At 34.5% G+C, this 61,574-nt stretch overlaps 7 protein-coding genes across 12 annotated transcripts; 5 read left to right on the forward strand and 2 right to left on the reverse strand.

Moving 5' to 3' along the window:
* Nucleotides 1–1,648: 1,648 nt before the first annotated feature.
* Nucleotides 1,649–6,358, forward strand: LOC106775849 (5-oxoprolinase). The gene is made up of 2 exons (XM_014663071.2): nucleotides 1,649–1,865; nucleotides 2,389–6,358. Exon 2 carries the CDS (start codon nucleotides 2,414–2,416, stop codon nucleotides 6,206–6,208), a length of 3,795 nt encoding a protein of 1,264 aa, XP_014518557.1. The 5' UTR covers nucleotides 1,649–1,865; nucleotides 2,389–2,413; the 3' UTR covers nucleotides 6,209–6,358.
* Nucleotides 6,359–9,325: 2,967 nt separating this feature from the next.
* LOC111242675 lies at nucleotides 9,326–13,661 on the forward strand. Of its 4 annotated transcripts, XM_022787131.1 has the most exons (3): nucleotides 9,326–9,660; nucleotides 11,731–11,809; nucleotides 12,477–13,661. In XM_022787131.1, exon 3 carries the CDS (start codon nucleotides 12,480–12,482, stop codon nucleotides 13,035–13,037), a length of 558 nt encoding a protein of 185 aa, XP_022642852.1. In that variant the 5' UTR covers nucleotides 9,326–9,660; nucleotides 11,731–11,809; nucleotides 12,477–12,479; the 3' UTR covers nucleotides 13,038–13,661. The 4 variants fall into 4 exon arrangements, with proteins under 4 accessions (XP_022642852.1, XP_022642849.1, XP_022642850.1 ...); XM_022787128.1 differs by lacking the exon at nucleotides 11,731–11,809; XM_022787129.1 differs by lacking the exons at nucleotides 9,326–9,660; nucleotides 11,731–11,809 and adding an exon at nucleotides 9,677–10,966.
* A 2,322-nt stretch (nucleotides 13,662–15,983) lies between these two features.
* Nucleotides 15,984–19,736, forward strand: LOC111242696. The gene is made up of 5 exons (XM_022787237.1): nucleotides 15,984–16,505; nucleotides 17,181–17,291; nucleotides 18,344–18,765; nucleotides 18,922–19,026; nucleotides 19,125–19,736. The coding sequence occupies exons 1-5, from the start codon at nucleotides 15,984–15,986 to the stop codon at nucleotides 19,240–19,242; spliced, it is 1,278 nt and encodes a 425-aa protein (XP_022642958.1). The 3' UTR covers nucleotides 19,243–19,736.
* Nucleotides 19,737–26,069: 6,333 nt separating this feature from the next.
* LOC106774748 lies at nucleotides 26,070–27,314 on the reverse strand. Its single transcript, XM_014661786.1, has 2 exons — nucleotides 26,388–27,314; nucleotides 26,070–26,306 (listed from the first exon to the last, which is right to left on the reverse strand). The coding sequence occupies exons 1-2, from the start codon at nucleotides 27,312–27,314 to the stop codon at nucleotides 26,070–26,072; spliced, it is 1,164 nt and encodes a 387-aa protein (XP_014517272.1).
* A 5,737-nt stretch (nucleotides 27,315–33,051) lies between these two features.
* On the forward strand, nucleotides 33,052–38,851 carry LOC106776121 (WEB family protein At5g55860). Of its 2 annotated transcripts, none has more exons than XM_014663454.2 (3): nucleotides 33,052–33,456; nucleotides 34,581–34,794; nucleotides 36,855–38,851. In XM_014663454.2, the coding sequence occupies exons 2-3, from the start codon at nucleotides 34,618–34,620 to the stop codon at nucleotides 38,637–38,639; spliced, it is 1,962 nt and encodes a 653-aa protein (XP_014518940.1). In that variant the 5' UTR covers nucleotides 33,052–33,456; nucleotides 34,581–34,617; the 3' UTR covers nucleotides 38,640–38,851. The 2 variants fall into 2 exon arrangements, with proteins under 2 accessions (XP_014518940.1, XP_014518939.1); XM_014663453.2 differs by having other exon boundaries at nucleotides 33,052–33,451.
* An 11,544-nt stretch (nucleotides 38,852–50,395) lies between these two features.
* LOC106775185 (altered inheritance of mitochondria protein 32) lies at nucleotides 50,396–53,872 on the forward strand. Its single transcript, XM_014662263.2, has 5 exons — nucleotides 50,396–50,742; nucleotides 51,712–51,797; nucleotides 51,912–52,217; nucleotides 52,369–52,452; nucleotides 53,117–53,872. Exons 1-5 carry the CDS (start codon nucleotides 50,569–50,571, stop codon nucleotides 53,502–53,504), a joined length of 1,038 nt encoding a protein of 345 aa, XP_014517749.1. The 5' UTR covers nucleotides 50,396–50,568; the 3' UTR covers nucleotides 53,505–53,872.
* Nucleotides 53,873–54,705: 833 nt separating this feature from the next.
* On the reverse strand, nucleotides 54,706–58,085 carry LOC106774512 (ER membrane protein complex subunit 3). 2 transcript variants are annotated; one of them, XM_014661533.2, is made up of 9 exons: nucleotides 57,816–58,085; nucleotides 57,529–57,698; nucleotides 57,353–57,446; nucleotides 56,930–57,049; nucleotides 56,754–56,802; nucleotides 56,075–56,174; nucleotides 55,939–56,000; nucleotides 55,710–55,768; nucleotides 55,083–55,187 (listed from the first exon to the last, which is right to left on the reverse strand). In XM_014661533.2, exons 2-9 carry the CDS (start codon nucleotides 57,678–57,680, stop codon nucleotides 55,083–55,085), a joined length of 741 nt encoding a protein of 246 aa, XP_014517019.1. In that variant the 5' UTR covers nucleotides 57,681–57,698; nucleotides 57,816–58,085. The 2 variants fall into 2 exon arrangements, with proteins under 2 accessions (XP_022642643.1, XP_014517019.1); XM_022786922.1 differs by lacking the exon at nucleotides 57,816–58,085 and having other exon boundaries at nucleotides 54,706–55,187; nucleotides 57,529–57,680.
* Between the last annotated feature and the right edge of the window lie 3,489 nt (nucleotides 58,086–61,574).

Below are 61,574 nucleotides of genomic sequence, written 5' to 3' on the forward strand. Positions count from 1 at the left end.
ATTTAATTAAAAATAAAATTAATTTATATTTTATTAAATTAAATTTAATTAAAATTAAATTTTAATTTATATTTAATTTAATTTATATTACATTATATATATAAATATATATTTATTTAATTATACTTATATTTTATATATAGGGTTAAATATGTTTTTAGTCCCTATACTTTGGGACAATTTTGGTTTTAGTCTCTCTTTCAAACTAAAATACAATCTAGTACTTCAACTTTAGAAAGCTTTTGTTTTAGTCCTTTTTATCAAATTTTTTTAACTTTTCAAACTCGTTTTTCAGTTAACATTGAAGTAAAAATATATCAAAAATTTGAAACAGCAAATAAAGTTAAAAAAAATTTGGTAAAAAGGACTAAAACCAGAATTTTCTAGAGTTGAAAGACTAAATTATACCTTAGTTTAAAAGAGGAACTAAAACCAAAATCGCCCCAAAATATAGGGACTAAAAACATATTTAACCCTTTTATATATATATATATATTATAAAATGTCCATGAATACTTTTTAAGCATAAAGATGCTTGAGTAACAGATAAGTTATGGTTTGAATTACCGATAGACATTATCCTTATCCTATCCAAACCGTTATTTTTATTCGCACCACTTTCAACCACTTTTCTCTCTCTTCGTATCTTCCTCCACAAGTTCCATGCACCTCTTAGTAAACATTCATTTTTTACAACTTTTAGAGAATAAAACACTACAACATCCAATAACTCTATCTCTGCAGTTTCAAAAACTAAATTCTCACTAGAACATAACAAAGTAAGACAAACTTTAAAATTTTAGTTTTGTTTTCTTCACTACACCCAATGACATAAAATCTCAATTTTGTTTCTTACATGAGATGGAAGAAGGTGGTGAGAGATGAAAGAGGAGTGAATGAAGGCAGAGAAAAAAAAAACAAGAAATTCCTACGTGAAAGATAAACTAGATTTTAAATGAGGTTAACATGAATTTACATAAAGTAACTAAATTAACTCTTTTTAACAAAACATGGCACTCTTAATTGAATAAAAGAAATAAAAATAAAAAGAAATTATAAATCTAAATATAAAAATCAAATTACTAATTAAATCATATTCAAATAATTATGTGAAAACTCATCATTACTTTATAAATAAATTTATTTTGACTTATAAAAAATGTAAGTTTTTGTCCTTTTCTAAAAATCTTTTTAAAAAAGTCTATAAATAAATATTTAATTTATAAAAATATAATAGAATTATGCTGAGTTGTCATAATGTCTTACTAACATGTTTGTTTTGGTCAATTTTGTGATTATAGTGTTTCATTAACATCTTATAATTTAATAAAATTTTATTGGAAGTATATAATTTAATTTTTTTAAAAGGTGATTCATTAACAAAACCTGTTAAGGAAATAATTAGTTAATCACTAAAAAATGAAAGAACTTTTAGATTGTATTCTTCGCAAATATTACTCATATGTTAGTTACAATTAATGCAAAATTAATATAAGCATACCTATAGTTTAGTAAATATAATATACTACAAAATTATGATACTATTTTCTTATGCTTATAACAGCCAATTATATATATATATATATATATATATATATATATATATATATATATATATATATATATATATATATATTGTCTATTTGGGTACACACAGTAGTTATACAGGGTTTAGGGGGACCACGACGGAACGCTTGCGAGCCACCACCATCGCACTGAAACCGCGAGCACTGTCCACCACCGCACAGAAACAGACCATCGCCACGCGAGATTGAGAGAGGAGGCGCGCGACGCCACGCACCACGCGACGCGAGGGAGAGCGGCGCCGGTTCCCACAGCAGCGGCGGTTCTGAGAGTACAAACAGGTTTGTTGTGCAATACCTTGATTTTGCCCTGATTTCCCTGATTTTGTTTTCTGATTGTTCTGATTGATTTCGGTTCTACTGATTTTCTGATTGTGTTATTGTCCTGTGTTTATATGAATTGTGTCATTGTGCACTGTGTAGCATTATCTGTGACAGAGGTTTCATTTTGCTTCTATGCTTATCCTTTTTAAATTTCATTTTCTGTAATAGGATTAGTAAACCTGGTGGTTGCACAAACTGACTTCATTTTCTAAATTAATGGACTAGTCAATTAGATGGCTAAATGCTAAACTGGGCCTGGATAAGTCCATTTATTAACACAGCATTACAGAAAAAAAATACCAAATTAGCCAATGATTTTTCTGATATTGTTTGGTGGATTCATGCAGTTTCAACGAAAGTGAATATCTGATGTTTCTAAACTTTATAGCAACATGTAATTCTTTGGTGGGTATATTATACGTAATTTATGTTACTTAATAGATACTATGGTGATTGGATTTCAATCCATTTGACTTTGCAGGGGCTTATAATTGTGGTCCAATAGGATGGGGAGTGTTACGGAAGGGAAGTTAAGGTTTTGTATAGACAGAGGGGGCACGTTTACTGATGTGTATGCAGAAATCCCGGGTCGGTCTGATGGCCAAGTTTTGAAGCTTCTCTCAGTTGACCCTTTGAACTACGATGATGCACCGGTGGAAGGGATAAGGAGGATCCTTGAAGAATTCGTTGGTGAGAAAATTCCACGCAACTCCAAGATACCCACTGACAAGATTGAGTGGATAAGGATGGGTACAACTGTAGCAACAAATGCACTTTTGGAGCGTAAGGGAGAAAGGATTGCTGTGTGTGTGACTCAAGGCTTTCGTGATTTGCTTCAGATTGGGAACCAGGCTCGCCCTAGCATATTTGATTTGACCGTGTCAAAGCCTTCAAATCTCTATGAAGAAGTTGTAGAGGTTGAAGAAAGAGTTCAGCTTGTTCAGTCTGAGGAAGAAGAAAATCAGGGTGCTTCTTCATTGCTAGTTAAAGGAATTTCAGGTGAGCTTGTCAGGATTGTGAAGCCTCTTAGTGAAGAAGCACTAAAGCCTATACTGAAAAGGTTATTGGAGAAAGGAATTAGCTGTTTGGCTGTTGTTCTAATGCATTCATACACTTATCCACAACATGAACAACAGGTTCAGAAGTTAGCTTTGAGTCTGGGATTCAGACACGTTTCTATATCATCTGCTTTGAGTCCCATGGTTCGTGCTGTTCCTCGTGGTCTAACAGCTAGCGTAGATGCTTATTTGACCCCAGTTATTAAAGAATATCTGTCAGGATTCATCTCCAAATTTGATGAGGGAATTGGAAAGTTGAATGTTTTATTTATGCAATCAGATGGAGGACTTGCTCCTGAGAGTTCCTTCTCAGGGCACAAAGCAATTTTGTCTGGCCCTGCAGGAGGTGTTGTTGGTTACTCACAAACTCTTTTCGGGCTTGAAACGGATAAGCCATTAATTGGGTTTGATATGGGAGGAACATCTACAGATGTGAGTCGATATGCAGGTAGCTATGAGCAAGTGCTAGAAACCCAAATTGCTGGTGCCATCATTCAAGCACCTCAGCTTGACATAAACACTGTAGCTGCTGGTGGTGGTTCAAAGTTGAAGTTCCAATTTGGTGCCTTTCAAGTTGGACCTGAATCGGTTGGAGCACACCCTGGTCCTGTATGTTATCGGAAAGGTGGAGAGTTGGCAATTACTGATGCCAACCTAATTCTGGGATATGTTATTCCTGATTATTTCCCTTCTATATTTGGGCCAAATGAAGATCAGTCTCTTGACATCAAGTCAAGCAAGGGAAAATTTGAGGAGCTTGCTAGACAAATAAATGCTCATCGAAGAAATCAAGATCCATCTTCAAAAGACATGTCGGTAGAAGAGATTGCACTTGGGTTTGTGGATGTTGCCAATGAGACAATGTGTCGTCCAATAAGGCAGTTGACTGAAATGAAGGGACATGAGACAAAGAACCATTCACTTGCATGCTTTGGAGGTGCTGGACCTCAGCATGCTTGTGCTATTGCAAGGTCATTAGGTATGAAAGAAGTGCTTATTCACAAATTGTGTGGGATCTTAAGTGCATATGGAATGGGATTGGCAAATGTTGTAGAAGAGGCACAGGAGCCTTATTCTGCAGTATATGGAGCTGAATCTATTATTGAGGTCTCACAACGAGAAGCTGTCTTACTAAGACAGGTAAAGCAGAAGCTGCAAAATCAAGCATTTAAAGAGGAAAATATTTCAACAGAGACGTACTTAAACTTGAGATATGAAGGTACAGACACTGCCATCATGGTCAAAAGACAAATAGCTGAAGATGGACAATTATATGATTATGCCGCTGAGTTTGTGAGATTGTTTCAGCAGGAATACGGTTTTAAACTCCAGAACAGAAACATTGTGATATGTGATGTTAGAGTTCGTGGTATAGGAGTTACAAATATATTGAGGCCACAGGCTATAGAGCCTGCATCTGGCAATCCTATAGTCGAAGGCTACTATAAGGTTTACTTTGGGAATGGTTGGCAGGAAACACCTCTCTATAAGCTGGATAAGTTGGGCTATGGGCACATGATGTCTGGCCCAGCAATCATCATGAATGGCAATAGTACTGTGATTGTAGAGCCCAACTGTAGAGCCACCATAACCAAATATGGAAATATCAGGATTGAAATAGAATCTCCTTTGACCAGTGTTAAAATATCAGATAAAGTTGCGGATGTTGTACAGCTCTCCATCTTCAATCACAGATTTATGGGTATAGCTGAGCAGATGGGAAGGACACTACAAAGAACTTCCATTTCAACAAATATCAAAGAACGACTTGATTTTTCCTGTGCTCTATTTGATCCTAGTGGGGGCCTAGTTGCAAATGCACCTCATGTTCCTGTCCATCTAGGTGCTATGTCTAGTACAGTTCGGTGGCAGCTCAGTTACTGGGGTGAGAATCTAAGTGAAGGAGATGTTTTGGTTACTAACCATCCATCAGCTGGAGGTAGCCATCTTCCTGATATAACTGTTATTACACCTGTTTTCTTCAATGGGAACGTGGTATTTTTTGTGGCAAATAGAGGGCATCATGCAGAGATTGGGGGTACTACTCCTGGAAGCATGCCTCCATTTTCAAAGTCCATATTAGAGGAAGGAGCGGCCATTAAGGCATTTAAGCTTGTGGAAAAGGGCGTCTTTCAAGAAGAGGGGATCATTAAACTTCTGCAGTTTCCAAGTTCTGATGGTCAGGGAAATAAGATTCCAGGATCTCGCAGGATTCAAGATAACTTATCAGATCTGCGAGCACAGGTAGCAGCAAATCAAAGAGGAATTACTCTAGTTCAAGAGCTCATTGTGCAGTATGGTCTGGAAACTGTTCAGGCTTACATGAATTACGTACAGGTGAATGCAGAAGCAGCAGTAAGAGAGATGTTGAAGTCTGTTGGTCATAGCATTTCATCCAAGTCAAATGAATTTGCGACTATTGAAGAGGAGGACTACATGGATGATGGATCCATTATTCATTTGAAACTGAGCATTGACTCTAATAAAGGAGAAGCAGTTTTTGATTTTGCTGGGACAAGTCCTGAAGTTTATGGTAATTGGAATGCGCCAGAGGCTGTAACAGCTGCAGCTGTCATATACTGTGTTCGCTGTTTAGTGAATGTTGATATTCCTCTCAATCAAGGTTGCCTGGCTCCAGTGAAGATTCTTATCCCAGAGGGCTCATTTCTCTCTCCTAGTGATACTGCTGCTGTAGTAGGGGGTAATGTCCTTACATCGCAGAGGATAACTGATGTTATATTCACTGCATTTCAAGCCTCTGCTTGTTCACAGGGATGTATGAATAATTTTACATTTGGAGATGATACCTTTGGTTACTATGAAACCATTGGAGGTGGAAGCGGAGCTGGTCCTACTTGGGATGGGACCAGTGGGGTACAATGCCACATGACAAATACAAGAATGACTGATCCTGAGATATTTGAGCAAAGATATCCAGTGATTCTGCACAAGTTTGGACTTAGAGAAAACAGTGGTGGAGATGGGTTTCATAAAGGTGGTGATGGTCTACTTAGAGAAATAGAGTTTAGGCGCCCAGTTATTGTTAGCATTCTTTCTGAGAGGCGTGTCCATGCACCAAGAGGGCTCAAGGGAGGGAAAGATGGTGCTCGTGGAGCTAACTACCTTATAAAGAAAGATAAACGAAAGATTTATCTTGGTGGTAAGAATACAGTTGAGGTGCTTCCAGGGGAAGTTCTTCAAATTTTGACTCCTGGTGGCGGCGGATGGGGTTCTCCATTGTAATTTTTCTTGTCTGTTGGATAAGAACATTGTGAGGAACAACCACTTTATGTTTGCTGTTTTGGTTACATGGCATCAAAAGTTGTCTTGTTATTATGGATTGATACGCTATACACATCAATAAAATTAAAAATAGTTGAATCTCCATCTTAATATATTTGTTCAATTATACCCTCAACATGATCACAATTTCCTTAACTGTTCTCTTACACAATTTTTTTTTTTTTTATTTCATAATGTTGAGATGCTTCTATCAAACATAGAATCTGTGCAATCTTTCTAATCTTTTGTTCATTCATTCTATTCTTATGCAAATGAGGGGTAGAAAAGGGTTTTTGGGAGCAACTATACCTGATAAGGTGAAACTCTTCTGCTGTCAGTATTTGAACCTGCAAATCTATTGACATATTAACTTCAGTGTGCATCTAGTTTTTGACAAGTACTAATCTAAGTTACTTCTGTCCCGGCCAATTTTTCCCTTTTGGGAAATGACTTGCAAATATACTTTAGAAGTATATATATCCAGCCAAAAGGGCATACTACCTTATGGAGATCCTCGAGGATTAGAAGGTAAGTCATGCATATTAAGGAGTTTTTGGGTCTTCCATACAGCAACATAACTTTAAAAATATCTAGATTTTTCATAAAATTGAAATCTTGATTATGGGTAGGGTTAGTTAGACAACTTTGATAGTGTTTCTATTCTCATACTTTTTCAACATGTAGTATTTAACTCTTCTTGCTATATAAGACATTGTATCCTCTGGTTTTGGTTGAATTGGGACTAGGATTCTTCTAGGATCTCTTACATGAAATTTGGTTTTGGACTCAAATCTTGTAGGGGTATCTTAGTATGCCTTTGTTTATTGGATCACCTTATGTTTAACTGACAGGCTTCTGTTGTTGGGAAATTTGAGGATTGTAATATTTTTGCTATTTTTATTCCTCTTTGCGTTGGTTAAACTTATTTGGTTGAAACGTGATTCTTCTTCTTTATGTTGTAGCATTTGATGAAGAAGGAGGTTCTATTGTTTCTTTACTGGGTAATTGGTTTTGGTGCTGTTTTGATCTTGGTAGATGTCTGTTTTGGTGTTGAAAATGTTTGTACAGCTAAAGGCCTAGGTTCGTGTTTGACTGCTTAGGTTCAATGTCAAAAACTTGGTGTATTGTATTTGAAGTTGTTTATTAGTTAGTAATTTATAACTTATTATTTTGACTCTAAATCCTGCACAGATGGTATAGAGAATGTACAGCTAACTGAGGATGATAGAAGCACCTGCTCTTTTTTCTTTTCATATGTGGTATTGCTAATGGCCCTGTCTGTGTATTCAGGTAGTGAAGTAATAATTAGTTGTACTTGAAATTGTACATTTGTTAGTGTGAGGATAATACAGCTAAAATCAGGTTAGCCGAGGCTGAAGCTCGGGCTTGGTACTGTGGCCTTGCCCTGCCTGATTCTCTCTCATGCGGCAGGGATATAATATTGTTTATGAGCTAGTTTTCATGTTGTAAAGGGAGGTGATGACTGTACAAATTTTACTAGGTTATCAGAGTCCCTGTATTCGGGATCACCAAATGTTTTGACATATGAGGCTCTACTTTCTGCCCTATGTTAACCTTTTCTTCTATCCCTCCACATTTTTGCCTCTTCAATTTTTCTTCTCACTTCTTTCTCTTTGTTTTTATTATTATTTTCTTCAATTCTAATCTACTGCATTGTGTCCTCGGTTTTGCACCAAAGTTAGCTATGTATTGGATGTGTTTTCTTTGTATGAGTTCTCCATTTCAACAATCAGATTGTATGGTCGTCAATGATTTGGGTTGTCATAATCAAATCAGTCGGAGCTTGTTTTCATTATACTTTAATAATTGAAATGACTTTTAAAGCAGTCACTTTTCGTTTCTGGGAGAAGTTCAAACTCTGGTTGATGTAACCTTTAAAATTACAATTATTCTTAATGCAAAGAAAAAATAACTATAAGCATCTCTTCAGTACTCAGTAGGTAAGCTCGTGAATTAAACAAATATTTGACCTCTTACTTTCCTTAACCGTTTAGCTTACAATTTCAATTGCTGACACAAGTTTTCATCATCACTTGGATAAACATATCTCGAAACTTGTTTGCCCAAAGCAAAATATATTGATTTAAATTATTTTGGTGACCTGTTTGCGTTGATATATAAATTAGATAATATCACAGAACACATTGTTGTGGAGATGAAACATTTGATCTGTAACAACTTCTGAGAGCACATCTCCTTTGGCATTTGTTACTTTTTTCCTTGCAATGTGAAACAAAAGAGGGGAAATTCCCAATCTGTCTCCATCAAGCTTATTTCTTTTCGTTTTAAATATCTTGAAAACAGCAACCAAACACTATCAAATGTCATATTGTTCACATAGTATCTGAACTGTAAAGAGAAGTAAAGTGTTGGATGTTTGTTGGACATAAACAAGGAAAACAGAAGAAGAAGAATGTTTAGTCTTGCATTCTGTGTTGTTCCAACTTTAGTGGCTATAGAGACTTGAGTTGACTTGGTCAATTCACTGCTGATTGAGATACTTTAGAGGCCTGCCATTTAAGCTACATTGTGTTAATGAACAAAGAACACATATCATCATGCATTATGCCTTCTTCATTAAGAAAAACCCCAAAATTCACAATGTAATTTTTTTACATATCTTTATCCAATTAAGTTTCATATCTAGAGTAAGTTTTATTAATACTGCAAAAAACTTTATATTAGCATTACAAAGAATTAAGTCTATTATTTATAACTTATTTTCATCCTGTTTTGTTCTCATCAATTCTTTAAAACAAAGCTTTGAAAATAATGGAAGTAAAACAAAAGTATTGTCTTATATATATGTGTGTACCATACCATCATACCATCATTAGGAATATAAGATCTTACAAATTTAAACTTGAACAATCCACAGTAATCTCTATCCACCACAATTCTGCTCAGGTATTTTATGTTGCTACATTTACTACATCTTAATCTCTCTATCCATATATATATATATATATATATATATATATATATATATATACTTGTAATAACTCTTTCACAGTTACATCGTACCATTATAAATTATCTGGATCATCTTCAATTCTTTCAATTATGGTATTGAGTCATCAAAATCTATTTTTATACATGTAGTGTAGGCATTAGGTGCATCTAAATCTCTAGTAACTTTTTTCCTTCAAATATAATGTGTGTTCTTGGAGTATTTATTAGAACACTTGAATGAACACATAGTGCTTTGTGTCAGGTGGTGGGAGACATATGAACTTTCTTTGCTCCTATATGTATTAGTCATGTTCATCATTTTGAATAATATCATTGGTTGGGGAAAGGAACAATGGCTTAGTATGCTTTTTGCAATATTTCAGGAAGGAGCACTCAGAGATAGATGTGACTTCAGGATTTTTTGTTCTGTTTTGGTTCAGGTAAATAAATACCTTTCTCCCTATTTTTTGCATATATGGTGCATATTCAGCGAGAATACGTGGTGATTGTGAGAAATTTGGGTTATTAGAACCAAATAGGCTGTCCTGTTTATTCTAAATAAAACTTTATCAGCGATTCTTGATGCATTATTATTCTGTGTAAAGGTTGAACTTCCACACAGTATATGGTAGGCCTAGGTATTGTCTACCCTTAAAGCTTAAAAGGTGTTTGAGTGATGAGCCATATTAGATATAGAACCATTTGAGCCTTCACCCAATGACTTAAGCCTATTGGAGAGTTAGTGCTTGAGTTGTTGTCATGTCTTGAGAATTACAAACAATCCTATAGAACATGGACAGCATAAAAGTAATATTTAGCTACCTCACTAAGCTTTTCGTCTCCAAAACTAAGTTCCTTAGAATGACACAAGGGTCTAAGAAAATGCATATAATATATCAATCTACATATTCAAACAGCTATTTCCTATTGCAATTATGCTCACATCACATATACAACACACTGCACAGATGACAGAACCACCCAAAAATAATAGCAAGCATATGCTATGGCTTTTCAAATGCACCTATTCCGTGAGTATAATATACAATTTTAACCTCACCTAGTCAAAAGACCAATGTTGGTATTGAGGGACGTTATTCTGGTACCTTGCTGGCAGGTATCAAGTCCTGTCTCTGTAACTTAATGTAACATCCGAAAGGACAAGACAAAGGTAGCTCAAATCAGTTAGCCTGGTACTGGCAACATAGATGTAACTTAATGTCTGAAAAGGTAAAATCGCAATATCTTCAATAAATACTGAATCAAGTGTGGCAACAAAAGGTACCATAAATGATGCATATTGTACACTAAAGCACAATAATATATTAAGGAGTAAAGGTGTTGCCAGTATTTTGATTTAATTTGAATGATATCTCTACTTTGCCCCTCTGCTTCTGCATCAAAAGCCAAATGCTTTTATGAATCACAAGTCCAACCAATGGCAAAAAAGGTCCATCTTTAGTTCTTCATACAAGCTTAAAATTAACCTTACAAAGAGTCTGTTTATGTAGAGTACGAGTGAAGATGGATCACAAACAGCTGAACAGTTCTTAAAGAAATACCTGACGAACTACAACAAAATCATCAACTGATAGGCTTAACTCCCCCTCAGCTTGAGTTGTACCTCTTGCCGAGCTAAATGATCAAGATCATTAGAAGAGCACGGCCACAAATCCATGAAACTGTACCGTGATACAATGTCTTGCAGAGAGCTCTCCAATGCTGTTCCATCTTCAGCTCTAGAAAGTGCTTCTTTCCTTCTTTCCTTCTTTGCTCAACCTACATAATTTGACAAGGATAAATCATAAATTACAGGCTGATTACAGCCCTTCCATGTTTAATCCATTCTATAGTCATAAGCAACTACCAAAGTACACTCATTAGAATTTTTTAGAAAAGGTACATATCATGGACATGATTTTAAAAGCATTTTCTTGCCACACCCAAGAACTTATTTCTAGAAACGTTATAGAACCAAAGTCTACGTTGTTACACAATGGCACATTGAAGGCCTCAGTGCTCTAAATATTTCCTAATTTTTCTAATTAGAGAAGTGGTGCTTAGAAATTAGACTAACTTTACGGATTATTGTCAAATAGATCTAAACAGGTATTTAATCACTTCCAATGTTGATTATTGTTACTAAATATCATCTTAGACTCTCAATACGCCTTACAACCTCTTGAATGGGAAGACTACATATTCTAAATAAGAGAGCAAAGGAAAAAACTTAGCTATAAATTAAACCAACTCTAAATGAGAAGAGTACAAATTCTTTTAGAGCATTCCTTAGGATTCAAATAGTGTGCCAGCTGTTCTAAATAGCTTGTTTCTTGCTTGTCTTGTTGACTATTCTAGTTTTGTCTCCACTATATGTGAAAGTTGTTCTGATGTTCCTAATTGAGCTTTAATTGCTTTCTTCATCTGATCTAGATATTTTAATATTGTTTGATCATAATATAAACATTTCTAAGTCTGATTGTGTTGTTCCCTTATACAATTTGTTGCAGAAATTTGTTATCAAACGTGCAACCCACCAGTCATTGGTCTCCTGACTATGATTGTGGAGCTGCTTCTTGACCAAATTTGGTTTGTCAGTAGATAGTTAAATAACTATTGTGATTGCGATTGTGATTATGTATATTTATGTGTGTACTAGACTGTTTGAACTTAAGCTTACTTTGAAATGATGGGACGACTTGTTTTTAGATGTTTTATTTTATCTTGAAATTGAACAAGACATAGGTGGAGACTTGTAGGCTAAGAATATGTAGTGTTGATGTCAAATCCTATGGTAGTACCTACATGTGTAAGTATTTGTAAGTACTCTATAAAAGAGGACTTCACTATAGTAATAATACTTAATATGACCCTTATTGCATGCCTATGACANTAGTCAATGTGNAAGTACTCTATAAAAGAGGACTTCACTACAATAATAATACTCANCATGACCCTTATTGCATGCCTATGACAGTAGTCAATGTGTAAGTACTCTATAAAAGAGGACTTCACTACAATAATAATACTCANCATGACCCTTATTGCATGCCTATGACANTAGTCAATGTGTAAGTACTCTATAAAAGAGGACTTCACTACAATAATAATACTCANCATGACCCTTATTGCATGCCTATGACAGTAGTATTCAAATTGCCTTCCATGTTCGACTTACGTAGTAATAGGTTTATTACTTATGTCACATGGAGTGTTGCTGTTTTGGCTAAGTTTTTGTTTGTTTGGCTTGTCACAGAACATGGCCCATTTTCCCAATCATCGTGGATGGATGTACGACCGTTGTTATAGCGGAAGGAGAGGTATGAAGGAAGCTTTTGTCCTTGGAGTTGATGAGTTTGTGGAGATGGCTCGACGATATGAATATTATGCTCTTGATGGAGGGATTCAATGCCCATGCATCAAGTGTGAATGTACAAGGATTTTGAAAGATGAAGTCGTCAAAGTTCACCTATACCGAAAAGAGTTCATGCCAAATTACAAGGTTTGGACATTTCATGGTGAAGAAATGCCTTCTACCTCCACTGCTCATGAAAATCGACCTGCATCAAGTTTGAATACTATTGTACATACATCTGAGATACAAGAGATGGTCGACAATACTCTTCGTCAACATGCTGAACAAGAAGCAAACGATAGTCGTGATGAAGAGTCTCCAAATGAAAGCACTCGGAGGTTTTACAATCTCTTGGCTGAGGCAAACCAACCTGTATTTGAAGGTTCATCTGAGTCAAATTGTCAGTGTGCATCAAACTCATGGCTGGTAAATCTAATTGGAACGTTCCCAATCAAGCGGTAGACCACTTTACAAAATTGGTGTTAGATCTAACACCACCAAACAATTCTTTGCCAAAGAATTATTACGAAGCCAAAAGATATGTTTCAAAGTTGGGATTGAAAGCGAAGAAGATTGATTGTTGTGTGAATGGATGTATGATTTTCTATGACAACGACAATGGCAAAAATGATGCATCATTGGTGAAATGCAAGTTTTGTGGTCATCCTCGATTTCAGACATTGCAACTATTAAGACAGAACTACAACTCCAAACACAATTTCGCAATTCGAATCAGGAACTGTTTCTACAGAAAACCATCCTTCCCCAAAACCCATTTCAAAGTTCAAAGCAAAAATTAGACTGCATAAACAAAACTTTTATATTGGTTCTCCAATTCAAACTTCTAAGTGTATTGGTCCTAATGTTATACGGGTTTTGGACCTCCATATGACAAAACCAGATACATGTAGATCTGTTATATCTTCCTCTGAATTCTTAATAGCATAATTTGATACAAATGTTAAAAAGTTATTTTCATTTCATCATATTTTCTAAATTCAATCTACAAAAGCACATTCTCAAAACTGTTGCTAATTTTTCTCTCATTTCACTCTACCTGAGAGGCATGTGAAAATCATTTAAACATTTTCGATTCATGTGCAGAGTATTAAAGAAATTCCAATAAGAAGTTCCATCGCCTATGGCGTGGTTCATAGAACAACCAATGAAAACACCATCCAATAGTTTAGCGACTTTAACGGACAACAGAGGCATGGTGTGATCATCATGGTTGACAGCCTTGTGATGATCAAAAAATGAGTGAACAACTGTTATAATGTCTTCATCACCCTTGGATGCTTTAAGAGTTCTGACATGGCCCACTCAATCGTTGTGGCAGATGTGTCAACTCCTGCAATAATCATACTCCTTCACTATTTTTGGCTGTCTCATCCACAATGACATTCCCCACAATTTGAGACCCACTGGCCAACTTAGAAGATGACTTCTTCCTCAATGAGTCTAGGTAAAGCCTCGGGCCAGAAATATAGTCCCTCGGCTATCCAATGTCCATCCAGAATCCTGGCAGTACCATTGCAAAGAGCTTTTACTCAACAACAATCTTTGGAAACACCTCTTTCTCGATAGAAGTGGGCCTCAGTTCAATTCGATCCAAAACAGAGGGGTTTAACAGATAAATTCCAGCATTGATTTTGTTGCCAACAAACAATTTTGGTTTCTCAACAAATTTATCAACCTGTCCTGTCTTCTCTTCCATCACAACCACACCATAGTTTGATAGGTCGTCCACCTACACAAGTAGATGAAAAAATTGTGTTGGATTCTCCAATTTTAAATGCACAGTCTCACATGTGAAAAATGAGATTTGTTTTTTGTCAAATCACTTACCTTTGTCCATATGAACTATAGTGTGAGTGGTGTAAGTGGGTTAGAATCAGAAATGAGCTCATCATTGTGATATTATCATAATTAGTTTTAATTTAAACAGAAAACTCCCATGTTATATATATCCAATCTACATTAAAATAAGTAATAAGTTTCGTAATGAACCTACAAAAATATACATACCTGACAGAAATATGCTTGTGAGGAACTTATGTTTTCAACCTTAACTCTGATTTCCTTTTTCATTTTTGTTCATTGTAGGTAGCCAATGCACTTGCTTCTTATGTCAGTATCTTCACACTTTCTACCTTGAAAGCGCACACTAAATGTAAGCTATTATGGCCCATGTTTTATTCTTATAATCATATACATAGATCTAATGCATATCTTCCGTGGTTCATTTTTATTGATTAGAGCATAAGTGATGCAAGATGTTTCCTATTGAACTTGAGTCCACCCCATATTGCTATGCTTTCGACCCAGTATTCTGGAACTAGTTTTCCAAGCATTCTTCAGTTTTGAACCAAGTAAAGTATGTTCAAATTGTGAATCTGTTTGTTATTATGTTATGAATTCTAGGCTATTGGTGTATGTATTATATGTCCTATGCTATTGTTGTGCAGGTGTGACTTAGTGATCATAAAAATCTAATTGGAATATTCCTAATGCTACAATTGACTACATTTCAAAATTGATTCTAGACCTAACACCAGTAAACAATTCTTTGCCCAAGAGTTATTATGAAGCCAAAAAATGTGTTTCAAAGCTAGGACTGGAAGCGAAAAAGATTGATTGTTGTGTCAAGGGATGTATGCTTTTCTATGATAACGACACTGGCAAGAATGATTCCTCCTTGGTCCAATGCAAATTTTGTGGCCATCCTCGATTTTAGGAGGTGCATCTTGAATGGAGGCAAAAAAACTCGATTCCATTAAAGTACATGTTCTACTTGCCTATCATTTCTAGATTACAAAGATTGTTCGCTTCAATGCAAACAGCTGAGCACATGAGATGGCATGATGGTAAAAAAACTGAAGGAGTGATGTGTAATCCTTTGACGGTGAAGCTTGGAAGCACTTCAACCGTAAACATTCATCCTTTGCTAGTGATGTGCGTAATATGCGACTTGGTCTATGTTCAGATGGGTTTACGTCGTACATTCAGGCTTCTGCATCGCCACATTCATGTTAGCCGGTGATTGTGACCCCATACAATCTTCCTCCTAAGATGTGTATGACAAAACCTTTCATGTTTTTAACTTGTATAATACCAGGTCCATCTAGTTTTAAGGCATTCATTGATGTTTTTTTGGAGCCTTTGATTGATGATTTAAAGAAGTTATGGATAGGTATTTGGACGTATGATGTGTCAAAGAAGCAAAATTTTCCTATGAGAGCAACTTTGATGTAGACAATTAATGACTTTCTTGCATGTGGTATGCTATCTGGTTGGAGCACGCATGGCCGACTAGCTTGTCCGCATTGCATGGAACATACAAAGTCATTCTTATTGACTTATGGTTGGAAAACTAGTTGGTTTGACTGTCATCGAAGGTTCTTACCCATGGATCACATGTTCAGGAGGAACAAAAAAGCTTTTCGCAAAGGCGAACTTGAAACAGATCAGCCACCACCTAGACTTAGTCCTTCTCAAGTGTGGAGACGAGTAAAACATTTTCCAAAAGTTAGTGAAAGTGGTATCAATAGGATAGAAGGCTTTGGAGAGTGGCATAACTGGACAAAAAGAGGCATTTTTTGGGATCTTCCGTATTGGAAGGATAACTTACTTAGACATAACCTGGATGTCATGCATATTGCAAAAAATTTCTTTGACGACATCTTTAACACGATTATGAATGTCAGTGGCAAAAAAAGAGATAATGAAAATGCAAGAAAAGATTTAAGTTTATATTGTGCTAGAAGAGACTTGGAGTTGAAGGCTCAACATAACGGAAGGTTGGTGAAGCCAAAAGCAAATTTCACCATATCAAAAGATGAGGCAAGAATAATTTGTCAATGGACAAAGTTGCTTAAAATGGCAGATGGCTATTCTTCAAACTTGGCCATATGTGCTAATATTGATAAGGTTAGCATTCAAGGTTTGAAAAGTCATGATTGCCATGTATTTATGGAGACTTTAATCCCGATTGCGTTTAGCTGTTTGCTAATCCATGTGTTAAATCCATTCATGGAAATCAGTCATTTCTTTAAGGATTTTTGTGCCATAACGCTCAAGGCAGATTCACTAAGAAAGTTGGAGGAAAATATTCCATTTATTCTTTGTAAATAGGAAAGAATATTCCCTCCTGCATTCTTTGATTCAATGGAACATCTTCATGTTCATCTTGCATATGAAGCATGACTTGGCGGACCAATGCAATATAGGTGGATGTATCCATTTGAAAGGTTTACGGGACAAGCAAAACGTTCAGTGAAAAATAAAGCTAGAGTGGAAGGATCAATATGTGCAGCTTTCTTATGTAGTGAGACAACATATTTTTGTTCACATTATTTCAAAAACTTTATGTTGTTGCCAAACAATGTTAGGAATGAAGTACAATGTCAAATTGGTACATGTCAATCAACATTGTCAGTTTTTCGACAAGTGGGTCGTGCCGTAGGGAGAGAGTCCACTTATTGGTTAACTGATGTTGAATTTAACTTTGCTCACGTCCACGTGTTAATTAATTGCATCGAAGTTAAGGTCTACCTTGAGTATTTTCTAAACCTAAACTTATTGTCAATACTTAAATTGTTATAGTCTCTAATTGCATTCATATTTAACAGCTCATTTCTTGTGGCAATGCAAGTCCCAGAAGGAAGTAGTTCTGGTATAATACACCCGGAGTTTCCACAGTGGTTCAGATATCAAGTATGTCTATGTTTTCCTTAATCAAGAACAGATCAATTGGTTTAACACTTGTAACTTAATATTTATTCACTTAATTGTAGGTTCATAACCAACCATCAAGTCCCATAATTCAAGATCTAAGGGATTTGTCAGACTGACCAATGAGATGTGTTAAAGAATGACACACATATTTTGTCAATGGGTACAAGTTCCACACAAATGCATGGTCCATAGGAAGGAAAACGACTAATTCTGGTGTGTTTGTGAAGGGACTTACTGAGGGTGGTTATGATGATTTCTATGGTATTATTCAAAAAAATTATGAGTTGGAGTACAATAGTTCAACTACTCCAAAGAGAGTAGTTCTTTTTTATTGTGAATGGTTTGATCCTTCTAGGAGTGGAACAAGAGTGGATCCTAGGTATATCATTGTTGAAATTCAAATGACTTCAAGATACCGCCCATTTGATCCATTCATTCTAGCACATAATGTTAGACAAGTGTATTATGTTCCATATCCAAATTTTCGTAACATTGACAAATGTGGTTGGTCTGTTGCAATACAAACCAAACCTAGGGGTCGCATTGAGTCAAATGATATCCAAGAGGAAATCCCTTACCAAGTTCATGAAATGGAACATGGAAATGAAATTATTGAAGTTGAATGTATATCCGCATTGCATGACATTGATGGTGATGATGAAGAGTTGGAGAAACAAAACCAAGAAGATGAAGAAGGAGAAGAAGGAGAAGAAGAAGAGCAAGAAGAAGACGACGAAGATGAAGAAGAATTTGAAGACGACGATGAAGATGATGATGATTCTTTGCATTATGATGATCATAGTGACGGTTCCAACAATGATGACAATAACGATGAACACAACGATTAAGATGATTGAATTAAAACAACCTTTTAGTTATGTTGCACAATTCTAGAAATTTTTAACAATTGTTGTAACAATATTTGTGTAAATTATATGATGTTTTAAAATTGAATTAATGTATTATGTGTTAATTAATGATTTACAGTTTTTGCCTGTGTATTTTTATACTTCCATATTTCCATATTGTAGCCAAGTCAGGAGAGGGTCCTTCGCGGCCTGATAAGGGAAAGGCTACAAAAAAAGCCTAGAAAGCAATTGCAGTATGTTATCAAGGTTCCTGACACCCCACCATTGGCATACGGTAGTACTCAAGCTAACGTTCGATCATCTCACCCACCACGCCCTACTCCGCAGCCCACACATTCTACTATACCAACCCCATCCCGTACTCAACGGCGCACTTCCCCTACTATACAACTCACTCCTTCTATTGTACCATCCACACCAAATCCTATTGTGGATTCGACACCAATAATTGATCCCTCTCCTTCTATCCCCAGGACATCATCTTCTATACCATCTGCAAATGTTCAGCAGCCATCTGATGATCCTGATGATGTGAATGATCCTTTCCCAAATAATTGGCCTTCTATTGAACCTTATGAAAAAGGGTAATACCACATTTTCTTCTTAGTCATTATTTGAATTAAATTATTTTTTATACTATGCATATAGATTCATCGTAACTTTCTTGCATTCATACTTCATGTTTTTTCCTTATAGGGTTGCTTCATACACACACACACACAAATTTTATAATTTTACAGGCAGCAGAGCTGGGACATGCTGTTTATGTTGATGAGGTGTTTACACAAACTCATCTTCGGAAGGGAACATGGACATATGTTGATGAGTGGTTTCGCAAGACAATTGTAAGTAGTTTGTTGTAACAATATTCAATGTTGTACTATTTATTTTAGTTTCACACTTTTAAATTAAAGTTACTGACGTTTTCTATCATATTTAACAGGAAAATTTTTCTACTAGGCTCACATAGGCCAGAGAGGATATGGGATGTGCTCCTGATGCTGCCTCAAGAACAAATGCAAATGAGGACATCATTAAGACCTAGTGCTGGGTTGATGTAGTCAAGGGAAAAAAAAGGGAAGAATTTATGGGGCAGGACAACTTGCCTCCAATTATACTGCTGCAAGAGGAGTGGTATTAAAACATCAGCCATCTTCATCCAACACTACTAACCAACATAACATGGTCAGTAGAGAGGCTTATGATGAAATAAGAACCAAATTGGAGACTCTTGAAGATATGTTCAGGAAATACATTCCTCAGGCAGGAATATTGGACCCATCATCTTCCCACCAAGCACCTACACAACCCATGCAGCCCACTAATGTGCAATCACCTAATCAACAACAGCCTCCTGCCCAACAACAAGAAGAAGATGAAGAAGAAACTGATTATGATGATTTTCATGGCTATTAGGATTTGATAAACTTATAAAACTTAGTTGTTTAGTTTAAAAGCTTTATTGAGTTTTGGTGTTTGTTTATATGGTATTAATAGTCCATGAACTTTTTAAACTTAGTTGCTTAGTTTAAAAACATTGGTATTTTGACGTTTGAACATGTTACAAACTACTTCTACTGTATTAATGATATGTGATGTTTTGATGTATCGTGGTGGTTAGGAAGTGCACATAGAGGATTGTTAGTTGCATGATGGTTTCATGTTTCATATATTGATTGCATTTTATGAAACAAATATTGTGCATTGATGTATGATGATATTGATTTGCAGGCAGGTGTATATTGATTAGCAAGTATATATTGATTGGAAGGTGTATTACAAGCAGCATTTTATGAAACAAGATGGATATATTGATTGGCCGGTGTATTGCAAGTTGCATTATATAAAACAAGATGTATATATTGATTGGCAAGTGTATCGTGGTTGTTAGGAAGTGCAAAAAGAATATTGTGAGTTGCACAGTACATTTTCGACAGCCATAATATATTATTGAAGGCCGCGAGCCCTCAATCATTACCGAAGGCAAATTTATTCCAAAAAGAAATACATTAAAGAAATTACTCATAATATACTATTAACTCAAAATACTTTTGAATTGCAAAGACCTGGAATATTTCCTATTTTATAACCTAGACAACTCAGATCAAACAGTATGAAATATCATATCCAACAAAAGAAAATGAAACAATCTAAATCAAAACTTGATTTTCTTAACATTTTTATCCCTCATATTTATGGATGGAAAAAGTGGACCAGGACCCATGAACCAATGAGATCTTCTCACTGCACCACCACATCCTTCTTCCTGCACCTCCCCATTCCCAATTTACCCTTGGTAGACATTTAAAGTTGGTGGCTAAATTTTTTTTTTCACCAACATTGACCAACCTCATTTAAAGTCGTCCCCATTATATAAAAACATGCTCCCCCACACTACGAAAATCACATTTCGTGTTCTTTCTCTTCACTGTGTTATCTTTCTTCTCATTTGTGGTGGTGCTTCTTTGTGGTGGGTGGTGTGTTTGTTTGGAAGTGGGAGTTTCGTAGAAGAGTTTGAAGGTGCAACAAGGTGGTCCTATGGTAGTGGTGTTGGTGCAAGAAGGTGGTCTGGTTGATGTGGTCGGTTGTGGTGGTGGTGGTAGCAGAAGGAGGTCGTCTTAGGAATGAAAGCAAGATGGAGAACCCTTCAACGGATATGAAAATTCGTCAACGGTTATCAACACCCATTGAAGGGAAAACAAATGTCCAAGAGTAACATACATCTCACCTATAAGAAGATGAAAACTACCAGTCTCGAAATGTCAGCTCTCAATGAATCCAAGCAATAAACTCTTATCAATGTACTCATAAGAAATGTGCGAGAGAGGCATCAAAGTTGAATTCAACACAATCTGTTGAATTCCCTCGTGGCACAGTCCTAACTTTTTTTTTTCGTGGGAGATCAACTTCAGGATCTCCCCTCAATCCTACACAATGATATTTCATATAATTTGTATTTAAAATAAACAATAAAATTTATAAATTCAATTTTCCACTCACCCGACCCTAGGAAATAGCATATGCAACATGTTGAACATAGTGCGTCAATAACGATGAATCACGTGGACCTCTACGAAATTCACCAACAGCCTCATCTATGTCAGGAAAATTGTCAAGCTACTCATCTTCATCAACATGGGCCTCAACTGCATCCTCCTTAAAAGCCTCCTCCTCAGTTGCCTCCATCTCTACTACAGGGTCATCCTCTACAAGAGCATCCATAAGAGCTTGACGCCTTCTCCGAGCTGAAGTTGTTCGTCTAGTCCTTACTTTGCTATGGGAAGAACTCTCCCCTCAATAACTAGATTCACCATGTGTTCTTGCCATTTCTGACAAAAATTTAACTACTAAATAAAATAAAATTAAATAAAACATTGTTTTAAATTTAATTGAATTATACAAAAAAACTATAAAAAAATTCAATTAAAAATAAATAAAACTATTAACAATTAATTTATCAACTACAAATAAATTAAACAATTACGTAATTAATTAAAAAAATTAAAAACAATTTCATTTAATTATTATTAAATTAATATTAATTAATTTATTAACTATAAATAAATGAAATAAAAACTTACGTAACTCATTACAAATATAAATTTATTAACAATTTCAATTAAATATAAATAAATTAAATATATAAAATAATTATAATTTAAACAATTCATTTAAAAACTATAAATAAATTTTTTAAAACAATTCGTTTAACAAAAAAAAATGGTTGCAGGCCTCAATGAAAATGGAGCACCCGTTGGGCCTTCAAAGGATATTGATATTTGTTGACGGATATGGGCATTCGTTGAATGTCCCAACGGATCCCCATTTTTGTTAACACCTGCAACCATTTTTTTTAACAAAACAATTTTTACTCTATATAAAAAAAATTACAAAAATAAATTAACAAAATAATATCTTATAAATATAATTTTAATAAATCTAACAAAAGAATAAAATATTAAACCAAAAAAAGTACACAACCCGAAGGCCAAAACGGAAATGTAAGATCTGTTTGGCCTTCAATGGATGTTAACGACGCAAAAAAAATACGCAACCTCAGCCACAATGGAAGCAACGACGCAAAGGCACGAAAGACAGAATAATGGAGGGAGGAAACGAAATTCACAAAAAGGAGAGGAATATGGGAAGAGAAGGAAGAAAAGAGAATGATAAAAATGAGATTTTGTGGGGCGTGAGAGTGTGGTGGGACTTCTAACACGCCCCCTCACGCTGAGGTATAGACATCATCTCAAGAGTGAGACCAGACATCTACTACCGCTGCCGGTCGCACCATCGTCTACCGTTGTCACTACCAGAGTTTTAGTTTCGATCGACGATCACATGGTTTTGATCGCCTCGACCAAGCGACCACCATATCATCAACGATCTCTTTATCGGAGTTCCTACGCGCTCTCAGCACCTTTTGAAGTTGTGGATTTGTTCCCTTTTCCATTGTGCATTGTGGCTTGTCTAGTTGCAATTCAGAGCTTCTAGGTTGCTCAGTTTCCTCTTTCAGGTTCATCGTGCGTTGTCACACATCTCGTCTCTTCTTAGGCAACTATTCAAAGCATTGAGTTTGTTCTTTTTTCTTTTTCAGGTGTCTTGATTGAAGAATCTTAGATTTTTATGGTTTCTCTCTCTTGTTCATCCATGACTTCTTCCACTGTCATCTCTTCTGACCTCCCTTTTGACACCATTGCGTTTGACTCGTCCATTTATGTTTTTTCTCCCATGGAAAAGATGACTTTTGTTAGTTTATTTATAGTTATGGTGGTTATTCAACAATGACTTCTTTATCCACTAGATGTTAATAGTGTATTCCTCTATGATGATTTGCAAAAAAAAAAATTCATGGAACAATCTTCCAGATTTGTTACTTAGGGAGAGTCTTTTGGGTTGATATTTCGTCTTCAATGTCATCTTGCAAATCATTAGCAATTTGATGTCACTCGAATGTAGAAACAGATATTTTCACTAAGTCTTTATGAATTATATTAGTAAAAAGCTTGGTATATACGATTTGTATGCATTAGTTTAAGCAGGGTGTTGAAAGTCCCACATCGACTATATATAAGGTTAATTTATAATATATAAATGGGTGCAAACCTCACTTTACAAGTCGATTTTGTGAGGTTGAGTTGGGCTTAAAGTCCACTTCTTAATAATATTAGTGAACTAAAGATAAGATTGGAACATATTTGTAAGATTCGAGAAAATTGTAGATTTTATTATGTTATTGTAATGTGATGTGTTGGCTTGCTGGTAGATATGTGTGTCTTGGATTGAATAAATGTGAGTTCAAATCTTAAGAAAAAATATTTAATGTGAAACCTATTTTTGATTTTATTTATATTTTTGCCTAAGGGCAAAAATGTCTTTTCCATTTTCATAATTGTGGTGCAGATATTATAAATAGGGGTATGGAAAGTAAAGGCCTACACTAAATAAAATAAGAAGAATAAAATAAAGGGTTAAATATGTTTTTCGTCCCTCAACTATTGGGCGTTTTTGTGTTTCGTCCCTCTTTCAAAGTATGGTACAAATTAGTCCTCAAACTTTCTGAAACGTTGGTTTTAGTCCTCCAAAACTAACGGAGTTAAAAATCTGCTGATGTGTCTAACGTCTCTGTCCACGTGTGTTAACTTTGTGATTTGTATCTCTTGACACGTGTTCTTACATTTTAAATGCAAAGTTAATCCAAAATTGTTGAAGTGTGTTTTATTAGGTTCATTGGAGAGTGTTGTCTGAAGGGTTTGAGCAAAGACGAGGTGAATAGAAGGTTGAAGCTTGGATATCACCTTCTCGAGCATTGGTGTAGTTGGGCATGTAAGTTCATTTTTTTCTTTGTTTTCGTGTGAATTNATGGATGNATTTGGGGATATAGGGTTTTGTTGAAGGGTTTTCTTTTCGAACTTGAGTTTCTTTCTNAATCACTTTTGAAGGGAAATGAAAGGTGATAAAGGAGGTTGTACAGCAAGGAGCATAGGTTCTGGAATGTCCCAAACATGTGGTTCCTCTCACCTAGCTTCAAAAAACTGTGGTTGTGGAGAAANATTGTTGTTGTTGAAGGCAACTACATTGAAGAACAAAGGGAGATTATTTTATCGATGTAGAAATTGGGCAGTAAGTGAGAATAAATGCTTTATTTATTGTGTTGAAGATTGTATTCGTGATTTGTAATTTTATTTTTGCAGAGTAATTCAAGCTNTAACTTCTTTGAATGGGTTGATGAAGGAGATATTGAAATTCAAAGAAGCGTACAAAGGAAGAGTGAAGAGGTTGAAGTGTGTATTGAAAACGTTGTGTTGGATCTAAGGAAGAAGAAGGACAAGTTGAAGAAGAAATTAGAGCAAGAGAGAAAAAATTTCAAAATGATGTTGGTGTTTTTTGTACTGTCATGGGCATTAACAGCTATGTTTTTGTATTATGTTTGTGTTGAAGATAAATTGTAATTAGATAGGTAATGTTGTGTTGTGGATGTACTTTGAAGTTTGAAATTGAATAAAATGTGCAAGTTTAGTTAAATTGTGGCCTGATATGGTTGTGTTATGTGCATTTGTGTTATATATTGATCATATTAGCAGCTTGCTCCTTTTGTCAAACAGTTTGTGTGCAGATTTTGAACCNAATGAAATCAATCAATTAAAAGTTTTCCAAAGAAAGGTGGCACTGAAAAGATCTTAAGAAAGATTCTATAGTGGATTTAAAAACCAAGACACAAGTATAAGTTGCATGTTATGCCAATTCGAAACCAATTTTAAAGTAGGCAAAAGTGTTTGACAAAATGCCTAAGAGAAAGCCTGAGAAGTCTGCATCAGAATTTGAAAAATTGGCACTGGTTCAGTAGCTTTTTACAATGCATAGTGTTTTGGTTAAATTTGATTTATGCACTTGTTTCTAATCAACTAAAGCAAGATTTTACTACCAATTTAAGATGAAATCTGATGCNATAAACATAATAAGCACAAAGTCACAAAATTCTGCAACTTATCACAAAAAATGGTCAAAATAATGGTGGTTTTGAATGTNAATTCTGCAGAAACCAGTTTGGACACTTAATGTGATGATTTTAGCAAGTTTGTTTTACCTATTTTGACATGTTATTTTGACATGTTNAATGTCAATTCTGCAGAAACCAGTTTGGACACTTAATGTGATGATTTTAGCAAGTTTGTTTTACCTATTTTGACATGTTAAAAGTGGCAGCAGAGGCTACAAGCTTCCAGATCAAAATTTGAGTGTATGAGTTGCTATTTAACACCAAAATTGGTGGTTTGGAATGTCAATTCTGCAGGAATTAATTTGGACACTTAATGTGATGATTTTAGCAAATTTGTTTTACCTATTTTGACATGTTAAAAGTGGCAGCAGAGGCTACAAGCTTCCAGATCAAAATTTGAGTGTATGAGTTGTTATTTAACACCAAAAGTGGTGGTTTGGAATGTCAATTCTGCAGAAATTAATTTAGACAGTGAATATTATGATTGCAGCAATTTTATTTTACCAAGAAGGACTTGTTGTAGCAGCCACCAGAGGCTAAAAGTATGTAAATCAAAAATTAGTCACTGCACCGAATGGTATATAAGCTGTTTGAAAATTACTCACTGCACCGAATGGTAAATAGGTTGTTTGAAAATAAAGGCACCGAATGGTTCAATAATCAACAACTGCAAAAGTAGTCCACATTGATTAATAGACAATTCGTACAAAAAGTGGTCCCAACATACATTAAAGGGTTACAGTCACTACTGCATGTGCAATTGAATAAGCATGTGAAACTACAAGACAAAAAAGTGGTCCACCCACTCTACTTTAAATAAGGAGTACACACAGTTTACACTACAACTTGTCTGAAATTACATCTTAAAATACACAAAGTTTCCTCTACTCAATTACAACTTGCTTGAGACCCTAGAATTTGTCCACCCAGTCTTGAGGATGCTCTTGTTCCTCCTTCACGCATAGTTGCAGCTCCTCCAGCTCCTGATGTTGATGCAGCCTCAGCCTCTGCAGATCTGGCCGATCCCCTTCCAGCTTCTGATGTTGAGGATGATGCCCCCCTGCCTGCAGCTGCTCCCCTTCCTGCAGCAGATCCAAGTGTTGATGCAGAAGCACCCCTTTTGTTCTACAAAAGTAGTAAGATGGTTAGATATTTATGTACATTTAAATAAATTAACTTGTAAATAGCATAACCAAGAAGACTTACCTTGTTGTTCTGACTCTTTTTACATGTCCTTAAATTATGTTCGTATGCATTGCAACTGCTACATCTTATAGCAGTATTGGTCTTTGACAATTTTCCATGGGTGACATATTCATCAGCTTCTCTTCTTCTTAATTTTTTTGGCCTCCCAGGAGGTGTTTTGTAAATAGGAGGCAGTAGTTGTGGAGAGTCAGAGGTAGACCAAAGTTGTTGTCCATTGATAGGACTTATAATTGGTGCATAACAAGTTCTATAGGCATCTTTTTTATAGTAAGGATGAACATAATTTTCTGGGTTTTCTGATTTGTAATGAATGGCAGCAANAGCATGTCTACATGGTATTCCTACCAAATCCCACAANTAACAAGTACATGTGTGATTACTTAAATCAACAACAAACTTGTCCATGGTAAAGCCATGAGTTANTTCAAATTGTGAACCCCCTGCCCAAACAGGAAGCCAATTACCACTTTTTTCAACCTCCTTATCTAATCTTTTCCTCGGTTTAGGCATAACATCACCAGGATATGAGTCAACTTTTTCTCTAAGGCTTGCAAACCTTTTCATTAAGTATGATCTAATCCATTCCATCATTGTAATTATAGGTTTGTCCCTTGCCAACAAAATAGTACTATTAAATGACTCAGACAAGTTATTGATCAACACATCACACCTAGGATAAGCACTAAAAGCATGCTTACACCAAAATTTAGTTGGTATACCCATTAACCAATTAAAGGCATCAACATTCAGATTTTTTAACTCACCCATTTTTTTCTCCCATTCCTTATGGTATGTTGCCTTCGCAGCCCCCATCATGAGGTCTCTAATGACTAGGCCTCCCCCAAATTTTTTCTTGAAATTGTTGTATAAATGGCGTAAACACAACCTGTGTTCCACTCCATTCAAGATATCATCAAAAACTGACATTAATCCTTGCATGCATAATACAGAAATAAGTATTATATAATAAAAAAAAAATTTATATAAACAAACACTAAAAATTTTAATCTACCTTTTGCTGATCCGAAATAAAGATCCACCTTTGACAATCTATGCCTCCAATATCACCAAGCAGCTGTGTCAAAAACCACATCCAGGTGTCTTTGCATTCTGTTTCTACCATTGTAAAAGCTAGTGGGAAATACTGGTCATTAGGGTCTCTTCCTACTGCAACTAACAACTGCCCTCCATAACTTGTCTTCAAGTGACATCCATCTACCCCAATGAATGGCCTGCAACTACCTAAAAAACCCTCCTTACAGCCCTCCAAACACATGTAAAAGGACCCAAACCTTGGTGGCAAGGTGGGTTGGGGTTGATTGACCTTAATCTTGAAGGTCCCAACCTTGACTCTTAATAACTCAGCCACATAGTCATACAGACGACCATATTGTCTTTCTCCATCACCCACTAAACAATCCATTGCAATTCTCTTATCTCTTGTAGCCTTCCAATAAGTTATTCCAACACTATATGATTTTTTTTATTTCATCTATGATTTGAATGGCTGTCATCCCTGCAACATTCACAAATCTGTCAACCAACACCTGTGCAATCCATTCTACACTTGCACTTTTGCTTCCAAAAGTCCTTCCACAATTGTGCCCAACTAGAGTTTTGACTCTAAAGGTTTGGCTACTTCCTACCTTGCTAGCCATAATAAGAAAACCACACCCTTTCTTACAAACTGCCCTTACTCTCTTCAAATCATTCTTGACAAACTCCACTTCTTTTCCATTCAACACGCTATTCTCTTGTAGGGCACTCTTAAAATCCTTCAAAGACTTAAACTCCATTCCTAATCTAAAATTGAATCCCCTACTCATATCTTCTACTTTATACCTTGGAAAGTGCCTTTTTTTCTCCATCACATCCTCATCACTATCTACATTTGAGGACAAGTCCTCTTTATCATAATCTTCATTTATCTCATGTTGTCCAACCTCTTCGTTAATGACAAATGTCGCCTCACTATCTTGAAATCTCCTCCTAACACTTTTCTTTTTCTTTTTCATTTTCTCCCACCTATCCAAAACTGGATTAATATTTCTTCTCTCTTCCTCCACCGTCACATTGTCCATCCCAAACCCATCATCATCATTTGCCATTCTCTCCTCCTCACTGTCATCAACATTTTCNATCCCTTCGCCCTCAACAACATTGCCCTCTTCACCTTGCACTTCACCTTGCTCTTCATCATCTTGCTCTTCCACCATTTCTCCCTCAACATTCCCCTCTTCCTCTTCGTCATCTAGTACCAAGTCTTCTACTTCAACATTTCCCTCCACCCCACCAATATTTTCTTCATCCATAACAACATGTTCCTCCATCTCCTCTGCTCTTATTTCCTCTGCCTCCTCACCAAATGTAAGAAAACTAATTTCCTCTGCCTGACTGGGTTACCCATGTTGAACATAAATTTCAACTTCCTCCTTATTTGCCTCTGCATAGTTAGACAACAAAATGGCTTCTCTGTCATCTGTCAGTGGTCTGAGGTTGTTCATTGCCTTTTGTTTCGAACCCTTCCACCAAAGCTTGAATTCTCCATCATTAACAATTCCCACCGCTTCAAAGTATGACCACATGTCGGGATCGATTCCCCTAATAACATGTATCTCTCCTCCCACATATTCTATACCCTTCTTGTTCATGAACTTCCCCATATGATACAAACACACGTCAAAAACCATTTTTCCTACATGGTCAAATGAAAACTTCCCACATTAGGCTGACAATGCACAACACAATGCACATTACACACACAATTGCTTTTCTTCTTCAAACAATCACAGAGAAAACAAATTAAACTAAAACTAAAAAATTACCTTGCTCAATGAACCACAGAGAATCGCCTTTCTTCTTCAACGAACCACCTCAACAAACCACAAAGAAATCCATTTCTTTCACGAACCACCACAACGAACCACAGAGAAGTCTCTTTCTTTCACCAACCAAACGCAAAGAATGAACGCATGAACCCTAATGCACGCGAAGCTCAACCACGAACCAAATGGAAACAAAGCACATCAACACCAACACGAACCCTAACTGATTTTGAGTACCAGTACCAATTTCATTCTAAGTTAAAAAGGAAGCAGTTTCATCCACAGATCAATTAACACATGTCAACCCATCACACGTGTCAAGAGATAAAAACCAAGCGTTAACACCCGTGGACAGAGACGTTAGACACATCAGCAGATTTTTAACTCCGTTAGTTTTGGAGGACTAAAACCAACGTTTCGGAAAGTTTGAGGACTAATTTGTACCATACTTTGAAAGAGGGACGAAACACAAAAACGCCCAATAGTTGAGGGACGAAAAACATATTTAACCCTAAAATAAAATAAAATAAAATGTTTTAAAAATAATGGTTGAGAGATTTTAGGAAAAACAGTTACTTGTAAGTTTTATTTTAAAAATAAAATAAGGATTTAAAAAGAAGAAAAACATAGAAAGTGTGGTACGTTTAATAGAAAAGAAAAAAGATAACAATTAGACAGAAAAACTGAAGAGGAGAAGAAGATAGAACTCCATAATTAAGGTATGGAAAACTCACCTTTGTGTTATATGATGAATGTGATTGTATTATGGATTTTGAATATTCATTTATTTATTTGTTTAAATGTAAATTAATTTTGAAAGCTGTCCAATGGATGTTTGTACTGTAATTGTATGATCTGAAAATTTTTTATAAGCTTTTCAACTATGAATATACCATATTTAATTAATCTCTTATTATATTAATTTCACTTTTAGAATTCACTGTATTGAATTCTAGAAATTCATAATTTCTATCCTAAATAGGAATTTACGAATTCTTATATTTGTTAGGATTATAATAAAAATTAGGATTCATTTTGATTGCAATTAAAATTAAAATTATGGTTCTGGATATTTTTTTAATTAGGGTTTAATAGGAATTGAGGTTAGTTATCAATAATTTATTGGAAACAGAAATTAATTTATTTGAATAGGAAGATAATTAATATTGGAAGATGAATTGCTAATCAAATTAATTAAAATTAATTATTTTGGAATTAGAAATTAATTTATTTTAAAAAGAGAAGCAGTGAAATTTTAATGATCAATTAAAGTAATGATGAGTTATTATTTTGGATTGGGCTGTGATTCTTAAAATATTATAGAAATTTATATTGTTCTTACATAAGACTATATAGTGACGTGTAAGTGCTGAAAAGGGAGGTGTGAATAATATTTAATTTAAGTATGGATTATGTTTGGTTGACTTTGTTAGTGTTATATATTTGAGGGGAGGGATGTGTTTATCCTGTACCTAGTAAATCCTGAATTATGAACTATCTACTATATAATTATGAACCTGTATGGGGAAGTTACAAGTGGTATGATTGTGAACCTATATGGGGAAGCTACAGGTGGTATGATTGTGAACCTGTATGGGGAAACTACAGGTGGTATGATTGTGAACCTGTATGGGAAAGCTACAGGTGGTATGATTGTGNTGATTGTGAACCTGTATGGGGAAACTACAGGTGGTATGATTGTGAACCTGTATGGGAAAGCTACAGGTGGTATGATTGTGAACCTGTATGGGGAAGCTACAGGTGGTATGCTTATGAGCCTGTATGGGGAAGCTACAGGTGGTAGGGTTAGGTACAGGAGACAGACTAGTGTCCTTTGTGATAATGTTGGGAATTCATAATAACTTTGTCTCTAGAGATGATGTTGATAAGGATAAACGTGGATAGTATAGTAATGATATAGTTAATGAGAATGTTAATGATGATCATGATGATTATGTTAATAGAATAACGTTATAGATAGTGAATTGTTGTTAAGTTGTGTTTACTTATCATGTACATATTTTATTGTTATTGGTTGTGTTATGGTAGTTTACCCATATTTATTTGTGCTTGTGGTTGTGTGTGTGTCTTGCGATGATCGTATGACCTTGGTTATGCGGTAGCAGGGTGTGTAGCAGATGCTCCAAATGCATGATAGCGACGTAAGAGTGGGGGACGACCTTGATTTATTTAGAGCTTTAAGTTATAAATTTAAGAAATAATGTAATTGGATTTACTTTATTTCATTGTTTATTTTATAAATTTTGATATTATATAATTAAATTTCTACGATGGTATAATGATTTTAAAAGTTTTAATTTTTCTCGTAATCCGGACATCTCAAAAGGAATCGGGATGTTACAATATCAATCTAGTAACATTTTTTTTAAATTAAAATTGACTTAAAACATTAATTTTTTATACTATTATTTTAAGAAGATAAATATATAAAACTTAAATCATTAACAAGTTTCAATTAATAATTATAATAGGATAACCAAATATGCCTTTAATATTTCTTTATTTATATATAAATACATTTTAAAGAAAAGTAAAAAGAGAAAAATTCTAACCCGTTTTAAACATACCAAACAGCCTACATCAGCCCATATACTCACATTAATATTTATACTCGTTAGTGAGTCGCGTCGCACTAATGGTTAACAAATACAATGAACAAAATCAATAAAACTGAGCGCAAAAAGAGATGTTGGGAAGATGAGATAAAATTAGGTCGTGCAAATAATTTTACTTAAAAATTATTTTTATTTGATTTTTACATATCCATGACAGTGCATAAAAATAATTCAAGGGAGGGCAAAAAGCAATTGTCTTTCTGCAAATACTTTAAAGTCCATATCATGAATTGGGCTTACTAATTAACCCAAGCGTTGGCCCACGGTTTTAAACGTTGAATAAGTTAATATAAATACAAGTGGTGGTAATTAAAATATGCTATGGTGAACACTTCAAAACAAAGTCATTCTCTAGATATATTAAAATATACTATTATTGATTTCAAAAGGCCTTAAGTCTCGTATAGGACAATTCAACACAAATAACTACAATAAACTAAATATTTAACATACATTATTTCCATAGTGTAATTTTTTTTAAGTTTCACTTTTTACTAATAATTTTTTATGTTATTAAATTTTAACATTTGTATGACTTTTGTTGTTGATGATATATGACATTTTACAGCATAAAAAGAGAGAGTTTTGTTCTTCTCTTCACATGTGACAAAACAAAAGCAATTTAAGAAAAAAAGAAAAGGCAAAGGAAAAACCATAATAACAAAATGATGGGACATAGTAATTAATTTTTGAGACATGCTCATGATGAAAGAAGATGGGTAGAAAGAAACAACAATAATAAAGGAAGTGTGAATAAAGCATATAGGGTTCAACGTCCTATAAAACCCAATTGTAGGACAATTTGGCACTATCCAAAACCCACAAATAGCTTCATCAAGGAAGAGAAAGCGATGTATGAATTGTATAATATCATGTTATCATGCAAGGTGTCACCTTTCGGCAGCCAAAGAACCCTAATTCGAAAAGAATACAAAAACTATAAACTACCCAACAAATGCTTGCAAGTACTTCACCAACAACAACTACCCAATAACCCTAGTCACAAACAAATATGCTGTTGAGGTTAAAAAATTAAACTTTACGACATTTACATGTGTAAGAATTTGCGGTTTTATTTGATCGATTTTCTTGTACTTTTTTTTCTTTTTTACTTTAATCTATTTTTTCTCTCAATTATTGGAGACAAACTTAGAAAAACAAGGAATGAAAAATAATATAAAAGAATTTGCCTTTTTGCTGTCTAAGACATTTCTTTCTCTGCCATCTCTTTCGTTTTCCTATTGGGGTCATCGTCACCTCAGGGTGTTTTCTTCGACGGTGCTACCGATGACGTGGCGAACCCTAGCGGCATGCCTTAAGGTCAAAAGGGTCTTTTTCATGGAAAAGGAACAAGGGTATGCAACGCTCTGAAACGAAAAGGGAGTCTTAAAATGAGAACGGGTGCAGGCGATCCCGTACTCTCATCTCTTTGAACTTGACTACAGCTGAAACAAAAATTTGTCTCGAACAGCTTTCGGATTTTTCAAACCCATCCATCACTTTCTCTCTCTAATAACGTTCTCTTTCTCTCTGTGGAGGGATTCAATATCGGAGCTTTTGATTGGAAATTTTGAAAGTCAGCTTTGTGAAGAGGTCTTGGAAGGTGAGGTGCTATTTCTTCTCTTTGTTTTTTTTTTTTTTGCTTTTCTTTTGTGAATTTCGCTTGGGATTTAGTGAAGGTGAAAGCTTTGATGGTTTTGCGATTTTGGGTTTTGTTGGATTGTTTGGAGAGGCCGCTTTCGGTTTATCGTTTGTTTTTGTCGTTCATCGGTATTTTGCTTCGTTGGCTGTTGTTTCAATTCATGCTCTGTTTGCGGCATTTGATGATGTTTTTCTGTCGTTTTCGGGTCGTTTTGACCTACTTCAGGGCCTTTTTAATTGCAATGTTATCCACTCTGCCGTGTAGGTTGGACAAACTTCTGTCCATGTTTTGGAGAATAAATTTTCAATAATTGTGGTCTTTTTTTATTCTGACGGGGGTTGTTTGGACTGGAAAACCCTTTGAAAAAAAAAAATAGATTGTGGAATTTTAAGTGTTTCGTTACTATTTTTTTGCATGTAAAGTTTATATTGTCTGAAATCTTTGCTTTGTTTTTGGAGGCCTATTTGCACTGATGAAAGGTCCTTGACTCCTCAATTTATTCTGGTTTTGTGAATGGGCTCTAAACATGCATTGTGTAATATTCTTGATTTTTTGGTTTTGTTTATACTTATGCATTGAGGGGGTTGTAGTGTGTGAATACAAGTTGTTTGTTGATTGAGGAGTATGTTGTTTTTTGAATGTTCTTATTCGATGGAGCGGGGAGGTATTCTGGAATCTTGTAGGATGTTGGAGTTTAATCCAGAATAAGTTTATTGATAGTGACAGTTCAAAACTCAAAAGTATTTTTTGAGAGAGAATCTTACTGTTTCAATATATCCAAGTGCGGGTTGTATTAGTGATTTTAGGGTTCTATCATGTCTGTTGAATCTTGACACTGCACAAAAATAAGTTTTTATTTTTTCCACTTGGTTGGAGAATGTCCTGTGTCCATCACAAAGTTACTGTGATCGATTTTTGGCATATGGAGTTTTGCTCCTTTAACTTGGTTTTATAGTGGTCTTCATTTTGTCTGTGTGACTAGAAATTCTTCTAATATGGAGTTCTGTATATTTGTCGTTTATAATTTACCAGTTCATGATGATGATTGTTTTATTTTAATATCTTTCTACTAACTTGTTGTTTGCAACAGGTTGGCTTCAAACTGCTTAATATTATTATAAGATACAATGGTAGCGAAAATTCGTCAAAGTGCTACTGAGTCTCCTAATCCAAAACCGGAGGTTGGAGAGATTGACACCAGCCCACCTTTTCAGTCTGTTAAAGATGCTGTCTCTCTATTTGGTGAAGGTGCTTTCTCTGGTGAAAAACCAATTATTAAGAAGGCAAAACCTTATTCTGCTGAGGTAATTGTTGTTTTGTACTAGTATGTGTTCTCTACCACAACCATGTTACACTGGAAGTTGCATGATGTAGCATAAACGTTTTATAACTCTTTAATTGATAAAAAGAGAAAAAAAAGCTTTATGACAGATTGACTATATATGCATTTGATGGAGCAGATACTTACCCAGTTTGCTTAATAATAGTTTTACTCTATTTTATCGTCCTGAGTTTCTCTCCATTGTGCCACGAGGCACTTCACTGTATAACAATGCCAGACTAGTTGTCCTTATTATATTAGGACTTGCAAGATGCAGTCTCAATTTTATTGAGCAACTCTAGAAATTTTCTCTGCAGTGATAAAACTAGAACGTAAAAAGTCCTAGAACCTAGGGAAACCTTTATGACCATAGGCCCCAAAACCATATTCATATCATTCTTAACACTCAATTTCTTACCCTTACGCACACACGCATCCTCAAATCCTTCATCTCCTTCTATCAGTTCCTCATCCTTCTGTAATGCTGTGGCTTGATAGAATAAACATTGTGAATGTGTAAACGATCACTTTGGTTCCTAAATTTGTAGGCATGGTTATCAAACTCTCGAGTTAACTCTTAAACTCTTACGAGTTTACGTTCCTAGACATGGCTTCCGAGTTAACTCGAAAGTAAACTCTTTTTTGCGTAAACTCGGTAAAATTAATTGTGAAATCGGTAGGATCGTGTAGAATCGCGAGTTTGGAGCGATTCTACGAGCTTGAAAGGGGGGAAAATTAAAAAAAACAAGGTCATTTGGTCTTTTTTTATTATATATGTAATGGAATGCATCAAAATTAATGACAATAATTCAAGTATTTATGTTTTACAATATTTATTTTTATGAACAATATATCTATAAATTTTATTTATTTAAAGTTATATAATTTTGTAGACTTATTTGAATTAAGATATTATTTATATAGTATTTTTCATTTGAAGTAAACTCGTTACGAGTTTACGAGTCGAATTTACTCGACTCACGAGTTTACGTAAACTCGCGAGTTTGATAACCTTGTTTGTAGGGTGCAGTAACATTAGTCCCTGATCTGAATGAAATTAGAAGAAAGTTATTGAAAGTGTAATTGGCAATCACATTTGTTCAAAATTCAAAAAAATGTGCTATTAAAGTGATAATATTAAATATATTTAAGGACTAAAACGAACTTAAATAGTTAAATTTAGGGTCTTAGTTAACATCCCAAGGACGTATTAAACATTTTCTTTCAGGACTAAGTATGGCAGTTCCTACCACTTTCAGGGACTGAGGTGGTTGTTTACGCCATTCTCAATACTCTTCATGGTGTCATCCTTATGGTCATTGGTCTAACAGTAGACTTTCAAAATCTAGAAATGGGGAAATCAGTCATTGGATTTCCCCATTTCTCATTACTTTTTCCCCTGAAAAGTGAAGACCCTGTGCTTCGTTTTACAAATTGATCCTTTTGTTTTGAGCGTGCTAATACCTTTTGGTTTTAACTACTTTGAGTTTCCTGATAGCATTTTCAATAGTTTTAGATTTTATTAAAACTATTATAATTCTCAGCTTGACTACATAAATGGTTTGGAGAATAATTCAGGTTCCTAAAATGGTCTTTTTCTACTCAAAATTGTGTGCACGTGTGGGAATTGCAAACAAGAATTCCAGGTGTTCCAGCAGTGTTAATTATATTAAAATTAAATTGTAATAAGTTGTTTTTGTTCAGTTTTCTTAAAGATCTGAATACAGGAAGATGTTGTGTTCATCTTTTAAGAAGGAATCTCTAGTGCAGGCATGAATTGGCACAAGTTTTAACATACTCAAGGGCAACATTACATTTTCCATGAAACATTATGCAAATCTATATCCACCATTTTATATAATCAATTACAATAGTAATCTGTTTTAATTGTACACCACTTTGTTCTAGTAACACCAGCTGATCTAACTTCTGACCACTGCATTAGGTTATCCATTAATAATTTTATATTTTCTTCTATCAAGATAGATTTCATTGTACTTTGTCTTTTTCAATTTGCAATTTACAAGTTTGTTCTTTCAATAGAGAGTACTGGCCAAGGAGACACAACTTCATGTAGCCCAAAAAGAGCTGAACAAGTTAAGGGAACAAGTAAAGAATGCTGAAACTACCAAGGTTCAAGCTCTTGCGGAGCTTGAAAGGGCGAAAAGAACAGTTGAGGATCTGACACAGAAGATGAAAGTTATTGGTGATTCTAGGGAGTTAGCGATCAAGACAACCGAAGCTGCAAAGAGTCAGGCAAAACAACTTGCAGAAGAAAAGTATGGTATCCCTGACGTAACAGGTGGTGCTTGGAAGGAAGAATTAGATTCTGCAGTAAAAAGGTATGCATCTGTCATGACAGAACTTGATGCAGCAAAGCAAGTGTTGAGCAAGACTCGACAAGAGTATGATTCATCCTTGGATGCAAAAAAGTCTGCTTTCAAGCGAGCAGCAGAAGCTGAAGATGGATTGAAGGAAAACACAGAAAGAGCATCTGAGCTTTCTAAAGAAATTTCATCTGTAAAGGAGTCAATTGAGCAAGCAAAGCTTGCATCTGTTGTGGCACAGCAACAGCAAGCAATGATTTTGGCTGAGAAAGATGTTCTAAGACAATCGTATAAAGCTACCCTGGAACAATCTGAAAAGCAATTGCTTGCATTAAAGAAGGAATTCAGTCCTGAGCTTTCCAAGAATCTTGAAATGCAGCTTGAGGAGAGAATGAGTGAAATTGGGGCTCTTCAAAAGGAAATGGAAAATAAAAGGACGTCGGACTTGGACTCTGTTAAAAGTGTCACTTTGGAGCTTGACGATGCTAAGGAGTCACTGCAGAAAGTAGCAGATGAAGAAAGCTCTCTTAAAAGCTTAGTGGAATCTCTCAAGGTGGAACTGGAGAATGTAAAGAAAGAACATTCTGAGTTGAAGGAGAAGGAATCTGAAACTGAATCCATTGTTGGGAATCTGCACGTCAAGCTCCGCAAAAGCAAGTCCGAGCTTGAAGCCTGCATGTCAGAAGAATCTAAGGTTAGAGGTGTATCTGAGGAAATGATCTTGACACTTAGCCAGCTGACATCTGAAACTGAAAATGCAAGGCTGGAAGCAGAAGATATGAAGAAAAAAACAGAAGAATTGAAGAAGGAAGCTGAAGTTACTGGACTTGCATTAGCAGAAGCAGAGAGAAAGCTTAAAATGGCACTGGAAGAAGCAGAAGCAGCAAAAGCAGCCGAGAAAAGAGCTCTTGACCAGATTACAGTGTTAACTGAAAGAACTACTGCTGCTCGTGCATCCACATCTGAATCTGATGCTGTGATTACAATCTCAAAAGATGAGTTTGATTCACTAAGCCATAAAGTTGAGGAGTCTGACAAATTAGCAGACATGAAAGTGGCTGCTGCCAAGGCACAGGTTGAAGCTGTGAAGGCTAGTGAAAATGAGGCTCTCAAAAAGTTAGAGACAACTCAGAAGGAAATTGAGGATATAAAGGCTGCAACACAAGAGGCCCTGAAAAAGGCTGAAATGGCTGAAGCAGCAAAAAGGGCAGTGGAGAGTGAGCTCCGAAGATGGCGTGAGAGGGAGCAGAAGAAGGCTGCAGAAGCTGCATCCCGAATTTTGGCTGAGACACAGGTGTCAACAGAATCATCACCTCAGCACTACAGGATTCAAAAGCAGAATCATCCTCATACAACTGCAGAGGTGAGGAAGTTTGAAAAGGAGAAGGTTTCAGTTTCAAAAAAAGCCCTCTTGCCTAATATTAGCGGCATCTTCCATAGGAAGAAAAACCAGGTTGAGGGTGGCTCTCCTTCTTATCTGCCTGGTGAGAACCCTCTATGAAATATGTAATGTGCAGCAGTTTGTGCAGCTCTTGAATTTGAGAGAAACATTTATTTGTGTGTAGTTGAGGGATTTGATCAGATTTTGTTGTTGTAGTCTGTTTGAAAGAAAGGATGGTGTAGTGTTTATAGTTTGGTGATAACTTTGGAGATGCATAATGTAAATGGGACCAAAGTAAGATTAAAATCTATTGCTTTTTTTTCTTCTGTTAATACTAAGCTTTCATGTGTGGTAGTTTGAACTATATTTGAAGTATTGTGTAATGTGAATAGTTCGGTTACCATTCTAGGAAATGCATAATGCAAATACTTAATTTCAGTTTGGTTCATAAGAAAAACTTTTTAAATGTGTCTCTATGCATACTAAAATACAATGTCAAAGTAGTGAAAAGATACAACACGAAAATCATGGTGATTTTAATGCACTCTTCAATTTTCCATAAGGAGTAAAACTTCAACAGCATCACCTTCTCTAACTTGTCATAAATAACTCAAACTACAAAGCAAAGCTACTTCTGACCTAACCTTTTTCCATCTATAGGCAACCTGTACCACTTAGCATTAACTACTCAATTTTGTATATAACACATCAATTTTCTTTAGGATAATGACATTTAGACAACTTTTTTAGATAACATTGATTAGTGTTAATCTATAATAATAATCATAAACATTATTGTGGAGTAATTTTTTATTAATCATAGATTGACATGTAATCAATGTTTAAATGTTGTTAAAAAAATGTTGTCTAAATAACATTATCATTTTCTTTAATTTCTCTACCACACTCTACGAAGATCTCACCCTCTTTGTAAATGGAGTAATTAGACCACCCACCACTACACAGTCTTGAGAAAAAGTTGTTTCATCTAAGAAACTAAAGTGTGTTTTATGATCACATTTTTTTTATTAGATCATTTCCATTATTGTAAGTAATAATAGTATAGAAGTTGAACCACATAAATTCTTATGTCTTGTACTATTTTTTTATGGTTTAGTTTTCCGTTTATTTTCAAAGTCAATCAATAAAAATATCGATGTTAATATGGTTTATTAAAATAGTTATTATAAATTTCAATAATTTAGCAAAACTAAAATATAAATAAAACATTTTTACAGCATTTTTGCATGACAAATATAATATTATACAGGAAATTGTGCTTTAGTATCCAAACCATAGTTTAGACAAAAATAACTAAAGATACATTTTTTAGTTCAACTAAGAATTTATAAAGGTTTAAAAGCAACCTGTCCATTTTTTTCTGAGTAATATGTTCAATTTATTGATTGATATATTGAATGTTTACTATAGGAATATTAAACCAGCAAGCTCTGATAATGAAAAATGCTTTATTAAAAACATAAAGTTTGCAATGATCTTGACATTTGGAAGAGATTATACATGTTCAACTAATATCAAAGTTAAAGATGTAAAATGTGGAGATCATTGTGACTGTGACATTTTATGGTGCCACCTTTATTATGCTTAAATAAATGACCAAAATATCTATATTTGATATTGTTATTTATCTTTTTATTATTCAATAATATATTGAAATATATTATCCTTTAGTCTATATATTTTAATTTGTTACATTTTCTTATTAATATCTCATTAATAAACATGTATGATAAATAAAAATAGAGATGACGATGCATATTAACTCACATCGTTTTGGTCCATCTCATATTTGCTCGTAAAAAATGAGTTAGATAAAAATTGCGAATTTATTTTATTGGCTCGTTCCACACAATGATTGGTTCACATGTTTATGGGCAAGCCTACTACATAAACAAAATCTTAAAGAAAAAAAAGACATTAATCTTCGCGAACTGAAGGTTATGTAATAACTAAGTTAAAATACTTCATTTGTCTTTATTTTTTAAATAGTTAATCATGTTGTAAAAATGTTGAGAAAAATTGTAAAATTTTCCAAAATATTTATGAAGATCTTAGAACTACTAAAGATATCAAAAAAATGAGTATAAATTAAACTCGGAATAATTTTGAAAGAAGAAAAGAAGAAAAAAGAGTGTAAGAAGATTTTTTTTGGCGTATTTTAGAATGAGGAAGAACTCTCTATTTATAAAACTAGGAAAGAATAAAATAAATAAAAAAATTAAAACCAATAAATGATTTTAACGTTGTAAAATTAATTGATATTGAAAATTTTGAATGTTGACATGCGAACAATATATTCTGCATTGTCATTCGTAAATGAAAATAAATAAAATATAATATTACCTCCAAAAAGTTAAATTTGTTTGTATAACACTAAAATGTATGAAATTCAATTTTGTTTAAAATTGTAACAAACAATCAACTTACTTGACAAATAAAATTAAACATATAAAATACAACTCTTCACTTTAATCTTGTTGGTCCGAGAGGAAAGAAAATAAGAGTCCAGATGCAAGGTAGAGAAAAAAGAATAAGAATAAAAGTGGAGAACAAGATAAATGATCTGAATGAATACTATCTTCTTGAAAAGCAGAGGAGGTGACCATAATATAGCTAAGAAAAACAATTGTAATACAGACAGTTAAAACAGAAAAAAAAAAAAAACTGAACACAGGTTACGACTGAAGAATGCTTAATAGAGGAAGGCCAAACGGTATTGAGTTTAACTAACAATTCTTCACCTAAACTCAATAAGGACAAAGAAACCGAACGATATTAACAATCATAGACCGAACTGTACAGAACTAATCCTGGACAAACACTTCAGAAATTTTTCCTTTGCAAGCGGCTTAGTTAGCATGTTTGTAGGGTTATCTTCAGATGTTATTTTGAAGATTTGGACGACACCGGATTCCACAATGTTTCTGACAAAGTGTAACTTAACATCAATATGCTTTGTTCTTTAATGGTAAATTTGATGGTTGGCCAAATGTATGGCGCTTTGACTGTCACAATGAACACGGACAAACTTTTGATCAATCCCCAATTCCTGAATCATGCCTTTTAATCATAGTGCCTCCTTTACCCCTTCGGCAAGCGCACAATATTCTGCTTCAGTGGTTGAAAGAGCAAAGACTGATTATAGTGTAGACTTCTAGCTCACAACAGTTCCGAACAAAGTGAACACATACCTTGAACGGGATTTTCTTGTGTACATGTACCTAAAAAAATCTGAATCAACAAATCCTTCAATAAAACCTCCACCTTGAAAGTTATTCTGAAAGAGTAATCCAGAATCAAGAGACCCCTTTATGTATTTAAGCATCACTTCAAAGCTTCCTAATGGATTTGTCCAGGATTAACCATGAACCGACTAAGAACACTTACTCCATGCGTCAGGTCAGGTCTAGTGCAGACCATGCCATACATGATGCTCCTAATTGATAACGGTTGATTTAACTTGTTTGTGTGTATATTTTGTGAACAAATAAACTCCTTCATAGCTTTTACCTTGTTTTATCCTCACGTTTAGTGTGTTTTCTAGTTTTCTTGTGTTTTATTTAGTATATGTTTGTTTTTACCTTTAATCTCTATGTTTGAGTGTGTGAAATAAATGAATAGGAAGCAATTCTAGTGGAGGAAAACAAGCAAGAACTCAAGGGAACATGTTTTGGGACAATAAAAGATTAATTTGAAACAAATACCCATGTTGGACGCCTAGGGGGCGCTGAGCGCCCTTTTTCTGCAGATTTCACGCCTAGGCACCCCAGAAGGGCGCTGGGCGCCCTTTGCTTCGCTGTTTTACCCAGAATTTGGCGCCCGGGCGCCCTAGAAGGGGCACTGGGCGCGACTTTCCACTGATGTGTCAAAATGGGTTATTTAAACATGGGTCTCGCGATTTTTGGGGCATTCTTCTCCTCCTACACTTCATTCTTCACCTAGAGAGATTAGGAGAGGCCCTTGGAGGCTATTTGGGGTGTTGGGAAGCTCTCCCACTCCTCCTTGGGTCTTCAAGCTTCATCAATGGTGATTTTGACCCTTTTGGGTTGAGGAAGAAGATGGGTCACAAATTGGAGATGGAGTTGTGATGAAGGTTGAAAAACAATTATTTTCATATGTCATTTTAGACCAAATTACACCCTTTACTACTTGGAATGAGCTTAAAATCAAGCAAAACTCAATAAATGAGTTTGTAGAGAGTCAAAAGCTGTTTTTAGCGATATTATGCTTGTTTTGCATTGTTTTGTAGCTATTTGGAGAAACTGAAGAATGGACTTGAAGATAAAGGTCGTAGACTCAAGAAAAGAGAAGAAAATTGAAGATTTGAAGAGTCGACGCACCGCCTGACGACAACTTACACCGTCGGGCGGTCCAGGGCGAGGAGTAGGCACTGGCATTGGCGCTGGGCAGTTTTGAGGGAAACCGTCGGGCGGCAACTTACACCGCCGGGTGGTTTTGAGGCTTTTGCCAAACCGCCGGGCGGCACACTTAAACCGCCGGGCGGTGGTCCGTTGGGCCTGGGCCTGTTTTCTGTTGCGCTCCTCACCTATAAATACCCCTATTGCGAGTTCAGAGTCATTCTTTTGATAGGGGAGGATGGCCAGACCTAATTTTGCTCTCTGGAGAGGATCTCTTTGATGCTTAGGCTCCTTTCCATATTTTCTAGGGTTTGCTTTTCCATTCTTCTTCCATTTTTCATCTAGTTTCACCATGAAAATGGTGAACTAAACCCTATTGTTGTTGGGGGAAACAATGTAATCTTTTGATACTCTCTTTTATTGAAACTCTTGATTATTTATATGGTTTCCATATGTTTTGATTGTTAATTGTTGGGTTCTCATCTGTGCTTAATGTCTTTATCGTTTAACTCATTCGATAACTGTTGTTTGTCTATATTGATACGGGGACGTACAGTAATGTCATGAACTGGTGAGTAATTTCTTGATTCTGCAAAATCACCTAGGGATAGGGGTATGACGATCAATTGCGTTTAACTTCTGCTCTATAATGCTATATTAATTGCTAGGGGAGGCTAGGGATAGCAAGCCAGTAATTAGTATTAGGCTCTTTTCGCCGAGGGATCGGGTTAAGGGTAGGCTAAGAAAGTTGCATGACAATTAATTAATCAAGCTAATAATTCAAGAGGAGTAGATAAGAGAGAGCGAATAAGGATGAAATTGTAAACCCCCAACAACTCCATTCATCCATTGTTTTCTTCTTGTCATTTGAATCAATCTCTTTTACATGTTCATATTTTATTCTCTTACTCAATTTATTAATTTTTATTTTCAAGTCTTATTATTTTAATTCATGTGAACGAGAAAGCCTTTCGAGTCTCTTGGGAAGAACGATATTGGGTTTTACCAATTATATTACTTGAACGATTTGGTACGCTTGTCAATCCGTCAACAAGTTGCGAAGGGGAGGCGCAAATGGAGCATGAAGCAACTGCCAAGAACCTTGGGAAAGGCTTTGCATCTTCTCTTTGGTTCCAATTTCTTCCCTATCTCTTCAATTTTGTAGAACCCTAAGTTCTCCACCATGGAGGGCTTTTCCTATTTGTTGAGATTAGTTGCAAAACATGGAATTCTTATGTATTTTGTGATGTTAATGATATATGCTTTTCCAATTCATGTTAGTATTTGATTTCTATGTTTAATGCTTGTTGTGGCTTGATCACCCATGGCATAAATTTTGGTTCTTGATGTATTGAGAAATATGATTGAACCTAGAATTGAAATTGAAGACTTATTGGATGGAATTGAGATGTTTCTGAATGCATGAGAATGAAATGGATGAATTCTAGTCTTGACAAATTGTAAATACACTATGTTAAATTCATTGCACACCAACTGTTTAGTAAAATACCAAAAAGAGTTTCTTGTGTTGTTTTTGTGCACTTTGATATCTAATTGAGTTATAAAAGGAAGAATTGTTATGTGTTGCACAAGTCCCTTGGGAGAGAACGATATTTATCACTTGCTACACTGCGACCAGTGCACTTGCTATTGGTTTTGCAGTCAACACTAATCCCATTTGAAAACGGAACAGACTCCATCTTCTTCCTCTCATCTTCAGTCTTTGGGCTTTGCTCTTTGGTGAGTTTCAAGTGTTAGCCGAGCGGAGTGCTGACAGGTTTGGATTGAGACATCCGATACCTTGAAATCACCTTCTGCATGTAATTTTATTGAGATAAAAACAAGTTTCCCTTCAATTTATCTCTTTTTATATCAATGCCCAAGATCCGCCTAGCTTCACCTAGCTCCTTCATCTAGAAAGCATCAGTCAAATTTTTTTTCAACTCACGAATCATGCATTTGTAACTATTGGCAATGAGAATGTCATCCACGTATAACAAAAGATACAATACCTCAATGCCACGATTCAGAGTGTACACATAGTCATCATAATTGCACAGCTTGAAGTTCAGCTTTATCAAAAAATCATCAAATTTCTTGTACCATTGCCTTGTACTTTGCTTTCAGCCACATAGAGACTTCTGCAGCAAGCACACCCTATCATCCAAACCAATCCCCCGGCTGTTTCATATAAATGGGTCCAAATCTCCATGTAGAAACGTTGTTCTCACGTCCAATTGTTCGAGGTGCAAATAGTGATGGGTAACGATAGCCATTAGGACTCTGACCGAACAATGCTTTACCACAAGAGCAAAGATCTCATGATAATCAATACCTTCAACCTGGGTGAAGCCTTTGGCTACAAGCCTCGCTTTGTACCTTGCTTTCTCACCTCCCAGTATAACTTCCTTTTTCTTGAAAATCCATTTTGAACCTATGACATTCTTACCTTTTGGCATATGCACCAATCTCCAGGTGTTATTCTTCCTTAAAGCCTGAAGCTCTTCCTCCATAGCACCTTGCCAAAGTTGTCATTCGCTGGTATCAAGAGCCTCCTTGAAACTTCTTGGTTCATCCATGCTTTCAAGATCTTAAACAACATTTAAGGCATAACAAATTAGATCACTTCTCCAAACCGTTTGGTTGGCTTAAAGGTCCTTCTTTCTCTATCATGAACAAGTTGATAGTTCCTTAATTCAGTATTAGCTCTTCTTGAGTGACTAACATCAACATAAGTTCCATCTGAATCATCATTAAGATCTGTGATAGGCTCTCTTTACACTTCATCAGTAGAATGCTCCACCTTAATGATTGTCTTACTCTTCTCACATTCAGGATTTTCAGCATGCATAGCCACTCTTGTCTCATCAAAAAATATATCTCTACTAATGATCAGTTTTGAAGGTTTAGCATCCAACCTTCATAGCTTGTATCCCTTAATTCCTTCAGCATATAAATGAATACACTTTTCACAACCCGAGCCTCCAGTTTATCCCCTTTGACATGAGCAAACGCAAAAGATCCAAACTCCCTTAAGTTGGAGTAATTTGTTGGTTGTCCACTCCAAACTTCCATTGGTGTTTTATGATTGAGAGTAGAGGAAGGACTCATGTTGATCAGGTATACTATTGTATTGACAATCTCTCCCCATAAAGCTTTAGAAAGACCTGATCCAAGTAGCATGCATCGAACCCTCTCCATAATTGTTCTATTCATTCTTTCAACCAAATCGTTCTGTTTAGGAGTTCCAACCACAGTTTTGTGCCTCTTGATCCCGTTGGCTTTGCAGAACTTATTGAATTCATTTCAAACAAACTCTAGACCATTGTCAGTTCTTAAGAATTTCGGTTTGAGTCCCAATTGATTCTCAATCTGCGTATGCCACTCCTTGAACCTTTGAAATGTTTCAGACTTGTGTTTCAAAATGTAGATCCATACTCTTCTTGAAAAGTCATCAATTATGCTTAGGAAGTAGGCTCGTCCACCATGAGTTTGAGTTCTTGCAGGCCCCCACAGATCAGCATGCACATACTCAAATGGTCGTTTGATTAAGTGTTTTCCTTTTTCGAATGGTATTCTGTGTGATTTCCTCAAGACACATTGGTCACAAAAACTAAGCTTCTACAATTTATCACCCATAAGTAAACCTTGCTTTTCCAATTCTTCAAGGCCCTTTTCATTGATATGTCTCATCCTCAAGTGCCAAACCCGAACGTCATTTTCTGACTTCTCACTTGCTACAAAGGCATTATCAATGATAGTGGAACCCTCTAGAATGTATAAGTCATTCTTTCTTCTACCTTTGACAACCACAAAATCTCTAGAAAACACTTTGATCACTCTATTTTCCACTTTCGTGGAATAACCCCTCAGATCAAAAGAACGTGTAAAGATCAAATTTCTCTTTAGTTCAGGCACGTACCTCACATCCTGCAACACCATTTCACGGTTGTCAAATATCTTCAACCTTATAAACCCCACTCCTTGCACTCTACAAGCCTTGTTATTGCCAAGAAGCACATTTCCATGCTCCTTTTGATCAAGATTTTCAAAAAACTCCTTCATTGGGCACATATGATAAGTACAAAAAGAATCCATGACCCAACTTCTTTGAGAATCTTCGGATGAAGCCACCAGAACACCAGTAAATTCATATCCTTCGGAGGCCTCTTCAACATCAACAATTTCTTGTGCCCGAACGCCTTTGCCCTTCTCTGGACAATATTTCTTGATATGTTCAATCTTCTGGCATTCGAAACATCTCACATGTTTCTTATCTTCTAGTTTTGTTTCCTTCCCATTTCCCCTTTGCTTCTTCCCTTTGCCTTTCAATGTAATGAGCCCTGATACCACCTCCTCGATTGCCTTCGAATCTTGAAACTTTTGGAACTGCTTGGTTCAAATTGATGTCACAACCTCCTCTAAGGTAATCACTTGATCCTTGCCATAAAGCAAGGCATCCCTAGAGTGCTCAAAGGTTCTTGGAAGCGCATACAGAAGAATAACAATCTTATCTTCATCTTCTAATCTTACCCTAATATTCTTCAAATCATCAACGATTTTGCTGAATTCTGCAAGTTGCTCCTCTATGGTTCTTGATTTTGTCATCTTGAATGAATATAATTGTTGTTTTAGACACAACCTATGAGCCAGTGATCTTGTCATGTACAATGATTCCAGCTTTTCCCATATTCCAGCCATAGTCTTTTCCTTTGCAACCTCTCTCAATGCCTTATCACCAAGACACAATACGATTACACTTCTTGCCTTATCAACCATTATTTTCTTCTCTTCTTGCGTTAGAGTAGCTGCCATGTGCAACTCTCCCTTCAATGCTTCATCGCAACCTTGTTGTATCAAGATTGCCTCCATCTTGATCTTCCACAGTCCAAAGTCATTTGAACCATTAAATTTCTCTATGTCAAACTTGGTTTCCATCACTTCTAGATTTTCTTGTTTTGTTTGTCCCACGGTGGGCGTCACTTGTTGGTCTGAGAGGAAAGAGAACAAGAGTCCAAATGCAAACCAGAGAAAAGAATAAGAATAAAAGTAGAGAACAAGAGGAATGATCTGAATGAATACTATCTTCTTGAAAAGTAGAGGAGGTGGCCATAATATAGCCAAGAAAAGCAATTGTAACGACCGAACGACGCTTAACAGAGGAAGGCCAAAAAGTATTGAGTCTAACTAACATTAATCTCTCTAAAATATGTTTAATCATTTTGAAATACAATATTTTAATTTTTATCCCTTGAAATTGAAATTAAAGAAAAGTTATTTACAATTGAAAATGTTTCAATTAATAAGTATTCAAAATGGGACCGACTTTCTGTTTGTTAAAAAAATATAGAAATTCTAAGACATATGTGAATGATATTGTAATAATCCATAGAATCGTCTTTTTAGGATTGGTAGTGTGGTTTAAGTAGTGAGATTCGAATATTTTAACGTTAAAAGTTCAAAGTATAAATATAAGTTTTATAAGATGAGTTTTATTATAGAGTATGAATATTACTAAATTCAAGTTACATCATCTCTCTAAAAATAGTTTCCTCTATAGCTCTTCCTTCTTTCTAGGTGTTCTACCTGTTGAATCATCTATTTAAAGATTAAAGGATGCCAAAATGATCACTATGGCAAGATGTTTTATTGTTCCCTCATGATTTGTAAAATTTATACTTTTATATATATATATATATATATATATCGTTATTATATATTATTTTAAATAATTATAATGTCAATTATATGTCTTGAATAAATTGTTGTTATATTTTTATTAAAAATGTAATATATTCTATAATAATTAAACAGTATAAAAATTGGAATATTTAAGACATTTTTCCAATAAAATAGAAATACTTTGATAAATTCTAAATTTACACGAAAGAAAAATAAACAAAACCTTTTTTGAAGGATAAAAGCATATGTTGTCATGAATGTTTTTAATACTTTTAACTTTTTTCATTCAATGATTTACTTATTAAAAAGAGTAAGTAACTAAGATCAAATTAGACACGTTTTACTTTTACAGGGATAAAAGGATCATTATATTTTAAACAAAAATAAAACAAAATCATATTTTATCCCATACAAATAAACAATTAAAAATTATGAAGAGTCATTTGAGTATGAATATTACTATATTATATTAATTACATGATCTTGTACTATTTTGTAGATATAAGTGAACAAAATAACATTGTAAAATGACAATAATATCATCTTTTAATGAAAAAATTAAATCAATTGAATTGAAAAAAAAAAGTTTGAATATTTAATAAAATTTTAATTAACATATTCAAATTTTATGATGACATGATTTTAAAACTTAATTAACACACTAATGATTTATCATCATATATATATTTGTGTAGGTTAATTGTGGCAGAATAAAAAATATTATATCAAATATGCAATTAATTATTTTGATATTGTGATTCATTTATGGTTTACTTTTTTAAAGTTTTGCAAAAGAAAATGGAAGTACCAATTTCTGCGACTCCAAACGACACAAGATTTTGAAAATCTTATCCTACAGTTTTTGCATTCTCTTTCGGTTTCTTTAATCATTTCGAACAAGCCGTTAACATATTAAATTTTCAAGGAATTCAAATATAATAATAAAATAATGGCACCCACCCTCACCAATCACCAAATATATAATTAATTATAAACATTTAATTATATAGATTTGACTTGCAACAGCAAATAGGAGCCGTGGATGAAAATAATAAATGTCCAATTTAATCCTATAACTATATTTCTTTATGATATTATTTCTTAAAACTTTAATTCGTTAAATTAAGAAATTAAATTTATGAAATTAATTTCTTTTGTTAATTCTAAGTTATAACAATACCATACTTTGAAGATTAAATTTAAATAATTGATTTTAAAATTAAATTAGACAATATCATATGATTTTTGGGTTTTAAATAATTTTTTTTATGGGGATAAAAAAAAGTCTTATTTAATCATTAGAAAGGGTAAGTTTGAATTTATCTGAGTTCTATAATTTATTATTAAACTAATTTTAAAAGTTATACTGCATTTTTAGTAGAAAGAAAGTAAATTTATAATATAAGATCAAGTTGATGTTAATTTAAAGAGGATAATGTCTTTAATATGTATTATTATCAACAAAATTTGAAAATTATTTTACATTTATTTTTACCTTTTCCTGCGATTTCGGGGGTGGATTAATTTAGATTCAATATTATTTTTTTTTTCTGTACTTCTAATTTGAAAGTGTAAAGGAACAACATAATAGATATAGTTAAAAAAAAATATGTAGTCAACATTTTTTTCACCTTAAATCACATAACAAGTTACTAAAAATTATATGTAACATTAAAATAATTTTAATAATAATAAAATTTGAAAAAAAATGTAATTATTGTCCTTTTTGCACGTTGAAGAATCTAATCAGTCATAACTTTTTCTGTAAAATAAAAATCAAATCTATAAAGCCGATCTCACTATAAAGACAGTACACCCTACCTCACAGGAAGAGAACTTCTCTACCAAAAACAAAACATCACCAAAGAGAAAGCTTTGCACAGACACTCACAGTGCACACTCTTGCAAGTTGCAATCACTTCCACACTCACTCGCCGTCATTCTCGTTTTTTGTCACAAAAGATTCAAACTTTAGCATTTAGACGAAGATGGGTAGCAGCAGCAACGACTCCTCGTCGGATTTCTTCTACCGCCGGCACGTGTTCCTGTGCTACAAGAACCCCGCCGTGTGGCCACCGCGCATTGAGGCTGCAGAGTTTGATCGCTTGCCCAGACTGCTCCACGCGGCCATTAATGCAAGAAAGCCTCATATTAAGAAAGAGGTTCACTTTTGTTTTCCTCTCATCATTCTTGATTTCTTTGGTGTCTTTTGTTTTTTGCTTTTATTTATAATCAATTTTTTTATTCAAAGATGTTTTCTTTTCTTTTCATGTTTTTCGGGGGTGGGGTGTAAGGTGCTAGGGAGAGAAGGAAAATGCTAAAGGTTGTTATGTTATTCTTGCTCTAGCAAGGGATAATGTACTGGTTTAGTTTTGGGATCTTTTGTTGAACTCTTGTTGTTAAGATGGGTTTGGTGTTTTTTATATTTGTTCTTTTTGCCTAGGACTGTGAGGAAATGAATGAATCATAGTAATGGAAACAACTTGAAATCAAAGTCAACATTCTGTTGTTTAATAATTTTTTATGATAGGATGAGGAAATGGTATGGGAAGGGCTTCCAACCCATGTTTGGGAAAGAAAAGGAGAAGTACTGTATGGAGTGGCTTGTATTTTGTTTTGAAGTATTCAAATCAGGGGATCATGGTCATTTTGGATAGGCTTTTCCATGACTGAATTAAGTTTGTCATATAAACTGGAATCAGCTTTTACACTTAAAGTTTATTGAAGCTTTCTTCATTTTGCTTCCCCTAGACCCAATACATGGAAGTTGATTCTAGTTCATGGAAGAGTTCAATGTATTTTACCTTATTATTTTCTTCTTCTATAAATACTCGTAGCAAATTTTATCCAAAAAGGTCTGTAGTATTATTCTATTTCAGTGATTATCACCAATCCAAATAGGTCTTACAAAAATGTCACCTCATATTTCTTCTGTCTGTTTCCTATTTTTGTTTCCTTGTTTTCACCATTTCGTTTACAAAGTTCTAAAATCAGGAAACTGAACAAAACCAAAGTAACATTGATGTGATTATTAATGAAAACTTACACCGGAATTGAATGTTAAAAGTGAACAGAAATCACCTTAGATTATACTGACTATGGCTAATTGTCTTGGGTTCATCATTTACTAGACCTGCTTAACAATATGTGAGGGGCATGATGGGACTGAAACATCAAATGGAGATGTGTTAATCTTTCCTGACATGATCAGATATAGGTTAGTCCTTATAGCTCAAGTTCTGTTTCTCAACTTCTAATTCCCCTATAAATGCTCTCTCTTGTTTTCCTTTATTCCTTATCAACAAAAGGAGTAATTTTAGTGAAATTGCAGGAGATTAACCCATTTTGATGTTGAGACATTTGTTGAAGAAGTTATTGTCAAGGAAGGAGAATGGCTTCCTGGAAATCCTGAATCCTTAAAAGCTTCATACGTTTTCGTCTGCTCTCATGGATCACGCGATCGTAGATGTGGGGTTTTTGGGCCTGTCTTGGTCAGTAGATTCAGGGAAGAGATAGGGTTACATGGACTCCAAGGCAACGTGTTGGTTAGCTCCTGCTCTCACATTGGGGGCAACAAGTATGCAGGAAATGTCATTATAATCGGATCGAGCATCAACGGCGAAGTCACGGGCCACTTGTAAGGAGGAGATTTCTCCTGGTTATTAGCATATCTTTTTTTCCCCATAGAATTTCTATTTCTTCTTTAAACTTGGGAAACACCTTTGTAACATTGTTTCTTTGTCTTTTATATTCATCTGATCAGAGTTGTTATTAACTAAACTATGTAGGTATGGATATGTTACTCCAGATGATGTGCCTTTATTGTTTCGCCAGCATATCATTGCAGGGGAGATTTTTGACTCACTATGGAGGTAGCATTTTTCTCTAACTTTATTTAACATTAAATATTAAAGATTCTTATTGTTTTAGTTTCATTCTTTAAAAGACACTGCCGGATTGCTCTCTTGTTTGATTTTTGGAGCACAGGCTCAGTCTGTGCAGTAAGAGTTAATTTTACATTCAAGGTGAAAGTTTTAGTTATAGTTTGAGGTCTGTGAGGAGGAAACTTTTCTGTAAGCACTTCTAACAGAAGAAACGTAAGAATCTATGAAATAGTTTTTCCATGAACTGAAACAGTTTTCCGAGATTGTTTGTAGCATTTCTTGGGTTTTATTACTATATCTAGTATTTGTAGCTTTGTAAGTAGGGACTTTTTTTGTTTGAGATTATTTGTCATTCAGAAGTTTAGCGTGTTTGGTTCAATTTATTTTAGTTTTGGGTTAGAGGAAGAAGTATATCGACTTATATATGATTTTGGTATCTGTAAAAAGTAGATAGGAGAACATTCTTGGTATTTCTCAAATAATAGACCTGTATCAAAGGCTTATAATTTTGTAAGGAGTAATACTATGAAGGACTAAAAATCCTAAAACAAAAATCTTTTAGGAAACAAAATGAACACAAAATTTAAAGGGCCTAAAGTATAATATGAATATAGTAGGATGATCAGAAACATGTTTTTGATTTGGCCATCAGGGGTCAAATAGGTTTATCAGAAGATGAACAGAAGAAAAAGCAAGAGCAAAGGCTTCAGCTGAATGGTGCAAGAAATTTAGAAGGAAGCACAGTGGCCGGCAGCAGCCGCTGTCAAACAGATGGAGAGAGCTGTTGCCAGGACAATGAAGACTCATGTTGCTGTCAGAATGATGTATTAGAGGAAAGTAGAGAGGTTTCAGGTGATCATAAGAGCAAGGAGAATCTGAATGTGCTTCGTCGGATCAACAAGGGCAAAGGAGTGTCTCACAAGTTCAGTTCCATGCCGACATGGCTTGACAGCTGGGAGCAAGAGGATACTTATGCTGCTCTTGCTGTTGTCTGTGCCGCGGTGTCGGTCGCCATAGCCTATAGCTGCTACAAGCAGTGAGTTGATGAGAAGAACAAGGTCAACAAATTGATGGCAATGTTGTTTAGCAGTGGATGAGGTTGTTTTGTCTTCATTTTTTATGTTGCATGTTCAGTTTCTGCCTCGTTTCAGACATGCAGGGAAATGAGTATCTGAAATGGCTCAGACTTGGAATTCACCTCTTAGCTTCTTCATCAGTACATACGTGAAATCTTAGCCTGGGAATGTTTAAACTAAAATTAGTAGTTTATTTAGGTGGAATTGGACTGTGACATTTATATTAACTTGATGTAAAGCTAATTAACTTTGGTGTTTGATATTAGTTTATACATGATATTAACTTTTCATAATAATAGAGAAGTTTGTGTTGTTTTTCTTTTAAAAGTTGTTTGTATGTATTTCAAGTTAAAGTTTATGAATTTGTTCTTTATTTCAGTTTTTAAAATTTTAGAATTATGATATTATATTTTCATATTATTTAATTGTTATAATAATTTAAGAAGTAAATTGTAAACTAGTATCGTAACCAGTTTATTGATTCATTAAGGTTTAAACACGATGGGAAATCCTTATAAATTACAAATAATTATAAAAACATTCATTTATTAAAATATACCCAAATGGAATAAAAAGAAAAATAGTGTAGTTTAATACACACTATGGAAACATAATGTAATATACTCTTACAATAATAATAAAAAAAATAGTAATAAAATGAAAAAACTGAAACAAATTCTTTCTCAGTAAGATATAGTAGCAGTTTTACAGTAAGACCATTTTAGTGGTTTTATAAGAAGGTTAATGTCATGTTTTTTCCCAGAAATAAAACATCCCCACTTTTCTTATAAACTACATTTCCCCATTTGAAAATCAACTTTCAAGTTTTTTCACAGGAAAACTTTGACTTCTTAATTACAGGGGCAAAGTCCACCATGTTTCATGTATAATTAAGTTTCTACTTTTTATATATTAATTAGATATGATTATCTCAGTACCAATTAAAAACTTATTCTGTTTCCACCCCTCATTTTCCTTTCCGTATCATCAGAATTCATTTTTCCTTAATCCAAAAAAAAATTCCTCATCCTCATAATTCATTTTCCTTTAATCTGTAACTTTGAAAAGTTACACACCCCTGAATGTATGATTAAGAAAAAAAAAAAAAAGAACTAGCGACAATAGAACTGCTAAGAATAACTTGACCTCCCTCTGCAAATACAAGGAGACAGAAGATCAATTTACTCCATTAAAATGAAAATTAAAAATGGCATACAAGATACAAGAAACATTACAAGACCTGAAGCGTATATAGATAGAATTGGACTTGACACACATTACAGGAGTCAACAATTCCAGGAAGCTTTCAAGCTTCTTACTTATGGCTACGAGCATTAAGAAAAATAAACAAGAATTAATGATTTCAGTTCTAGCTTCAACAAAATCGTGCCAAGGTTTTCTGATAATAAAATGAAATATGTTCGGATTCAAAACTACACTCATTATCCCAACATGATCTTTTAAATCTTTTGCTGCAAAAATAACAGCTCCTACAGCAATAATAGAATGCAAGCAATTAAGCTTTCCTATTCAACAACACAGTTAACTGATGGCTTTCCTTAACACAGCTTCAGCACGATGCTCAAAATTCGGTAAGGCCCAGTCATGCTGTGTTATGTCGAGATTGTCTTTCTCAGCACTCAGACCCTGAAAACAAGATTAAAAATAGACCAAAGAAGATTGAGATTAGTTTGTTAGAGACTAGACTATGATTCATTTGAGTCTCACATACTCAGTTACACCTTTTACATACATGCCTGAACATACATGGTATATCTCATTTACTGTATTTCCAATTTTCCCATTTTCAAAGTCCAAAATTAATCACAATACCACAAATCCAGAGCAATGTGGATCCTATCCCAACTTTGATATCTAATAAGCATTCATTCAACAAGTTATTAACAAATGAGTTTATCCATAAGCTTGACCGAGAAACTTGCTAAATTAAGCTAAAAAGACTTTATACAAGGTTATAAGCTCAAGTAAGCTTTCTCAAATACTACGGGAAAAGTCATCTACATCATACAGGTCCTCACTAAAATAAATGATAACTTTTGCCTTGTATGGACAAAAGGGGGAAGTGTCAACAAGTCATGCATACAAGATAATTTTCAATGATTGATCTTCAAAACTATGATAAATCAAGAGTAAACCGCTCATTCGTACCTTTGAAGGATCAAATCCAAATCCACCCATTTGCATCATACGTTGTGTATCATCTACAGCTGCATAAAAAATAGACATCATAAATTTTGGACTACTGTCAACCAAAATCCCAGGCTACAATGGAAAACGATAACATACTGAGAGGTTGTAAAAACCTATATTCATGAAATAACTGAATTAAAGAAAAAGTATACACATATAGGTGCTCAGCTTTCAAGCCATAACTAACCATTTTCTTCACCCAAGATGAGACTAAACAATCCTCTTAGTCCAAACAAATTGAGGAAGTACCTGAAAAGCAATCTTTTGACAGTTAAACAAGAGTAAGAGTGAAACATGTAAAGATCCAGAAAAATGAATATTACCAAGAGCGACTGCTAACATAGCTGACATCTACTGTGCTAAGGTCTATTCCATTCTGTAACATCGACCTAAACCTCTGTGTCAAAGGAAAGGGTATCTTGGCTGCAAAAATGTTTTAAACATTTTCAAGAGGTAAACAATATAAGTAATGAATCCAAGACTACGCCAAGTAGATGACCATCTTAAACACATTCATGTGCTAATACAATATACAAGTTGTATAACTATTCAAAGAACAGAGCCTGAATCTTGGCACTTTAAAATGATAGATAAAAAAAGGCTTAAATATATTTTTGGTCCCTGAGGTATGGTCAAATTTTGCTTTTAGTAACCTAAATTTTTTGTACTTTTAGTCCTGTAAAGTTTCTTCTTTTGGATTCGGTGCTTGTTATTTTATCTATATAACATATTCAATTTTAATCTTTTGTACTAGTAATATATAGTTGTTAGTCCCTATCAAATATTTGTAATGTGTGTGTATTACAGAGACCAAAACAAAATAAGGACCAGGACCAAAAGTAGAAAAAAAAACTGTAGGTATCAAAAACAAAATATGACTATATTTCATAAACTAAAAACATATTTAAGCAAAAAATATAGAAGACATTTTGAAGAATATGAATTCACGCAAAAATAAATATTCTAATAAACTATACGAAATAACTACAAGTCCAAAATTACCTGCTACGAATCCAGAAAAGAAGAAGTTCACCCAAGCAAACGTAAGAGTCTGTCAAAAATTAGGAAACAACACAAGTAAAAGACAGTGAGGCGTCTCCTAATAATTGGGAAAAAGTACAAGAAAGAGCATGATCTAAAATCTAAAGCTAGAGACTGTCAAACTCCAATAGTAACACCTGGGGAATAATCATTGAAAGGTTTTTCTTCATCATATCCATGGCCATGTTAGGATCAGAGAACATCTGTGCTTGTGGATTCTGGCCCTGGCCCTTTGGAACAAACAACAGACCATTTTCCTTCAATGAAAATGCACAAACAATCAATTCACTGTTGATTTGGTCAGGTACATACAAAATATCATTTAAAAATCCACTTAAAGCTCGTGACACAGTCATTAACTTCTAACTAATGACTTCTAGAACTGATTCAGAAACATCAAGTTTGAAATTCATTCATCAACTAACTTGTAAATTATCCACTGAAACAAGGTTTGAGTATAAGTACAATGAAACATGAATATTCTCCCAGTCAAGAACCACGCCCTTAAACCAAAAAAAATCCTTCTGGAAAATCTAAGATACACTAAATAACAAACAAACCTCGTTACAGAAATAAATCTTGCGTGCGCGAAAAGCCTTGGAAGGAATAAAATTCGCTCCAGCACGTAAACTGCGAGCTCTAACGATCACTTGCCTGAATTTATTAACATCCTTTAGACATCAAAATAAGAAAAATATAAACACATAATCGAGCAATGAACAAAGCTAAAGCATACCCCTCCTTAACAATTTTAGCATCTGGGGTTTGTGAAGAGTGCATAAGCTTAGAAACGAAATAGCGCAGCACACCAATGAGAACCATAACCACAGAGAGAGGGATCAACACCCAGTCTCTGATTGCAGTATCCAGCACCAGATCTTCAGCCATTGCCAAATTCTTAGTTTCCTGCAACCCCATATGAAATAAGAGCTGCTTAAGACTCCAAAATCCTTTTTTTTCTTTCGTTTTCAAGAAAAAATATTTCTTTTATTCGGTTTTGCCAATTGAATTTGAAGAACTCACCCTGTCGCCCTGTATGATTCGGTTTTTTCGGGTTACTAAACCGAAACTGCTGAAGAATTGCGACAAGTCTCTGAGAAAATTTGGTCAAGATGGCCGTGGTGCTGGGTGGATTTGCGAAATTGAAGACAAGTCCCGAACCCTAATTTCGCGATTGAAGAACAAAGAGAATGTTACACAGTACACTTTGTTTTCATCGCAAAAAAATAATCGCGTTTTTGGTTTTTTAAGATGAAACCTTAAAAGAGGAAAAGCAAAAACCCTTATTAGCCTAATCACGTTACATATTATCTATGGACTACTGATATATAGTGATCTAGTGTATTTTATTATCTATTTTTTTTTTTGTATATTTTATCATTCTACCTTCTAATTTTTAATATATTTTATTGATTTATTAAATACAAAACCACGTATTATTGTTAGATGAAATGAATATAAAACATCAAATCAATATCGTTTATTCATAAACTTTGCTTTTTTATTCATAGCCAAAACATTGTTTTATAGTAGCGAATATTAAAATATAATAATAATAAAAAATATAAGGAATATAATAAAATGTATAAAATGATGACATAGGACTGATAAACTATCATTAAAAACCCTAACACCAACATAAAATTGATGGTTGAACCTGATAAACTGTTAATGATTTATTAGCATTACAACACGAGACTGTTATGAAAGTTACTATTAAGGTTGTTACTGCATGTCACTGTTTGGATATATTTAATATATTTCAAATCAAAATAAATCTATTGAATATAATTTCTTTTATAAAGAATAAATTTAATATAATAAATACTAACATATTTTATTTTAAATATAATAAAAAATTAACTTTAATATAAATTTTAATTATGCATAATTGAATTCGTATTTCATTTGTAATAATTATCACTTATATTTATTAAAAGAAAAATTAATGATAATATTTTAAGAAACTTTTTTATTTTTTCTTTATGAATTTAAAATTCAATTTGTTTAAATTATTTGAATATCAACTTTAATTTTTTTAATAAAAACACATGATCAGTAGAAATAAAAATGAGATTAAAAAATTTATTCTAAAAGAATAATGTTTTATTGTACTAAAAATAAAATATACTAATATTAGTTATAATTAATGGACTATTTGTTCTTTATTTTTTCGTATAATATTTATAATTCACAACACATACAACTAATTAAATTAGATATTTTTAACTTTAAAATATATTTTAGATATTTTTAACATTAAAAGTAATATTTTGATGTTATGTAATTATTATGCCTGTGAAAATTTACCGAATTAACTATTATCGGGTAAATGAAATGAATATTTTGAGTTAAAAAAAGAAAATACTCATGACAAAACAATAGTATGATTTTGACCTTGGAAATGATATAAAAATATTATATAGTGTTCAAATTCAAAGTTGTTACCTTACTAATAAGTTTGATGTCAAATTTAAGAAAACAATTAAACTAACATTCCTATAAGTTATTATGATTCCGTGAGTAAATCCTTCCTATTAAATTTGGCCCAATAATATTTTTTCGAATTGTGTTAAATTATTGAATTGAACTTTATTTAATGCATTCAATTAATATAATATTAAGTAATTAGTTTATGAATTTCAAACTCAAATCAATTTATACAATAACTTTATTTAAAGAACTCGTATTTCATTTCATAAATATTATTTTCATATATATTATACTTATTGTTGCCACGTTATAATTATAAGGAAATGTAATGCCTTGAAAACAATATTTTTTTAGTGGAGTACACGTGGCAGCTAGTCTTTGGGCCAAGGCTAAATGCACAAAAATAAACTTTTGTAAAAACTTTGCACTCTCATGTTCTTTCACGACACTTCCTCATAAAACACAACTCTTCTTCTTTTCTTCTTCATTGTTCCACTTTCCATCCATCCAAACTCAAATTTTCACCGTTTGTTTCTTGAATTGAAGTTACCCAAGCCTTTAGGGCTTCAAGAGGAGCATTCTCACCGATTGAATCTTCGTTTCATCCAATGGGTAAGAAAACCCCTTTCTCCATTTTTCCCTAGGATTGTAAACATGCAATTTCTTGCTACAAGCAACCCATTTCGTTTTCTTCCATAATCTAGCTTCTATTTGGTTCTAAAATTCGTTTTCCATCATCAATTGGTGATTCATAGGTGATTCTCATACTTTGGGGTTTCAAGCAAAGTGGTTTAGAGTTCCTACTTGAGTTTGGTTGTCTACACTAGAGATAAGGGGAGCTAGATACTGTTTTTCATTGTTTGTATGAACTGTGCATGTGTTGAAATCTGTATTATTTTCTGGTTTGATGAACAATTGTGTTTGGTGTGAAAGTATGTTGTATGTAATTGAATGAGAAATCGCGGAACTATGAATTAGTGTTGTGAATATGTAATTTAGAGGAGAAGTGTGGTTGTGATTGAGTTATTAGTAAGGTGAATCTGTTTCAAGAACTATTAGGTAGAGTGTTAAGTGAATTTATAGTGTTTGGGGCAAAATAGAGGAAGTGAGGGAGTGATTTTGAGAAGTTGATGTCTGAAGTATAATTGGTCTATTGGGACACTGTTAGTAAGTCTATTGTGACTTAATAGAATCATAGAAATTGTTAAAATGAGGTCCTAGACGCTAGAAGTGGAATTGAGTCCTTAGGTTGAGGAAAAACTAGTGTTTTGGGTGAGTTTAGAGGAAGTGAGGTAGTGGTTTTGAGCTCTAGGGGCTATAACTTGAATTAGGCAGTTAAGACAACTTATGTAAGTTCAAAGTGACTTGTGAGAAGTGTCAAAATAGCCAAGAACAGTCCTCAAGTGTTAAATCTAGGTTTGAGCCCATAAGTTGAGAGAATTGAGGTTTTTGAGTGTAAATCTATGCATAGTTGTTAGGAATTGAGGTTAGGAATGTTTATACACCTTTAGACAAGTTTAAATACACCTAAATTTCGAGTTATAATGATTAGAAATTCATAAAAAGGTCTAAAACGGAATTTAGGGGTGTGAGTTGTGCAAAATATGCATAAAACCTGCAGAATCCACGTTGGGCGCCACCTAACTGGCGTTGGGCGCATTTGGTTCTGTTTCCTGGCGCTGGGCGCAATTCAGCACACTATTTCTGCTGTCATTTTTGTTTTTGACGTTTCGGGAGTTCCGGACATCCGTTTTGGACGTTCTTTAGGTCGTTCTGGGGGTTTTTGACCCTTCCGGAACCATTGGTGAGGGTCCCAAGGCTGTTTGAATTACTTAAGTATTGATAATTAAATATCATAAAGAAATTTGTGGTAATAAGTGATGGTTTTGTGAAAGTATGTAATGTATGAGTTGTTTTATGACATGGTCAATGTTGTGTGATGGTGTATGGGTATGGTATGAGCCAATATAGTAAGAATGTACTTGAATGACTATGAAATTTTATGTTTGATGAAGCAAAGTGGTTTATGAGGTACATTATTGATTCAAGAGGAATATTAGGTGATTTGAAGTGGTCGGATTGAATATGAAATTAAGATCTCTCGGTGAGATCAGTTAGTGTATTGAATGTATGTAAGAGGCTTCCACTATGGGGGGTTATCCCTAACACTCTAACGGTCTTTCATTCTCACTTAGAGAGGATTGACGCGTGTGGTGAGAGTAGTGGGAGGTCCTAGGGTAGGCGTTATCATTGGAGGTCTATTCTGCGGTAACGGACCAGCCTTGTGTGTGGTCGGGTGAAACCCCTCGGCAATGGCTTTGCAAAGCAGTAGAGGCCACCACAAGTGCA

The sequence above is a fragment of the Vigna radiata genome, chromosome 10 (assembly GCF_000741045.1).
Source record: "Vigna radiata var. radiata cultivar VC1973A chromosome 10, Vradiata_ver6, whole genome shotgun sequence".
NCBI classification, from domain to species: Eukaryota; Viridiplantae; Streptophyta; class Magnoliopsida; order Fabales; family Fabaceae; genus Vigna; species Vigna radiata.

Excerpts from the sequence above, each read along its gene's own strand:
- LOC106775849 (XM_014663071.2), top strand. The coding sequence starts at position 2,414 with ATGGGGAGTGTTACGGAAGGGAAGTTAAGGTTTTGTATAGACAGAGGG.
- LOC111242675 (XM_022787128.1), top strand. The coding sequence starts at position 9,529 with ATGTTCATCATTTTGAATAATATCATTGGTTGGGGAAAGGAACAATGG. Across the intron at positions 9,661-12,476 it reads TTTGTTCTGTTTTGGTTCAG|AACATGGCCCATTTTCCCAA; the intron begins GTAAATAAATAC and ends GGCTTGTCACAG.
- LOC111242696 (XM_022787237.1), top strand. The coding sequence starts at position 15,984 with ATGGATCACATGTTCAGGAGGAACAAAAAAGCTTTTCGCAAAGGCGAA. Across the intron at positions 16,506-17,180 it reads TATGTGCTAATATTGATAAG|TCTCTAATTGCATTCATATT; the intron begins GTTAGCATTCAA and ends AAATTGTTATAG. Across the intron at positions 19,027-19,124 it reads AGTGGTTTCGCAAGACAATT|GAAAATTTTTCTACTAGGCT; the intron begins GTAAGTAGTTTG and ends CATATTTAACAG.
- LOC106776121 (XM_014663454.2), top strand. The coding sequence starts at position 34,618 with ATGGTAGCGAAAATTCGTCAAAGTGCTACTGAGTCTCCTAATCCAAAA. Across the intron at positions 34,795-36,854 it reads CAAAACCTTATTCTGCTGAG|AGAGTACTGGCCAAGGAGAC; the intron begins GTAATTGTTGTT and ends TTCTTTCAATAG.
- LOC106775185 (XM_014662263.2), top strand. The coding sequence starts at position 50,569 with ATGGGTAGCAGCAGCAACGACTCCTCGTCGGATTTCTTCTACCGCCGG. Across the intron at positions 50,743-51,711 it reads AGCCTCATATTAAGAAAGAG|ACCTGCTTAACAATATGTGA; the intron begins GTTCACTTTTGT and ends ATCATTTACTAG. Across the intron at positions 52,453-53,116 it reads ATTTTTGACTCACTATGGAG|GGGTCAAATAGGTTTATCAG; the intron begins GTAGCATTTTTC and ends TTTGGCCATCAG.
- LOC106774512 (XM_022786922.1), bottom strand. The coding sequence starts at position 57,680 with ATGGCTGAAGATCTGGTGCTGGATACTGCAATCAGAGACTGGGTGTTG. Across the intron at positions 56,001-56,074 it reads TATGTTAGCAGTCGCTCTTG|GTACTTCCTCAATTTGTTTG; the intron begins GTAATATTCATT and ends ATTGCTTTTCAG. Across the intron at positions 55,769-55,938 it reads CATCTTGGGTGAAGAAAATG|CTGTAGATGATACACAACGT; the intron begins GTTAGTTATGGC and ends TTTTTTATGCAG.